The sequence below is a fragment of the Thalassophryne amazonica genome, chromosome 7 (genome assembly GCF_902500255.1).
Source record: "Thalassophryne amazonica chromosome 7, fThaAma1.1, whole genome shotgun sequence".
In the NCBI taxonomy this organism is placed as follows: Eukaryota; Metazoa; Chordata; class Actinopteri; order Batrachoidiformes; family Batrachoididae; genus Thalassophryne; species Thalassophryne amazonica.
In genome coordinates this window covers 58,639,535-58,711,623 of record NC_047109.1, presented here as the reverse complement: position 1 = coordinate 58,711,623, position 72,089 = coordinate 58,639,535, and the positions used below count along the sequence as shown (strand labels likewise).

The following is a 72,089-nucleotide window of genomic DNA, read 5'->3' as shown; positions in this document are numbered from 1 at the left end:
GAAACTGGGTACTTTGATAGATAATGACTTAACACTTTCTCTCCACTGTGTTGTCTTGATACCTGTAAATGTCCTATTACAAGTCATTCTAGCGCACTCTTGGTCATTTTTGATGTTTAAAAAACTGGAAAATGTGCAAGATTGTAAAGTTAACACCTATACCTAAAAATCCAATGTGTCCAAAATCCCACAGACCGTGAAACGCAGCGCAGCATCGCTGCATAAAAATGAGGCAGGTTGTCCCTTAGAATCACTTTATTTACAGGGTAAGTTCACCCTTTAATTGTACAGTGACCAGGCATCATAATACTGAGCAGTTAAATCCACATTCAAGCAGAAAAAATATATTTCACAATGCAAATGATTGCAATTAAAACCAAAGCCATCTGAAAAATTACAGCAACAGAAGCATATAACCCCTATCTGCATAAATTACATCAGGGTTTTCATGATTTGTGTACCATGATGTGTTCTGATTTTATTGAAAATGTTTAAGACTTTCTCGATTGATCACAGTATTCCACAACACTACTTGTTACTGCAGCTTATACCTGTTTTCATGGCCGATTAGGGTATGCATTTTTTTCCCCCTGCCAAAATCAGATCGAAAGCTGGCAATGGAGATCAGCTTAAATCATGAGTTCACTCAACATGAGTTTTAACTCAAGTAACATTTTGTGGTATTGGAAGAACACTCAATGGAAAACTTAAGCAGACTGGTCTAGTGGTTAGGTGTTGGGCCTTGAGTCCAGAAGATCATGGGTTCAATCCCCGCCTGACTGGAAAATCACTAAGGCCCCTTGGGCAGGCCTATCCCCTATTTGCTCCCGGTGTGTAGTGAGCGTCCTTGCAGCCCCCTGACATCGGGGAATGTGAGGCATAATTGTAAAGCGCTTTGAGCGTCTGATGGCAGATGGAATTTATTTATGATGAATGGAGACCTTAATTTACCACAATAATTAAAGAGAAGCTCCTTAAAGTGTGTATCACCAGTAAATAAAATGTCAAATGAGCTGACTATTCTAATAAACAAATAAATATGAAAATATTGATGTATTGCATTTATTTTTGGTGCCATGTGTCCTGAGAAATGAAGTCATGGGAAACAAAATTTTCTGGTCTGATGAGACAAAGATTGAACTCTCTGGCGTGGAACTGTTCCAATAAGGTTCATGGTGAACTGGAGCAGGAACTGGGAGACTAGTCAAGTACTAGGAGACTAGTCAAGATTGAGGGAAAAATGAACACAGCAATGTACAGAGACATCCTGGATGAAAACCTGCTCCAGAGTGTTCTTGATCTCAGACTTGGGCAACAGTTCATCTTTCAGCAGGACAATGACCCTAAGCACACAGCCAAGATATCAAAGGAGTGACTTCAGGACAACCCTGTGATGTCCCTTGAGTGGCCCAGCCAGAGCCCAGACCTGAATCTGATTCAACATCTCTGGAGAGATCTGAAAATGGCTGTGCACCGACACTCTCCATCCAACCTGATGGAACTTGAGAGGTGCTGCAAAGAGGAATGGACAAAACTCCTCAAAGATAGGTGCACTAAGCTTGTGGCATCATATTCATGACGACTTGAGGCTGTATTTGCTGCCAAAGGTGCATCACAAAGTACTTTGCAAAGGGTGTGAATACTTATGCACACATGATTTCCTAGTTTTTTATTTTTAATAATTTGCAAATAAAAAAAACTTTTTTCATGTTGTCATTATGGGGTGTTGTGAGTAGAATTTTTGAGAGGAAAATGGATAAGGCTGTAACATAACAAAATGTGGAAAAAGTGAAGGGCTGTGAAGACTTTTCGGATGCACTGTAAATGCTCAGAAACACGAAGCTGTGAGGAATGTGGACTTAATGACATCATCTGCAGTAACGCCCCGCAAGGTCCTCTATTGAATGAGAAAAACTGAATTTCCCACAGTGTTTTTTGTGTACTTCAATGGTTAATACATCAAATGGTTAAAATGTGTGTGTTTTTTTAATAGGTGGACAGATTTCCAAAGATAATATTTTGAGGAGGAAAAGTGGGAGCTTTTTAATACATTTTTATTTATTTATTGTTTTGAGTGCCTCTGGGACAGACTGTAGAACTGCATCCAGCACAGCGTGACAATGATTTCAAAACATGGATCAAACCACGATTCTATTCTTTCCATTCGTGGACACAGGTGGAGTGACTTTCAGACAGGTGCTAGTCAGTGCCTGATGTTACATCACCGGTGTTACCGCCTCGCCTCAAAGCAAAATCCAAGTCTTCTGGATTAGTTTCATTACTGGCTGTTATATATGACAAGCTACAATTTTGCCAGGTTGCAGGTCTGTCCTTGGCGGTCTTATAATTTGAAGTCAAACCTGTAACATAAAAAGAAATCCTTATGAAATTTGATTGTCTGAGGGTTTTTTCTCTTTATATCACTTTCATGGTCCATCTTTGTCACAAGCCTGGCATCTTTGTCACGGTTGCCATTACCAAACATGGCAAAAACGACACGAAGTACCCAGATGTGCAATATAGCGTCTGTGTTGAGTGAATGTGGAAGTACCGAGGGCAATCGCTACACTGGGTTTACGCGGACCATAAATGTCGTACCTACCCGTTTTGGTTCGCATTTTAGATTAGATAGAACTTTATTAATCCCTATGGACTTTATTAATCCCTACCTACATGGGGGCACATCTGCCATTACCAAAGAAGGCAAAAAGGAGTACCCAGATGGGCAATATAGCATCCGTATAGAGTGAATGCGAAAGTACCGAGGGCAGTCGCTACAATGGGCTTATGCGGACCGTAAATGCCTTACATTATGACATACTATATGCCCCGCCTTGTGGCACAAGCACAGCAAGGCGGGGCATAGAGCATCTGGGTTGTCCGTCTGTTTGTCTGTCCAGCCACAGTTCATTTGCCACAACGTAGCTCGGCACCTATTACTCGCAAAAACTTCATATATGGTGGGTACATGCCTTGGAGAAGTACTTGCATGGGTTCAAGGCCGGTGACCTTAACCTACTTTTCAAGGTCACCAGTGGTCACAACTGTAAAATCCTTCACCGCAACGTACATTCCACAGCTATTGCTCGCAGAAACTTCATATTGGTGGTACATGCCTTGGGAGGAATACTTCGCACAATGTCAAAGGGCAGTGACCTTGACCTACTTTTGAAGGTCACCAGTGGTCACAACTGTCAAATCCTTCACCGCAATGTACCTCGGCACCTATTGCTTGCAAAAACTTCATATTTGGTGGGTACATGCCTTGGAGGAGTACTTCGCATGGGTTCGAAGGCCGGTGACCTTGACCTACTTTTGAAGGTCACCAGTGGTCACAACTGTCAAATCCTTCACCGCAATGTACCCTCGGCACCTATTGCTTGCAAAAACTTCATATTTGGTGGGTACATTGCCTTGGAGGAGTACTTGCATGGGTTTTGAGGGCCAGTGACCTTGACCTACTTTTAAAAAATTACCAATAGTTGCATTTGTTTGAAGGCTACTGACTTTTATGGTCACTGTTGGCCACATCCTCTAAATAAATATAATGTCAATCTTCAATTTTTCCACTGTGTGTCCCAGTTTACATCAAACACATGAGGGTTCAACCAAATACCTACCCCACACATGTACGAGGGTAGGCTGAAAAAGTTCTAAGGCTCACTATGATGCAGTTAATGCATTAACTGCATCATGCATTAACTGGCATTAACTGCATCATAGTGAGCCTTAGAACTTTTCAACCTACCCTCGTACATATTACTGCACTTTACATGGAAAATAGTATTGGGCGGGGGGCATTTCGTGACGAATGTCCCTAGTTAATCCCTTAGGAAGACTCCCTCAGGGAAACTGAGGTAACAGCAGCATTGTATAGCAGCACACAGGGCAAGAAGCACACAGAGTATCAAAAGTGAAAGTAAAAAACAATTTGCAAATATAATTATAAATACTAGAAATACTGCTCGCTACTGGTTTACTGGCTACTACTGGCTCACCCCTTCCTGTCGTGTGTCTTCCTGTTACCCCCCCGCCGGGTAATTAAATTAGAATAAAAAGATTTCAATTTCATACCTTCCTGGCAGAAATAGTGGGACATTGGGATTATAACACCCAGGCATAACACTGACATGGATATGCACGCAGGCTTGATCATCACTATACACAGCACGGTGCATCATGCAATGTAAATAAATCATGAATAATTCTTGTGTTGTCATTGTCCCAAGATCCTAATGACATGAAATTTCCAGCTTTGCACAAAATAATCCCACTCTGGAGTTGACCATGGGATTAAAGAGTGAATGCATACATTGCATTTAAGTAAAATCCGCACAGAGTAAAACACGGTTGGTTGCAATATCCTCACTGAGCAAATGTTAATCCCTGGTTTCCGGCAGTTGCACCAGTCCAATGCAGGCACATGAATATGCATTTGGGTGATATTTTCTGTCTGACAACACGACAGCATGATCACACCATGTCACTTGTAGCACTGAACTGTGCAGCTTTTTGCCCTCTTTGGTAACGGCAGTGCATGCTCTTTGATGGCACACGGCCAGGCATGACTCAGCCCTCTACCTTCACTGTACCTCAACTCTATGGTCACAAGTGATCTCTGCCATCAGCTCACCTCTTTCTCCAAAAGCAGTAAAGAGCTCCAGCAGCAGCAGCAGTGAGGCCAGTACAGAGGAAGAGGATTCCCACTGTCTTCTTCATAATTTTGGCATCCAGGCTGGATGTGTCTGAGTAAGATCATTAAAACCTCAGTGACAAAATCAAACATCTTGTATTGGCTCTCTGCATATTTGATTTATTTTAATGCCTATTCTCAGAGTGAAAAATCATAATATGAGAAATGTAACACCATCTACTCGTCACATCTACTGTGAATGTCTCAACTGATCATTTTAAATTTTTGAATCACTGAGTCATATAGACTCTTCAAATTGTCATGGAAGGTGAAAGGTCATAGTAAACATTAGCATAGCATTGCCCACTATGATTACGAAAAGGCTCTTTGACCCCCTGACTTCTTCTTCACCCTGGGAACACAGCGAAGTCCCGCATCCTGTGACTGCAAAGCCAGGCCGGCACGTAAAGTTCCATCAGATCAGCCAGATAAGATGGCGCCAGTCCATGAACAACCTTATACAGTAGTGTTCAGAATAATAGTAGTGCTATGTGACTAAAAAGATTAATTCAGGTTTTGAGTATATTTTTTATTGTTACATGGGAAACAAGGTACCAGTAGATTCAGTAGATTCTCACAAATCCAACAAGACCAAGCATTCATGATATGCACACTCTTAAGGCTATGAAATTGGGCTATTAGTAAAAAAAAGTAGAAAAGGGGGTGTTCACAATAATAGTAGTGTGGCATTCAGTCAGTGAGTTTGTCAATTTTGTGGAACAAACAGGTGTGAATCAGGTGTCCCCTATTTAAGGATGACGCCAGCACCTGTTGAACATGCTTTTCTCTTTGAAAGCCTGAGGAAAATTGGACGTCCAAGACACTGTTCAGCAGAACAGCATAGCTTGATTAAAAAGTTGATTGGAAAGGGGAAAACTTATACGCAGGTGCAAAAACATTATAGGCTGTTCATCTACAATGATCTCCAGTGCTTTAAAATGGACAACAAAACCAGAGACGCGTGGAAGAAAACAGAAAACAACCATCAAAATGAATACAAGAATAACCAGAATGGCAAAGGCTCACCCATTGATCAGCTCCAGGATGATCAAAGACAGTCTGGAGTTACCTGTAAGTGCTGTGGACAGGTAGAAGACGCCTGTGTGAAGCTAATTTATTTGCAAGAATCCCCCGCAAAGTCCTCTGTTAAATAAAAGACGTGCAGAAGAGGTTACAATTTGCCAAAGAACACATCAACTGGCCTAAAGAGAAATGGAGGATATTTTGTGGACTGATGAGAGTAAAAATTGTTCTTTTTGGGCCCAAGGGCCGCAGACAGTTTGTGAGACGACCCCCAAACTCTGAATTCAAGCCACAGTTCACAGTGAAGACAGTGAAGCATGGTGGTGCAAGCATCATGATATGGGCATGTTTCTCCTACTATGGTGTTGGGCCTATATATCGCATACCAGGTATCATGGATCAGTTTGGATATGTCAAAATACTTGAAGAGGTCATGTTGACTTATGCTGAAGAGGACATGCCCTTGAAATGGGTGTTTCAACAAGACAATGACCCCAAGCACACTAGTAAACCAGCAAAATCTTGGTTCTCTCTTGGTTCCAAACCAACAAAATTAATGCCTTGCAGATGTGAAGAAATCATGAGAAACTGTGGTTATACAACTAAATACTAGTTTAGTGATTCACGGGATTGCTAAAAAAAAAAAAAGCAGTTTGAACATAGTAGTTTTGAGTTTGTAGCGTCAACAGCAGATGCTATTATTTTTATGAACACCGCCTTTTCTACTTTTTTTTTTTACTTATAGCCCAATTTCATAGCCTTAAGAGTGTGCATATCATGAATGCTTGTTCTTGTTGGATTTGTGAGAATCTACTGAATCTACTGGTACCTTGTTTCCCATGTAACAATAAGAATATACTCAAAATCTGATTAATCTTTTTTGTCACATAGCACTATATTATTCTGAACACGACTGTAAGTCAATAGCAAAACCTTAAAATCTGCTCTCACAGAAACAGGGAGCCAGTGCAAAGATGCCAAAATGGGGGTGATATGTTCAGACCTTCTGCTATGTGTCAGAAGTCTGGCAGCAGCGTTCTGAACCAACTGAAGACCCCTGATGCTGGACTGTGGTAACCCTGAAAATAGAACATTACAATAATCTAGTCTAGAAGAAACAAAAGCATGAATCATTGCACCATTTTTCTAGAAAATGGTGCAATTTGGTCCCCCAGACCCCCAACTCAATCTAGCTAGCTTTCAAGCTCACCTCTACTATTCAAAGAATTTGGTTAGCGCTGCTTTCCCTCTTTTAGTTTTCTTTCCCGAACAGCTTGGACTCCGGCAAGGACGGTCGCATTCCTCCCCTCTCCTCTCCTCTTTTCTGCTCTCTATCTCTGCTCCGACCTTCAAAGTCCCAGCTTCACCAGACTGTGAATTCTTCAAATTATGATTTGGATTAACTATGGAATTGATCAGCTGGTCTCTCTCAACGCTATTGACACCATTTGTTTTCGACAAGGAAATCAAGGTTTGGGGACCCTGCGTGCCCTGATGGAACCTACCCAGCGGGCTTTGCTCTCAATGGCTGAGAGAATGGAGTGTGACATGTGGCTCCACTCTCTGTGGAAGGCGGATTCATTCGTATTCGCTTTTATGGTGGGAGGTTTGGTGCTGACTGGTTTGTGCGCTGCCCTGACCCACAGGAATATTAGCAAGACGACTGCTTCCAGAATTTTGTCCCCTCATCAGTCCGTCACAATTAATGAGTTGGGCAATGCTGTGTAATCTCAGACTGTGTGAACTCTTGAACTCAAAGAAAAGTGGATTCAATCTGCGGAGCAAAATCACTGCATTCCAAAGGAATTGTACTGCTGAGGACCAGAGAATATTCTTCATAAATTTGGACCTCTCGACGGTCAGGGGTGCAGTAAATAGAATTCTGTATCTCTATGCCAAACATCAACATGGCAGCCTTATCGGCTCCTGAAGGCCAAATTCCCTGCTCTTCCCCCAGAAGCATCTATAAGCCTTGGTGAAGGAATTCGCTCCCCCCCCTTCTCATCTACCCCCCCCCCCCCCAAGCCTGCTGTTGCCTAGCAACATCAGACTTTACCCACACATGGACAGAAACTGTCAGACTTTACACACACACGGACAGAAATTGACAGAAATTTAACTCATCTGCACACGACGCATGTCCTCCCTCCCTCCATCCCTATCTCCTGTGTCTCTCCACTCCCCCCTCCCTAGCTTCCTCCCTTACCACCTCGAAGGCAGCGCGGTTTTTTACCGCTGCAGCCTTCAACCCCCCAGGCTGGGCAGCGCGGGCCCCTCCTGCTGCGGCCTTCACCCACTTTGCCTCAATTCGGAAGACGGACTATTTCAAGTTCAGTGCACATAAACAATATCTTGCCTTTAATTTGATGTGTGCTATTATTACGGTAAACAAGTAATAATTGTGGATTAATTGCTGTATCTTGTCTGAGGTAATTGGAGTGTAAACATAATTGCCCTTTTTTGGGATCAATAAAGTTGTCTGAAGTCTGAAGTCTTTCCCTGTCCTTTTTTCTCTTCTTTTTTGAAATCCGGACTTTGATTTTTTAGGAAAGACATATTTTATTTCAGCCTAAAGACTAGGGCTGCAACTAACGATTATTTTATTAATCAATTCATGTCGATTATTTTTTCGATTAATCATTTTGTTTTTGTTTTTTTTACTTACATGTGAGTTTTGCCATTATTTCTTTGAGTTATTATTAAAAGGCCTTTATCATGCAACATCAACGTTTGAGCTTGTAACAAAGTTATGATGTTATATTCTCATCAAAAACATACCTGGAGTAGTGTTTTGTTTTATTTTGCACATATACATCACCGACACACCACAAAGAGATTTCTATCAGGTTTCACCCGATTATGAGCATTTTTAGATGCCTACAGCAACTATCTCAACCACTGGCAACATATTACAGCAAGAGTCCACAAAAGTATTTTAAAGGCCTGACTAAAGTGTAATATGTGATCTTTAAAAACATATTTTCATGAAAAAAGACACAAATGTACAGTTAACTGCATTTTATTTTTAGTTTTTATTTTATTGTTGTTGCTATTATTACTAATATATAATAAAAAATAATTAAAAAATATTACAATTTGTAATACATTTGACTCTTATGACAACAAATGCTGAGCCATGAATTATTATACAGAAAACAAATGTGCTGACAGATGCAACAGCTTAATGCTAACTTTAACATTGAAAATGCCATAGACATGCTAACACGTTAGCATCGGTCCTGTTTTTAAGTTATAAAATACATCTATCAACTGTTTCAGAAGACCATAACAGGTCAGATTAACATACAAAGGTAAATGTTACTCACAGACATATGCTTTTTGGGGTTTTAGTGGGGAAATTTAAGATAAAGGAAAATAAAACAATGAATCAACAAAGTGAACCAGTGCTTCGATTGGTTCAAGGTTCAAAGCAAAGCCTGCACTGCAGAAACGGATTTATATGGACGAAACAAAACATATGTGGGTAAAACAAAGTTATTTAACAACTAATCAATGACTAAATTAGTTGACAACTATTTTAATAATCTATTAATCGATTAGTTGTTTCAGCTCTACTAAACACCTTCTCTTCTGTCAGATCCCGTTTGATGTGTGTGTGTGTGGGGGGGGGGGGGGGGGGGGGGGCAGAGTGTGCCGCGTGTGCGCTTGGACTAAACCATTGTACAACTGTGCAGGGTGCAAGGGCCCTCAGAGATCTTTCAATATTGTTATTAGAGCAGAATTATGTTTTGCAACATACATTCATTCAAATTCTATTTTTTATAACATGAATTGTATGGACATTAATAACATGCAACACAAAAATGTATTTAATGCCAGTTTTTTGTGCCCCCCCCCCCCAATGCTCTGGGCCTTGGGTACATAGTACCCTTTCCCCCCAGTCCGACGCCCCTGAGTCTGGCCTCAAGTTCAGTCAAAGTTGAGGGTATAATACAACGCTGCAGTAGTAGACAAGGTTGTTGTTCCACTAAACGTGGCAGCGTGAATGTGAAGTGACTATAGATGCGAAACGCAAGATGTCGATATTTGTGACAGTAAACCCACATGCAAGAACCAGATTCAGGGTATTTCCACTAATGTGTGTTGGGTCCTGAATGCATTGCTGAAATCCTAATGCATCCACAATTTGCATAAATGATTTGCTAAGGGGATCAGAGGGCTTATTTATATGAATGTTAAAGTCACCAATAATCAAAATGTTATCTGCACTAGTTGACAAACTAGAGATGAACGCACCAAATTCATCTAAGAAATCAGAATATGAGCCAGGGGGCCTATAAACAGTGACAAAATAACATAGCTGAGCTCCAGTTTTATGACCCTGACAGTACTTAGCATCATGGGCATAACGACAGTCAGATGCTCAAAGGAATTATATTTGTGACCCCCAACAGCTAATAAAGAAAACCTAGATTTATAAATAAAAGCAACACCCCCGCCTTGCTTCACACCACGAGACACGTGATGTGTATGCTGGTGGACAGGCCTCATTCAGAGGAAGGAGAGCTGTGGCTTTAAGCCAGGTTTCACATAACCCAATCATATCTAAACGATGATCCATGATTAAATCAGTAATCAACAAAGATTTCAATGACAGTGATCTGATGTTCAGGAGACCCAGGGTAAGGACCTCAGTGGGGATGACAGTCTGACTGTTTAGAACCTGGCGAAGCATGCCCAGGTTCCGAGAGCGCCACTGGCGCACGTCAATCCAGCGAAGACGTGGACAGCTGGACTGACAGTCCTCAGAGCCGACCAGCGGCACCACGCAGGCTTTAAACGGATCCACAAGGTGCCAGGGCAGCACAGATCCTGCCAGAATTCTGTGCACAGCTCGTCCAGACGTCCAGAACAGCAGACCAAACAGGGCTTCAGCTTCACCAGTCGGCCACTTTGTCTCCCAGCGCTATATCATACTGCAGCAAGTAATCGGCATAGGAAAATGTTTTTGGGCTTGAGACTTTTTTTTTTTTGGGAGCCAGTGACTCAAAAAAATGGTTTCATTTTTATACCAGATGCCATCCAGGTGCTATATCTAATCAGGCACCCAAGACGGTTGTTGTAAAATAAAAACTAATGTAGCAGCCAAATATGTTGCTGCAGCCAATGTTTAGTGTTTTTGTGGTGTCACTATGCATTGCACAGGTTTTGACCGCTATAACATGAAGCCACGGCTGTCGAGCTGTTTCTTTGTGTCATGGATGTTGCTATGATTCATTCTAAGTCAATAACCCACATATCAATCAATCAATCAATCAATTTTTTTGATGGCGCCCTGCTTGAAGTGCGGGCTTCAAGCATGAGAGGGCGTCATAGCAACCAGGAGTGACAGCTGTCACTCGTTATCAGCACCAGCTGTCACTCATCCACATCACCATCACCATAAAGGCTGGACTGCAACTCCACCTCCCCGCCGAGAAATCAGCTATCAATCAATCAATCAATTTTCAATCAATTTTTTTATATAGCGCCAAATCACAACAAACAGTTGCCCCAAGGCGCTTTATATTGTAAGGCAAGGCCATACAATAATTATGTAAAACCCCAACGGTCAAAAACGACCCCCTGTGAGCAAGCACTTGGCTACAGTGGGAAGGAAAAACTCCCTTTAACAGGAAGAAACCTCCAGCAGAACCAGGCTCAGGGAGGGGCAGTCTTCTGCTGGGACTGGTTGGGGCTGAGGGAGAGAACCAGGAAAAAGACATGCTGTGGAGGGGGGAGCAGAGATCGATCACTAATGATTAAATGCAGAGTGGTGCATACAGAGCAAAAAGAGAAAGAAACAGTGCATCATGGGAACCCCCCAGCAGTCTACGTCTATAGCAGCATAACTAAGGGATGGTTCAGGGTCACCTGATCCAGCCCTAACTATAAGCTTTAGCAAAAAGGAAAGTTTTAAGCCTAATCTTAAAAGTAGAGAGGGTGTCTGTCTCCCTGATCTGAACTGGGAGCTGGTTCCACAGGAGAGGAGCCTGAAAGCTGAAGGCTCTGCCTCCCATTCTACTCTTACAAACCCTAGGAACTACAAGTAAGCCTGCAGTCTGAGAGCGAAGCGCTCTATTGGGGTGATATGTACTACGAGGTCCCTAAGATAAGATGGGACCTGATTATTCAAAACCTTATAAGTAAGAAGAAGAATTTTTAAATTCTATTCTAGAATTAACAGGAAGCCAATGAAGAGAAGCCAATATGGGTGAGATATGCTCTCTCCTTCTAGTCCCCGTCAGTACTCTAGCTGCAGCATTTTGAATTAACTGAAGGCTTTTTAGGGAACTTTTAGGACAACCTGATAATAATGAATTACAATAGTCCAGCCTAGAGGAAATAAATGCATGAATTAGTTTTTCAGCATCACTCTGAGACAAGACCTTTCTGATTTTAGAGATATTGCGTAAATGCAAAAAAGCATCCTACATATTGTTTAATATGCGCTTTGAATGACATATCCTGGCCCACCACCACCAGAGGGCACCCTGCCTGGAGTGCGGGCTCCAGGCACCAGAGGGCGCTGCCGCCTCACAGGAGCAGCCGGGGTGACAGCTGACACTCATCACCTATGACAGCTGTCACCACTCATCGGATCAGCATCGGTATATCAGCAAGACGTCATCTCCACCTCTTTGCCGAGATATCGTTCTACCTGGAAGGTAACGTACCTCAGCTGACTGTTTGACAGTATTCTTTTGTGACTTTGTGCGTTGTATTGTGGACTACTTTTCCAACGAGAGGTGAGGTAGCTTTCCTGCCGTACGGATTCCTGGGTGCAAACGCGCCCTCATTAATTGCTTTTTGTTCCTCACCAGCAGTACCAGGTCCGACACGCGGAGGCAGTGGCCACCTGGGAGTTCAGGACTTGGCGGTTCCAGTATTCCTGGGGTCTGGTGGCGGAGGAAATCGTGTGGTTCCGGTTCTGCTTTGGACAGGCGTCTCCTATCTTCGAGCCTGCCCACACGACACCTTTGTGAATTGACTGTTGTCTATTGTTGTAATCTGTTGTATTTGTTGTGCACATTCACAACAGTAAAGTGTTGTTAGTTGACCTACTCCATTGTCCGTTCATTTGCGCCCCCCTGTTGTGGGTCCGTGTACCTACACTTTCCCCAACAAATATGGGTGAGATATGCTCTCTCCTTCTAGTCCCTGTTAGTGCTCTAGCTGCAGCATTTTGAATTAACTGAAGGCTTTTCAGGAAACTTTTAGGACAACCTGATAAGTAATGAATTACAATAGTCCAGCCTAGAGGAAATAAATGCATGAATTAGTTTTTCAGCATCACTCTGAGACAAGACCTTTCTAATTTAGAGATATTGTGTAAATGCAAAAAAAGCAGTCCTACATATTTGTTTAATATGCGCATTGAATGACATATCCTGATCAAAAATGACTCCAAGATTTCTCACAGTATTACTAGAGGTCGGGCTAATGCCATCCAGAGTAAGGATCTGGTTAGACACCATGTTTCTAAGATTTGTGGGGGCCAAGTACAATAACTTCAGTTTTATCTGAGTTTAAAAACAGGAAATTAGAGGTCATCCATGTCTTCATGTCTGTAAGACAATCCTGCAGTTTAGCTAATTGGTGTGTGTCCTCTGGCTTCATGGATAGATAAAGCTGGGTATCATCTGCGTAACAATGAAAATTTAAGCAATGGCCGTCTAATAATACTGCCTAAGGGAAGCATGTATAAAGTGAATAAAATTGGTCCTAGCACAGAACCTTGTGGAACTCCATAATTAACCTTAGTCTGTGAAGAAGATTCCCCATTTACATGAACAAATTGTAATCTATTAGATAAATATGATTCAAACCACCGCAGCGCAGTGCCTTTAATACCTATGGCATGCTCTAATCTCTGTAATAAAATTTATGGTCAACAGTATCAAAAGCAGCACTGAGGTCTAACAGAACAAGCACAGAGATGAGTCCACTGTCTGAGGCCATAAGAAGATCATTTGTAACCTTCACTAATGCTGTTTCTGTACTATGATGAATTCTAAAACCTGACTGAAACTCTTCAAATAGACCATTCCTCTGCAGATAATCAGTTAGCTGTTTTACAACTACCCTTTCAAGAATTTTTGAGAGAAAAGGAAGGTTGGAGATTGGCCTATAATTAGCTAAGATAGCTGGGTCAAGTGATGGCTTTTTAAGTAATGGTTTAATTACTGCCACCTTAAAAGCCTATGGTACATAGCCAACTAATAAAGATAGATTGATCATATTTAAGATCGAAGCATTAAATAATGGTAGGGCTTCCTTGAGCAGCCTGGTAGGAAAGAGGTCTAATAGACATGTTGATGGTTTGGATGAAGTAACTAATGAAAATAACTCAGACAGAACAATCGGAGAGAAAGAGTCTAACCAAATACCGGCATCACTGAAAGCAGCCAAAGATAACGATACGTCTTTGGGATGGTTATGAGTAATTTTTTCTCTAATAGTTAAAATTTTATTAGCAAAGAAAGTCATGAAGTCATTACTAGTTAAAGTTAAAGGAATACTCGGCTCAATAGAGCTCTGACTCTTTGTCAGCCTGGCTACAGTGCTGAAAAGAAACCTGGGGTTGTTCTTATTTTCTTCAATTAGTGATGAGTAGAAAGATGTCCTAGCTTTACGGAGGGCTTTTTTATAGAGCAACAGACTCTTTTTCCAGGCTAAGTGAAGATCTTCTAAATTAGTGAGACGCCATTTCCTCTCCAACTTACGGGTTATCTGCTTTAAGCTACGAGTTGTGAGTTATACCACGGAGTCAGGCACTTCTGATTTAAAGCTCTCTTTTTTAGAGGAGCTACAGCATCCAAAGTTGTCTTCAATGAGCATGTAAAACTACTGACGAGATACTCTATCTCACTTACAGAGTTTAGGTAGCTACTCTGCACTGTGTTGGTATATGGCATTAGAGAACATAAAGAAGGAATCATATCCTTAAACCTAGTTACAGCACTTTCTGAAAGACTTCTAGTGTAATGAAACTTATTCCCCACTGCTCGGTAGTCCATCAGAGTAAATGTAAATGTTATTAAGAAATGATCAGACAGAAGGGAGTTTTCAGGGAATACTGTTAAGTCTTCTATTTCCATACCATAAGTCAGAACAAGATCTAAGATATGATTAAAGTGGTGGGTGGACTCATTTACTTTTTGAGCAAAGCCAATAGAGTCTAATAATAGATTAAATGCAGTGTTGAGGCTGTCATTCTCAGCATCTGTGTGGATGTTAAAATCGCCCACCTATAATTATCTTATCTGAGCTAAGCACTAAGTCAGACAAAAGGTCTGAAAATTCACAGAGAAACTCACAGTAACGACCAGGTGGACGATAGATAATAACAAATAAAACTGGTTTTTGGGACTTCCAATTTGGATGGACAAGACTAAGAGTCAAGCTTTCAAATGAATTAAAGCTCTGTCTGGGTTTTTGATTAATTAATAAGCTGGAATGGAAGATTGCTGCTAATCCTCCGCCCCGGCCCGTGCTACGAGCATTCTGACAGTTAGTGTGACTCGGGGGTGTTGACTCATTTAAACTAACATATTCATCCTGCTGTAACCAGGTTTCTGTAAGGCAGAATAAATCATATGTTGATCAATTATTATATCATTTACCAACAGGGACTTAGAAGAGAGAGACCTAATGTTTAATAGACCACATTTAACTGTTTAGTCTGTGGTGCAGTTGAAGGTGCTATATATTTTTTCTTTTTGAATTTTTATGCTTAAATAGATTTTTGCTGGTTATTGGTAGTCTGGGAGCAGGCACCGTCTCTACGGGGATGGGGTAATGAGGGGATGGCAGGGGGAGAGAAGCTGCAGAGAGGTGTGTAAGACTACAACTCTGCTTCCTGGTCCCAACCCTGGATAGTCACGGTTTGGAGGATTTAAGAAAATTGGCCAGATTTCTAGAAATGAGAGCTGCTCCATCCAAAGTGGGATGGATGCCGTCTCTCCTAACAAGACCAGGTTTTCCCCAGAAGCTTTGCCATTATCTATGAAGCTCACCTCATTTTTTGGACACCACTCAGACAGCCAGCAATTCAAGGAGAACATGCGGCTAAACATGTCACTCCCGGTCCGATTGGGGAGGGGCCCAGAGAAAACTACAGAGTCCGACATTGTTTTTGCAAAGTTACACACCGATTTAATGTTAATTTTAGTGACCTCCGATTGGCGTAACTGGGTGTCATTACTGCCGACGTGAATTACAATCTTACCAAATTTACGCTTAGCCTTAGCCAGCAGTTTCAAATTTCCTTCAATGTCGCCTGCTCTGGCCCCCGGAAGAAAATTGACTATGGTTGCTGGTGTCGCTAGCTTCACATTTCGCAAAACAGAGTCGCCAATAACCAGAGTTTGATCCTCGGCGGGTGTGTCGTCGAGTGGGGAAAAACGGTTAGAGATGTGAACGGGTTGGCGGTGTACACGGGGCTTCTGTTTAGGGCTACATATGGGGCCATTACTGTAGCAGAAGTATTTGCAAATGTGTAATCAGATCCACAAATGTTTACAGCAACTTGTACCTGTGTGGAGACTTGTCTGTATTCCTCCACAGCTATACAGCTTTATACCACCAGCGGCACAAGCACCAATATCATCACCGCTACCATTTTAAGCCTGGCTAGGCCCTCGAAGAACATATTTGAGGGCGTGATCCCCCCCCCCCGTCTTTTGGAGACCAGGAACATGGATGGATCTTCTTGCGTCTTTTAATTTTAAATAAACACAAGAATAAAAGTGGCAATAATAAGAAAATGTTGATGTTTCCTTTCAGCCACCTGCACATCAAGATCCATGTAATTCACGAAGGCTGGAGGACGTTTCATTTTGGGGAAAAATGGTTTTGTCTGTTGTAGAACATTTAGAAAGAGGTGTCATTTGATTTAAAACGGCGATTCGCTTTGAAGTTATTAATTCCAGAAGAAGTCCAGGCCGGGCGCTTTTCAGTCTGGGGGCCCCGTGCCCCTCCCTGGAAGAATGTAATTCACAGAGGAACACCTTGAGGGAAAATCCAGTGTCCAATCACAGTGCGCTATCATCAGCTAACCTTATCCCGTTTCTCACGCCCTTGCAGACTTTCAGCTCTCGTAATTACAAGTACAGGATTTAAAAAAAAATATTTTTATCCAGTGAATGCAATGCTCTTCCGTCGGATACAGTACTATTTGTGTTAACATTTTCTTATTCTTACCATTTTTATTCTAGTGTTTACTTAAAATTAATAGGTGCAAAAAGATCCATTCATGTTCCTGGTCTCTGAAACACAGGAAGAAAAAAAAAAAAAAACCACGCCCTCAAAGATGTTCTTTGAGGGTCGGCCAGGTTTAAAAAGGTAGTGGTGACTGATATTATTGGTGCTTGCGCCCCCTGGTGATTAGTCTCCACACAAGTACAAATCGCTGCATGCATTTGTGGGTCTTCCGTGGCAGAAATGTAGCAAAAGTCACGTGTAAGAAGACATCCAAATGAGTGGCTCGATTTTCACAGACACACGGTTACACACGCATGGACTTTTTTTAAACACACTTATGGATCGAGGTACACATTTGTGGACCTGGTTACACACACAGATTTTTTTTTTTTTTTTTACACATTTGTGGATCGAAATACACATTTGCAAATACTTTTGCTACAATGTTGGCTCCATACCCCCAGAGCTGAGTGACGATTACCTGGGAAATTTTGAAAGGTTTGTGATGTATTGTGTAATAGATCAAGTATAACTACTGAATTTAGCGTTTGAAGTAGAACTACCTTGATAAATTTTCTAGTGAACTTGACACAGGAATTACCTTTATTAAAACTCAGATCTGGAAACAGTACAAATCGAAGTTAATTTCAAGCTCTGTAACAACATTTTCATAAGCTAGTTAGAATTAAAAATGTATAGAGGGCTACAAATTATCCTGGCCTACAAAGTACTACAGTGAAGGCTAACAAGTAATAATAATAATAATAAAATAATAATAAATAATAAAATGTCTTTTTGAAAATTTTATTCAATTTGAATGAACAGGTGAGGGGTGTGCACTTTACCAAATGCTTTTAGTTGTTACAGGTTTGTCATTAGTAGAAACCAAATAAATCTGTAAACAGAGAGATATACCTTTTCTGTCCAGTCTGCTCTTCTGAAAAAATCTTGCATTGTATCTGCAAAAAATCTCCACTTCAGCTTTTCTGATGGCCAGTTTGTTGGGCTGATGGTTATAGTGATATGCATTTTTCATGCCGTACTCTCCAAAGCCGACATACCTTCCAATTCTGGAGTCATATATGTTGTTCAGCTTCTGGTTAAAAACATTTTTCACAAAATACACCATGTCTGTGATGTTATCACCATACTCACAGTCAAATATCATCTGATACACATAGCCACCTGCAAGAGAAAGAACTTTAGATGTTATTCTATCATTAAATAGGCAGCCCTTTTTCTTAACCTGCAATGGACTGGTGTCCTGTCCAGCTGGACTCATGGGGTCTCATCCGCATCACATCAAGGAAAGTGGAGATAAGCACCAGCCCAATTGGGATTGTTTACTTTTTATTTGCCTAAAAGAACTGCTAGAGTACTGTGCAAAAAAAAAAAAAAAATTAGGAATGAGAAAAATAAGAGTAAAGCTGCCATAAATGTAATTAAAAGCATCTACATAACAAATAATTCACAATGAAGAGCATGAAGCTGAAGAAGCTTAAGAACTAAACAAAATACATTTGTCTTCCCTTTATCTGAAGCTTTTTTTCTGATTGGTGAACAATCACTTGTTTTAACAAGATCATGTTTATCAATTCATGTTTCACTGACTATTGTCTGTGTTGTAACATAGATTTCTTTTGCAGATTTTTTTTCAGGGAGTTTAACATTTGTAAATTTCAGATTTGGTCTTTCAAGAACACATTAATGACAAATAATAATAATAATAATAATAATAATAAAAGCATTTATATAGAAACACTTAAATGATTCAGATTTTTGGATCATATTGTATTTTCCAATTTTTACCTCCGCCAAGGAGGTTATGTTTTCGGTCGCTTTTGTTTGTTTGTTTGTTTGTCTGTCAGCAGGATAACTCAAAATGTTTTGAACGGATTTTGATGAAATTTTGTGGAGTGGTTGGAAATAACAAGAGGAACAAGTGATTAAATTTTAATGGTATCCGGATCACGATCCAGATCCAGGAATTTTTTAAAGGATTCTTCACCATTGCGGGATAGGGGGAATTTTGACATTCTAGTTTCTAACTCCACAAAAACAAAGCAGAAAGGCTTGAAAAAAATTAGGGTGTAACATAGTCAAATGTTCTATCAAACAACAAAGTTTGGTGATGATCGGATACGGATTCGGATCTGATGATCCAGAATATGTAAAAATATAGGGAAAATAGAAAATGTGTCAGTGTGAGGTGACAAATGAAGCTAGAGATGCACAACTAACACCAAATTGTACTGTACTGATTCAGTAAGGTGTCATCAGATTTGATGTAGCTTCAAATGTTATGGAGCTAGATCCAGAAGAAAACCGCCATTACAGAAAAATCGTTTTTATACAATAACTTTTGAACTAATAAAGACATAAAAGTGATTCCAAGTTCTAGTGGTATGTTTTAATGGTCAAGGATGTCAAATATAAAGGAAAGAAACCTTCCTTTTTGAAACCTTCCTGTAGCCTTCCCAAAATACTACTAAGAAATGGTTTCAATCAGGCAAGGCATTCTTTTGCAGAAGCGAAAATCAAAAGATGTCACCTGTGGCCACCATACTGAAAAAAGGAAGACCCCCATTTTTTAAAGGAACCTTTGCCCTAACCTTCCCAATTCACTATCAAGAAATAGTTTCAATCAGACAAGGTGTTCTTTAGATATCACACGGAAATGAAAATAAAGATGGGATCCATAGTGACCATACTGGATAATGGACGATGGCCATTTTCCAAGGGACCCTTCCTCTAACCTTCACCAATATGCCACAATGCTTTCAATCAGACAAGCTGTTTTTTTTTAGTTAATGTCAGAAAACAAAAAAATTAGAGACAGATGCCTGGATGGACAGGGTGAAGACATAATGCGGGACCATAAATAGGTACCATGGAAGCGTTTATCTCAATGATGTTTACACCTGGATGGACAGCTTGTTGACCTTCATGACAAACCAGAGTCCTACACCAACTCCAGCAAGTCCCACAATCATGCCACAAGCACATAGTGCTGTCTCTGAAACCTGCTGCTCGGTGTACACTTCCACATCTGCAGAAAAACACAAAATATCATTCTTACTACAGTTTGACCCATTTACAATGAAAATTATGATTTGATCACAAACCTATTAAATAGAGTGATTTTCATTGTATTTCTTTGTACATTCACTTTTCATCTACTGCCTTCACAGGCCTTGCTCACCCTACAACCTGGTGACAGGCTCCTGCAGGCTGCTATGCTCCACTGTGCAAGAGTAGATGTCACCCTCCTGAGGGATGAAGGTCAGGTAGGACGTCATACGGAAGCTGAAATCCTTGTTTGAGTAGAAATAAGTCTGGCTGACATCACTTTTATCTACTAAATCTCCGTTTCTGGTCCAGGTGATGTTGATTGTGGGTGGATGGAAGCCGTTGACAAAACAGATGAGTATGTTGGGAACACCCAGTTCCACCTCCTCCTTGGCATAGATTATAAAGCTAGGAATGGCTATGGATGAAGAAGAAAAAGGGCATTTATTGTCATCCATATAATAAAAGGCAAGTGGTCTCTGTGTGTTTGTGTATCTGGAGCATCAATTGAAATCTATAAAGAGCAGACTTTCGTCCTTTGGCATATTTATGTATTTTTTTTAACAAGGATTCAAGTTCAAAATAGCAAAGTGATCAGAGCAATATTTTTTGAGAAATCAGTCATTTTTGACAACAACAAGAAGGCTGTTTATGTTGCATTTCTACAATAACAGCCACTATTTCAAAATAAAAGCCTGTGAGGTTGCTGCAGACCTGACAGAATTCATCAGTCTGTCTGCCTGCTAACATTCCATACAGCAGATTCAAATCTGGACATTTTCTGTATGCATGTGACCCCAAACCCAGAATTAACATGTTCACACTCTGGATAAAACAGCAGAATTGTGTCTTAACAGTGTCTCACACAGGCCAAAAAAAGAGAAAAATTTCTCTAATGTGAACACTGTTAAAGGTCTCTTCAACATTGCATTGATGTCTGAGACATTGCCTAAGGGCCCCATCACACTAGAGCACGAATGAGCCCGAATGCCATATGAACAGTCCAAATGGGAAAAACAGCCAGAATTCGAGCTGCATTTGTATGGAACAGACAGTCATACAGCCATGTACGAATGCCGTAGGAATACCCAGAATGTGTTGCAAAGTCGCCTCAAATGATTCACCCCAATTCCAGTGAAGTTGGAACGTTGTGTAAAATGTAAATAAAAACAGAATATAGTGATTTGCAAATCCTCTTCAACCTATATATACAATTGAATACACCACAAAGTCAAGATATTTAATGTTCAAACTGATAAACGTTATTGTTTTTGTGCAAATATTTGCTCATTTTGAAAGGGATGCCTGCAACACATTTCAAAAAAGTTGGGACGGGGCAACAAAAGACTGGGAAAGTTGATGAATGCTCAAAGAACACCTAATTGAAAACAGGTGAGTGTCATGATTGGGTATAAAAGGAGCATCCCCAAAAGGCTCAGCTGTACACAAGCAAAGATGGGGTGAGGATCACCACTTTGTGAACAACTGCATGAAAAAAATAGTCCAACAGTTTAAGAACAATGTTTCTCAGCATTCACTTGTAAGGAAGTTAGGGATTCCATCATCTACAGTCCATAATGTAATCAGATCCTGCAAACCTAATTTACCTACGGGTACGAATAAAGGAACCTAACCTAACCAAACCAAAGATCTACTGGTCAGTCTTCATTCCTACTCTCACCTATGGTCATGAGGGTTGGGTCATGACAGAAAGAACAAGACCATGGGTAAAAGAGGCCAAAACGGATTTTCTCAGGAGGGTGGCTAGTGTCTCCTTTAGAGATAGGGTTAGAAGCTCAGTCATCCGTGGGGAGCTCATAGTAGAGCAGCTGCTCCTCTGGATTGAAAGGAGCCACCTGAGGTGGTTCGGGCATCTTGTAAGGATGCCCCCTGTGGTGCCTCCCTAGGGAGGTGTTCTAGGCACATCCATCTGGGAGGAGACCCCGGGGAAGACCGAGGACAAGGTGGAAAGATTATATCTCCACACTGGCCTTGCAATGTCTCGGGATCCCCCAGTCAGAGGTGGTTAATGTGGCCCGGGAAAGGGAAGTCTGAGGTCCCCTGCTAGAGCTGTTGCACCCACAACCCGATCCCAGATAAACGGTTGAAGATGAGTGATGAGTAAGTGAACACTCACAGTGCAAATATATTAATGTCAGTTTTTCATCATTTCTTTACATGTTGTACTTGTTAAGCAGCTTCAGAAAAGCTTATTGATGACAAAAATTCCTTTTTAGAAAATTTAATAACTGAAAACAGATTAAACCTTCAAGAAAGACTTACATAAAATCCAAGAAATTTTTGTATGTCAGTACATGAGAAATGTGGCATGTCAGATGCCCTCCGTATATAGGACAATTGACCACATATAGAACTCATCCCAGACAGCAAATGGATCTGGTCTCAATCCTGAAAATAGATCCGGTCCAGACAATTTTTGCACCCTGGCCCAGATCCGGCATGGCTCCACTTTAGAGTTCTGGAATAGATCTGGACCAACCATTTACAGCCCATATCTGGCATGGATCTGGGACAGATGTGGTCCGCCACACGGCACTGTGGCAGGAACATGGTGTTAGCATAACGGTAAGCAATTTTATCTGCACTTGGCAGAAACTATCCACTAGCGTTATAAACTCAGGGCTGTGAAAATTCCTCGAATCCGCGGGCTGCACAAATTTCATCATGGGAAGGGGGGGGTGTTAGTGTGTACTCTGTAAACGTGATCGTCAATGAGGTTTTTTAATTGCTTATAGCAAAGCGTTTTTTTTTTTTTTTTAATTCATGACAAGCAAGTTTCATGGGGGTACATTCTGTGGATCCGAGGAAACTGATTTGTATCTGTAACAGACAGATCAGTGTCTGCCAATTGGCGGGATGCGTGGATTTCATCATGGGGGGGCCATGATGAAATCCACGCATCCCGCGGATTTGCAGAATTTTCACAGCCCTGAGTTTATAACTGCTAATATAGTTTCTGCTGAGTGCAGATAAAATTGCTTATTGTTATGCTAACCCCATTTTCCTGCCACGGTGCCGTGATGCGGACTACATCTGTCCCAGATCCGTGCCAGATATGGGCTGTAAACGGTTGGTCTTTTGTGGATCAGGTTCAAATCTGGTCCGGATCTGTTCCAGAACTGTAAAGTGGAGCCGTGCTGGATCTGGGTCAGGGTGCAAAAATTGTCTGGACCGGATCTGTTTTCGGGATGTTGGACTACATTCGGATCCCATTGCTGTCTGGGATGGCTCCCCACGGGTCAACGTCCTAGTTGTAAATACATGAATACCTACAATGACGGCAGGATCGGTTGATGACTTTGGTATTTGAGTCACTGTCCAGTTCACAAAAATATGCATTAATCAATCACTTGTACCCACATTATCTCGGTTGGTAGCCCTAGCTTAGTAACTTCAACATAGGTAGCTGTGTTTGTTCTTGGCCTGGTCAAAACCAGGTGGAACATGCCAAAGCTTTGAACATGACTCAGTGCGGCCACCTATTGCACCACAGTAGTTATTTCCACAGAATGGAAAAAATTTAACTTCAGGTGCACCCTTTGTTATTTTTACATGAAGTTGAAGATTGATATACAAACTGATCAAGTGGGCTGGCTCTGTGGTTGGCATGAAGCTGGACTCTCTGGTGACGGTGGCAGAGAAGAGAACACACTGGACAGACTGCTGGACATTGTGGACAATGCCAGTCACCGTCTGCACACAGTCATCAGCAACCACAGGAGCCTCTTCAGTCTCAGACTGCTCCTTCCCAAGTGCAGGACCAACAGACTGAAAAACTCCTTTGTCCCTCAGGCCATAGACTGTACAACTCCTCACTAGAGGGGAGGAGGAGCAACAGGAAGACAGAGGACGGGAAGGAGAGGAACAGTAGTAGCCAGTGAACTAGTTGATTAGGTATTCTAATCCAATTACATTTTTTTCTGCAAATCTGACTGGTTAATCATGAGAGATTTCAGACCATAAAATATCACATGGACCATGGCAAAATATTAAAACTGTTTCATATTTGATGTATTATTCTGCCCCCTGACTGCACTGCTGCACAGGTGTCACTCATGGCGCTGTCAGCTGAGAGCGACAGAAACTAGTGCAGGGATGATGATGCCAAAATGCGTGGATTTAATGGATTTAACTGGATTGATTGATGGATTTACCGTGGATTTAACTCAATGCAGCGACGAGATGGATAAATCTGTAGGTCTGCTCACAGACTTTCCAGTTTGGCATGAACATGCTGTGCTACGGTAAGGGCCCCTTCACACATAGTACAAATAAGTACAAATCAGGGCGAATCACAGCTCGTATGAGCGAACCACAAAAACACTGAGCCGACGGGCAGGCGTAAATGATGCTGCTGCAACGGTTTGTGCATGCGGAATCACAGTGCGAGCAGCTGCAGCATGTGTAACCACATCGCGCAGCTGCTGTGACAAAAAATAAATAAATACATGCCATAAGATTCGAACCTGCAATTTCCAAAAGTTCTGATTGCCAGCCAGAAACGTTACCACTGAGCTACCATCACTGTACTGTAAAAGGTGTGGGGAAAATGCCTGATATCAAGAAGGACATGGACGTATAAAAAAAAAAAAAAAAACACATACACACACCATATAAAAATACCGCATTTTATTAAATCCCTCTTATCAAGTGGGCAATACAAGTATGATCCGTCTGTTCCTGTTCCTCTGTAGATGACCCATGGTCACAGACAGAGTCATGAAATGACATGAATGAGAAGCAGGACACTCTTATCATATCCACTTCTGCTGGCGGCATGTCCAGCCGGCCCCGTGCGCATGTCCTGCCCGAAACATGTGTCTTCTAGATGGAGCGCCACAGGACAGACACCGCTTTATGTAGAACAGAGCTCACGTGGGTGACGTGACATTCAGATCGCCCGCTGCGTATTATGATCTGATGGTCTATTTCACCTGGGGTAGCCTGTCAATGTGCGCAGTGTGCACTCACTCGCTGCAGGCCACTGCAACACTGATATACAGCAAGCAGACACGCACGTCCCAGTGGACAGTTAGTTCATGTCCGCTCAAATACGGTACATGTTCTCCAGCTGGGACGTCCAGAACCAGAGATCTCCATAGCTGCTCCTGTTGGCAGACACGCCCCGTCAGTTCAGCGCACACACACGAACGTGTCACTGTGTCTGTTTGCAAAGCCACACTCGTGGGGGCACTTAGCAGACAATCACTTTCGAGCTAGATGTGAAATCTGTCTGACTGTTGTCATGCTAATTGCGCAAATGGCCACACATTTTCTAAGCACCAAGCAAGCGATGTTAGCTGTTCATGTGTCAGCTGGAATCTGGCTGACTCCTACCGGGAGAGGGTTCGATGGGCTGCTGGTGTGAGCAAATTTGTAGCAACAGGTGTATGCGGCATTGGAGGCAGGTACAATTTTACACATACGATTTCTGTTTCATGTGCACTTTATGTGCAATTCCACCACATTCGTACTATGTGTGAATGGGCTCTAAGCTTTGACGAGCTGACCACACCCTTTCACAATGATTCACTGACCGAATTACTTACAAAAAAATAAACCGTGCAAACGATGGAATTGAATTTGAGTGGGAACAACCCTTAACGTGTTGCCGGTAAAACTCAATTTGTAACTGTAAAATCCAGCATGAACATCCACAAATTATCAGGCAACAGGGTTATTCCCAAATTTATATTTGTGCATTTATATTTGCAAACTGTTTTTCTTTTTTACTTTCACCTTTGATACTCTTGTGTGCTTCTTACCCTGTGTACTGCTGTACAATGCTGCTGGAACCTCAATTCCCCTCAGGGAGTCTTCCCAAGGGATCAATAAAGTTCTATCGTGCTGGAATTTGAAATTACACATACAGCAGTTTTCAATGTTTAACCTGTGGTTAGAACTGCCATAGATGCCTCCATCCTCTTTGGCAGAGAAATGTATCTGTGCACTATAAGTCATCATCTGATTGTGGTGCTGTTATATTACTTGACTGAGGTACCCAAGTTGCTGAAGTCCTCGACCTTTATCAACACCCAACCCATACAAGCATGGAACAGAGCCAGAACACATCCAGAACACCAAAATTAATTTGGAAGTCAGAAACTTCCCTTGCTCCACAGTATTCTAAAATTCTGTGTGCAGACTGACTACAATGTCTAGCAAACTACTGGGAATTCTACAAATTGTCAGAATGTCCCAGAGGACAGCCCGGTCAAGTAAGTCAAACAATTTTTGAAAAGAGACAAATGAAGCACCACCAATATTAGTGTTTGCATTGCACTCTCAGAGTTAGAATGTTGTCAGTGGTTGACTTGGGCATAAAGCCAGACTGTTTTGGGTGCTAAGCAGCAAGAGACTGTATCCTGTTAATCATGACCCTTGAAAGTACCTTTGTTGACAGTGTAATCCCCATGGAGTTATTGCAATCTTGGCGATCATCCTCATCACAGTAGGGTAAGTCCTTTCTTCTTGTTCATCAAGATGATACCAATCTCTCAGAATGAAACAAAGACTGTTTGCTACAGTAGTGTTCAGAGTAATAGTAGTGCTATGTGACTAAAAAGATTAATCCAGGTTTTGAGTATACGAAATAAATATAAATAAGTATTTCTTATTGTTACATGGGAAACAAGTGGATCCCGACTGATATGGATTTTTTGAGGCTGATGCCGATAACGATATTTGGATGAAAAAAATGCCGATAATCGATAAATTGGCTGATTTGCCAATAGATCAGCCAATATTATTATTATTATTATTTTAATGAATAAAATGTTCTTTTTTGGACCCTTAACAAAAAAGGTATGAGCTAAAAGCTGAAGCTTTGTCCTCATTTTGATTAACTTTATAACAGAATAATTTTCAAGTTCAAAAAAATGTGAAATTAGCAAATACATATCCTTAAAAAGAGTTGTGAAATACATCTGATCTTGTACCTGTTGTTTCTGCAACTTAGATATGGGTTAATATAGGATAAGGATATAGATTCTTATAAACGTACGTGTATGCTTTTGTCAGCCGATGTGCAGTGCAGTGTGACGCGAACTACGGGGGCATTTAAGCAGGGGTGTAAGCAGCTCTCAGTTGAATGGAGTCAGAGCTCCATCAGAGCTCCAGCTACTGGCTCCATCAGCGCTCCATCTACTGGACAAACGGTGCAAGGACATTTTACATTGCCAACATAAACATTATTTCAGTAACTGTTCTGTTTATGAGAAATTATCAGTGTTCTATCAGCAAACTTTCAGCCAATAGTGAGTACTCTGAAAAGGGCTTATATCAGCCAATAATATCGGCCGGCCGATATATCGTTCGGGCTCTAGAAACAAGGTACCAGTAGATTCAGTAGATTCTCACAAATCCAAAAGTAGAAAAGGGGGTGTTCACAATAATAGTAGTGTGGCATTAAGTCAGTGAGTTCGTCAATTTTGTGGAAAAAACATCTCTTTTCCTCCCAACTGCGTGGGATTATGGCAATATTTGCCGTGTCGGGCGTAGTTCCTGCACACTCTTGATATGTGCGACGGGGGCTTTAAAGAAACTACAGTAAAGAAAGTCATCTGGACAGAAGTCAAGTCTTTAAACAGAATATTTTAATAAACTGTTATCAAATAAAAGAGATTTTTTTAGACAGCAGTCTGCTTGACCAGAGACAAAAATGCTCACAAAGACAAGTAGGAAGAAACTAAACTAAAACGACTCAAAAGAAATAAAGATAATTCAACAGCAGATATACAATAGTTTGTGCAACAGCAAATTCAGCTGAAGTATATACAAGTACTTTTTCATTCACTGAACCTTCAACAACAGCTTCAACTCTGAACAGAAAAAAAAAAAAAACCCTGAAGCCTCACTGTGGCTGTTTTTGTGCCCATTTAGCCACAGATTCAGTCAACACCACGTGTTGCAACAAGTGCCAAATAGCCTTACGATTTCTTTAAGAAACCTTTTTGTTACTTTTCAAGTGCTGCAAACATCTTCAAAAATAGGTAATGCAATACTTTACATGTTCAGAACAAAAATCTGGAAACCACCACTTTAAGAACATTCAACAGCATTTGTTCATCTCTTAAAGAGAAACTAACTTTAGTCTTATGAGACCCAGAGGTTTAGAACATCATTAAAGTAGATCTAAAGAACTGAAGACCCGAGTCGGGTTTGTACTACTCGGCTGGTCACCTTTGAGGAGACATAAGAGCTTGTGTATGCGTGTGTGTTTGTTTTAAATTAAAATTAATTTCCATTCAGTCCTAAATACATGCCCAATTTCCATTCTGTGTAAGAACCACAGGCTGTGAAACAGGGTCAAACATACAGCTCAGAATCAAATGTAAATTCAACTGCATGAACTGCAGTATGTGTAATGTGACAAAAGCATGACCCAGTACCTCAACTGTTACCAACTTAATAAACTCTGACTTGCATATTACAGTTGCACTGCTGCCTCAATGACTGTTTTCATTTCCTGTTCAACAGAACACAATTAATTCAATTTCAATTTTTCATTTTTTTTTTTTATATAGCGCCAAATCACAACAAACAGTTGCCCCAAGGCGCTTTATATTGTAAGGCAAGGCCATACAATAATTATGTAAAACCCGAACGGTCAAAACGACCCCCTGTGAGCAAGCACTTGGCTACAGTGGGAAGGAAAACCCCCCCTTAACAGGAAGAAACCTCCAGCAGAACCAGGCCCAGGGAGGGGCAGTCCTCTGCTGGGACTGGTTGGGGCTGAGGGAGAGAACCAGGAAAAAGACATGCTGTGGAGGGGAGCAGAGATTGCTTAATCTCAGACTAACACTGAAGGAATCTGAAATGTCTGAAGATTATTGCCAGAATCCTGTTATTACTAAATTAACATATTATTACTCAGACTTATTTGGGTCTAATTCAAGATTAATCTGGCCAAAAGTTACACAAAGTTTGCATGTGACAAAAATGTCTCTGGTTCAAATTCCAGTAACCTCTGGTGAAACGTGGGTGAAGAACATGAAATAAACAACATTTCCTGTTCCCTCACTACAAAGGACAAAGTGAGACAACGCAAAGCAGATTTGGTGTAAAGCCAAATTTTCCACATCCTTTTCATGAGTCCTCTTTAGGGGATCACAATAAAATTCTTCTTTATAAAAGAAATAGAAATTTGTACAGATATTTACAGGGGAGAGGAAGATTACACCAAGGCATTTAGTGTTTGGGTTCTATGATTACACATCAACTTTTTCCACATCTCTCAGTCCCACATTCAAAAGATCTCAGTAGTCAACTTGGGAGTGTGTGCACTGTACCAAATACTCCAACAGGTGTTTCAGGGTGTGATGAGTCCTGGGCCAGCCCAGGTCCCTGAGTTATCAGTGTCTTTAGTCTTCAACTCCAAGACTCTTAAGTTGAGTCTGAATCACTGGTGTCTGAGGAGGATGAGGATGATGAAGATGAGGAGGAAGATGAGTCTGAGCTGGAGCTGCTGCCACTGAGCTGGGAGGGCTGCCCTGGAATTTCTGCAGAACTGACTTTCTCCGCTGAGGACAAAAGAGTAGAATTTTACTAAAAACCTGATGAAGCAGATTTAAACACTATCATACATTATTCACTCTGCCATCAGAACTTACAATTTACTGTCTCAGTATCAATATAGCAACTATAACGATGTGCCTGTGTGCAACGTTCCTATAAAAATGTGTAATTCCAAATTTAGCAAATCAAATCATCCACTTTAATGAGTGTGTTGATGGGTAAACTGGGACAATCCACATTAAGTGTGGTATCATAACGTGCTCAAAAATTCAGTAGAGCACTTCCGCCTATGAGCTAAACTGGTCATTCAAGTTTAGAAGTTGACCAATTTAAAATAAAATAAAACTCAACAACACAAAACCTCACAGATGGAATTCTGCATGCACGCAAAAAAAAAAAAAAAAAATGTGTGTGAATCCACAAAAAGAAGCAGAAGAAAATGTAGTGAGGAAAAACCTTTGATCAAAACTGTATTCTTAAGCCTGTTTTACACTTGTACCACATTTGTGAACTGGTGTCCCCACATCCATACTGGCTAGGAATGGGTATCAAGAACTGGTTCCTTTCGGGTATCGTTAAGAAATGATTCGATCCACTGACGTCAATAACCTTTTTGCTTAACGATTCCCTTATCGATCCTTCAGAGTGGCCGTTGTTTTTGGTGGTGTTTGTCAGGAAAATGATCATTTCTCTACATTGATTACAGACCCTGTAGTGGGTCTGTAATCACCTTTTCTGCAGCGCGGCTTTGTTTTGAACCTTGAACCAATCGAAGCAGTGATTCGCAGATTGAAGCAGTGCTTCGATCTACTGCTTCGATGATTCATTGTTTTGTTTTGCTTTATCTTAATTTTCCCCCGCTAAAACTGAAAAGAGCATATGTCTGTGAGTAATACTTAATTTTTTATGTTAACCCGACCTGTTATGGTCTTCTGAAACAGTTGATACATGTATTTTATGTTAAAGTTAGCATTAAGCTGTTCACATTTCACCACGTTTGTTTGCATTTGTTTTCTGTATAATAATTAATGGCTCAGCGTTCATTATCGTAAAACAGTCAAATTGTAATTTTTAAAAAAAAATATTTTTATTCATATATTATTAATAATAGCAACAGCAACAACAGTAATAATAACTCATAATAACTAATAATGCGACAATAGAATTTTAGAGAAAGAAACAAAAAGAACCTGATGAAACAAAACAACAGAAAAGATAAAACCAACTAACAATGAAAATAAATAAATATATATAGAAGTAAATAAGTGTTTCCCGTGAACACCTAGTGACTCTTACACCTCCACTTCATCCCTGTTTTATTTAAGTTTAATGACAATTTGTTTCGGTCAAATCATATTTTCAATTTGTTAATTTCTTCAGTGATTTCCTCCAGAACTATCTGCATCCTAGTAGGGGCAGAATACTACTGGAATGAATTTGAATAAGGAAAGTTGTGTTATTTTTCTTAACAAAATGGATGCTGCACTCACTGCAGTTTATTGTCTGGAATAGTCCCAGATTGCATTTCAGAGCTTCTAGAATTCAAACATTTTCATGCAGGTGGTATTGGGGGTAATTTAAGGTTTCAGCTTTTTTGTTTTTCACCACTTTCATCCCTGAATGTCAATCGTGAGTCACTTTTGTGCGGATTAAAGTCACCAACTGGGACTCCTGTCTTGTTGCGAGAAAGAAACAAGAATTGTCCTCCGTTCTGTTCACACAGCTCCAAACACTGCGCGGCTCTCTGCCAAGTCAAGTCAGAATGATAGAGTCCAGTTGGAATTAATAAATTCAAAGCGAACGCTGCAGACTGAGGGAGCGAGATTGCTGAACGGAGGCACGAGACGTTACGTTCTCCTGTAAAGCATCACGTGAGACAGCAAGCGCGGAGCAGAGAGAGAAGATTTTAACCCGAATGAACATATACGAGGTCTGTCAATAAAGTAACGGTCCTTTTTATTTTTTTCAAAAACTATATGGATTTCATTCATATGTTTTTACGTCAGACATGCTTGAACCCTCGTGCGCATGCGTGAGTTTTTCCATGCCTGCCGGTGACGTCATTTGCCTGTGAGCACGCCTTGGGAAGGAGTGGTCCCACCCCCTCGTCGGATTTTCATTGTCTGGAAATGGCGGAATGAAAAGGACTTTTTTCCATCAGAATTTTTTCAGAAGCTGTTAGAAACTGGCACCTGGAAACCATTCGAAAAATTTATCTGGCTTTGGACATGTCTATCTCGGCTTTCAATGTTTACCAGTCCAGTAAGTAGCAGTGAAATTGTGGAGAGCTGGACATGTCCAAACTTGTCGTCTGACACGCCGAAACGGAGGTGTTCCTTTGTCTCGCTTCCAAAGCGAATCGGTCGTGACGCGCGAAGCCTCCGCGCGGCTTTCCATGACAAAATCTCTTGTTAAAAGTGAAATCTGCCGGAAAATGGCTGATGTCCAGCTCTTGTGATAACCAGAGAAAGAGCACACGACGGTCTCATATCCACAGAGCCATCCGTTTAAAAATGGTCCGGTGACTTGTGCCGCGTCGCCGCAGCTCGGAGCGCGGCGCACCGAGCATCCTTAAAGGGGTCCTTAAAGCTGTACTAACAGACCTTATTCTCTGTGAAGCCCGTAAAATTTTCACTGAAAGCCAGATAAATTTTTCGAATGGTTTCCACAGCTTCTGAAAAAATTCTGATGGAAAAAAAGTCCAAATCATTCCGCCATTTCCAGACAATGAAAATCCGACGAGGGGGCGGGACCACTCCTTCCCAAGGCGTGCTCACAGGCGAATGACGTCACCGACAGGCGTGGAAAAACTCATGCATGCGCACGAGGGTTCAAGCATGTCTGACGTAAAAACATATGAATGAAATCCATATAGTTTTTGAAAAAAATAAAAAGGACCGTTACTTTATTGACAGACCTTGTATATAAAAAAAAACAAAACCAGACCGTGGCGCTGCCTTTACTCTCTGCACTTCCTCTACCGGTGCGGTTCTGACGGCACCGTCCTGTTCACACCATGTGCGCGTCGTATACTGAATTTATGAGATCATGAGATGAAATAGACTGTCAAATATTCTTTAAAAAAATCCTTAAAAAATGAGAATATATAAATGAACTGAGCAAAAATTACAGAAAAGCTGTGCAGTGATGTTCAGAGGCACAGATCACAAAAAGCTGAACTTTAACAGCTGTTATTTTCCAAAGGTATGTATTTGTTCAATCTTGTGCTTAATGTAGTGTTCAAGCACAAAACTTGACTGATGAGGAAAAAAAGGATGACTTCATCACACTAAAATGAACTGGAGTCAGAATAAAAATACAAGCTGCTGATTTCTGTTATTTTTCAAAGTTATTAAGCTGTAGCTATGTTTTAATTATTTCAAAGTGAGTTTCCTCTTATTGTATTCTGATTTATTATACAAAAAATATATATGGGGAGTCAAATCAGCCTGCATTGTTCTGTTAAGTTTATATCAGTTTTCCTGCACATGTCCAGGTATGTTTTTTCCTCCTTTATAAGAGTTTGGTGTTTGTGTTTGTTCAACAAAGTTTATAAACACAATAAAATGTTAACATTTTTCTTATAGCAGTTCTGTAATTTCAGAAATGCAACGAAACAACTACAAATCAGAAAGTTGGGACTATAATGAAAAATGAAGATAAAAATAAAATGTTGCACTATTCCTGGTTTCTCCACTCAGAGAAGCCAAACGTTCTTCCAGAGTTGTGTAATCATACCGCGATAGTAACATATAAAGAAGGGAAAAGAAAAAAATAGACAATAAATCGTCAATTCGCAATTATTTGCCTGACAATTAATCGTCTCCAGAAATTCCTAATCGTGACAGCCCTATTGGCACCCTGTAAAATCACTTGCAAAAAAATGTTACTTCACAGAAGACAATGATGGAAAGCAATTATTAAAGACAAAGTAGAAAGAAGAGCAGCAACAGAATGGAAACACAGTTCTGTGTGTGTGTGTGTATAAAACAAATCAGAAGAGGCCTCCGGGCATTTAACAAAGTGCAACAGCACAGAAAGAAGCATATTAGCACTAACAATAATAAAGATAATATTGTGAAATTCTGTCCATATGAACAGTAACAGTTATGTCTGAAGGGTTTCAAGAGCTTACCTTTTGGTTTTGGTGGTTTCTTGACAGAGTTGAGCTGTCCACTGACATCTTGCAGCCTCCTCTCCAGCTCCCTCCTCTTCTCCAATGTCAACTCCTCCTTAGACTTTCCAATGCTGGATTTTGTTGCAGCTGCAAGTACCATTGCAATAAAATTATTAAAGATCTTAAAAACAAAATAAAACAAAAACAGAAAAACAAAAAGCCCCTTCTTAAAACAGTGACTTCTGTGTTGCTGCACGAGTGTAAATTGGTTAAATACCAAAAAAAAAAAAAAAAGGAAGTTATTTCGAAGATGTTTTGAAGACATTCTAGATCTTCTGTCAGCAGAATGGAATTGTGAGCAGCTGTCAGGTTAATGTCTGCGTCTATAAGTGAGTGAGTCAGACTCCATTTTTTGGAAAGTGTATAAACAGCCCGCCAAGTTTGCCCACACACAGAGGCTGTTTGTGACAATCGCACTGATCGCACCTGAACAACTGAATTTCTGACCAATCAGATGCATTCTTTATCATTTTTTATTTTGTCAATTTATTAATTATCAAAACAAAACAAGTCATAAGAAGGGTGGGAAATGCATGTTTTTAGTAGGTTTTATCAGATAAAATAATTATTTTTAAGCTAGTCCCTCTTTAATAAACACCTGAACCGAGGTTAGCTTGATTGCTAAATTCCTCAGTTTAAAATTTTGAAAAAGAAAAAAAATTGTAGACTTCACAAAATTAAATCAAAGTTTGGACAGCACCTTTCCTTGTGACAAAGACTATATAAATTGAACTTGGAAAAACAGTTTCTGCATTATCGCCCAGACAAACAACTTTGGACATAAACGACGGAATTGATGATTTGTATTAAATCATCAATAGCCCTTTCTGGAATACTTTGGACACCACTGCTTTAAATCACTGACTGCACTAAAACACGGCAGAACAACTGAAATAGCAGAAAAATCACTTGTCACTTTAATCCCCCAAGTTCTACTGAATTTGGAAGGAGCAGAGGGAGAAATCAGGTCCATAAAGGAAGCACTCAAAGTCGTTCAGATGGAGCAGTGTGGCACCAGAAACATTTCTGCAAATGGTGCTCATTGGATCTGAAGATATTATAAAAGCACTTGATAATGTCAGCAGATCCAGAACCACTAACACAATTGTTTTGCTTATGGGCCGCAAAGAGTGTGCACTACTACAAGCACTCTATGATACAAAAGACCTGGTGGCGGGGCGGGCGGGGGGGTAGTTGCGGCTGACAACCTTTGGACATTTATTCTGGCATAATATGACTATTATGCATATGATGTTGCTTAATCTTAATACACACACACATATACATATATAACACACAACCATGGTCAGTGAGAATTCCATGTCTAACTGGCGTGCATTCTTTTCGTGTATACGCACACGTAGGTCAGTGAGCTAAGTCACTGTTCTAATCACTCTGCTTGTCACCATAGCAACGTGCAAATCAGTTGGCGCAGATCAGCTGTGTTTTGACAGGTGAATGACAGAAACACAATAAAACATGGATTTCCAAGTGAATTTTAACATTTTTGGCCAAAATAAAATGTCTGAGGAATGTGAAGAGGAGAGCAAACGAGAAGAACAGCAAAAGCAACATAAAGATCATCAGACGAACTGGACAAGACTGAAGACGGGAAAGAAGAGAACGGTTGCCAAGGATGAACCCTCGCTCACACTGCCTCCGGTGTTACCGTTGCAGGGTATGGATGCAGGACCCGCAGAGAATCCAAGTAATTAAAAACATACAAACTTCTCTCAGTGGCCACGGAGCTCTGCAGCTGCGGTTACCGAGACCCTGCGGCACTGCGGATTTTTCTGCAAGAAGTCTATCCTTGCAGGCTGCCGGAGCGCTCCGCATCAAAACAGCGAGCATTGTCTCTAGACCTGTTGCCAGAGTTGGCCGCAGCTCCATACACCAGACAGGGGCGCGGTGCCGGAGTTGGCCGCAGCTCCACACAGCAGAGAGGGGGGCGGTGTGAGTGGCCCGCAGCATTTACCGAGCCCACAGACTCGGTAAACGCATCGGAGGCAAATTATCTTGAGACTGGCATAAAATAGTCCCAAATACTTGCGCATTTTTATCAAGTTCTGTTAACTAAATAAATATTGTGTGTTAGCTCACTGTGTGGGACCATAGTATAAGCGGATTAAACACCTTCGCGTCGTGGTGTTTTAGATTTGCGTCGTGCATTCAAACCGTATAATGCACGGCTTCTCGTAGTTTAATCCTTACACACACACACACACACGGATGACACCTATTTTGGTCCTGGAGTCAAAATATAAGTGATTATATAAGTGATTAGGATTTAAAAAGGAGGGACACCCAAAGAAAAGAGGACTGTCATACACCTGCTACACAGGAAAACACTTGATGGCCATCAGTGGTACCCCTCAGCCTCCATGGCAGTGAAATCTTAGGGTGGCAGAATTCCCGCATAGTGCTCGCAAGACCTTTTGGGCTGTAAACGTGACCTCAAGGTCAAGGTAATTCATTTTCAAACCTGACCGAGGTCTTGACCTGATACACCTTTCCTGTAGGTTTGGTGAACCAAGGCCTTTCCATTCCAGAGTAATCATGCTAACAAGCAGATTCTTGATGCCGCCTAATGCCGCCACCGGGGTGATGACAATACTCCTTCAGCCTATAACAGACTGAGGGACAAAAACAAAATAAAATGCCATTTATCTGACTCAAGCACATCTTACTCACCATAAGGCTTACGGGGCTTCTTCCTCAGACATGTCATGACGTAACGCTCCAGCTCTTTAAGTGTTGATGGCTTGAGTGTTTCAAAGTCAATCTCGATCTCTTCAGGGTTGGTGTCCCTCAGTGAAGGCTCCCTGGATTGGATGATGTGGACGACACGACCTAGCTTCTCTCCGGGCAGCTTATTAATATCGAGGCTCAGCTGGCGCTTCTCATCATATGTCATTGGGACAATCTCCTCCTCTTCCTCTGAGTCATAGTGTGGCAACATGGAGGAGGCCGGTGGGGCATAGAATGGCTTCTTTATATTTCTGAGGAATCAAAAAGGATATCTAATTATCAGGACATTGTCCTGTTTTTAACAGCTGCTTGGGTTAAATAATAAATCCTGAACACACACACACAAAGATTGTACTCAAATGGTTGCAGCTGAAAGTGATAGTGATAATTTTCTATGATTTTGTGCCAAGAAGAACTGTACGAGATAACCAGATTTTTTTATGATTATGTTACATTCTTAATGTTCCTCTGTCTATAGCCAATAACACTGAAAGCCGTCATGTGATCAGAGTCAGTCAGAGGCCGGTGTCACCAACCGAACAGTTCCCCCTAAAAATCAGTCCCCCCTGCCTTCACTGCGCATGGGTCATTTCGGAGAGTCAGCACCAATTCATAGAATATCGCCTCGTTTATGCTTAAAACTGCACTCCAGTCATCATCTATCTCAGCAACAAATATCTGAAGCTTTTGTACAACAATCATTTCCACATAAATTCATCATTAGATGACGAAGTAAAACTCCTTAAATCATTCTCAAGTCAGTTTTAAGCAGAAGCGAGGCATCTTAATCAGTGAATCGCTGCTGACGCTCTGAAATGACGTATGCGCAGCAGCATGTCAGAGTCAGATGTGCTGCTGTCACGCTCCCCCATTTTTTTTATTAGGAAATCATTTATCTCCACTGTTCGCCTTTTGTCATTTTGTTTTACTGTTGTCATTTGATTATCGTATATATTGTTCTTACAGCATTGAGAAAGAAGCTGCAAACTTAATCTCATTTAATTTGTGCCACAACAGGCATTGACATTAAGCTTTTTAGTGTACTTGTCCATAGGACAAGTAACCCTGGCAGTTTACTTGTCCTATAGGAAAAGCTGGTTGTCCAGACAACCTGTGAGTGAAATTCAAATTAAATATTTATCACATATACTTCACTCTGTCTTGTCACTTAATAAAAACCTGTCATACTTCTTTTGTTTGTAAGTACTTTAATATTCCAACATAAGAATTGCAGCTGAAATATAAAAATCATTACATTTCAACATTTTCTGGGACTGAGATTCACATTAAATACTTATCACATATACTTTGCTGTGACATATCACTTAATGAAAAAGTTAATACTGTCACTCTCCTGTGTGGGTGGTAAAATTTTGCAGCTTTATTTCAGAAGATGTGGCAACAAACAGTTCATCTGTGGTAATACAGGGAGACACTTATTGCCTTAATCCAAAAACAAACAAAAAAAAAAAAAAACACTAAAAGACACAAAACAAATAATGCATGGCCTGTGGTCTTATAGTTTTTCAAAATGTGGTGGTGATGGACACGTAATGATCCTGACATTTACTTGGTCTTCTATTTCTTTAACTGCAGACTGTATGAAACCAATATATTTCATGTTTTGTGAGATCAGCTTTATTTTTATTTATTTTTTGTTAATATATATCCATTCCTACATTTGAGGCCTACAACATTTTCTAAGGAAAAAAAAAGGGTGGGACAGGGCAGTTTATTGTTAATGGAATAATTAGTTAATATTTACAGCCACTTTTCTTGGGAAATGTCAGAGGATGAATACATGAACATTTCCAACTCACTGAATATTTCTTAGACTTTATTTACATCAATCATTCGGAAATACAAACAGTGTGGTGCTTTATGGTAAATCTGTGTCAGGTAGGGATTTCTCAAAAACACCAAGACAACTTTGGAAGAATGTTTGGCTTCTGTGGGTGTGAGTGGAGAAACTGGGAATATACAACATTTTTATTTTAATCTTCATTTTACATACAGTCCCTACTTTTTTAATTTTAGGTTGTTTCTGTTCCATTTCTGAAATTAAAGAACTGCTATGAGGAAAACTGTTAACATTTTATTGTTTTTTAAAACTTTTTAGTACAACACACACAAAAAACAAACTCTTATAAAGAAGGAAAAAATACACAAACGTGCAGGAAAAACTGAGCAATGCAGACTGATTTGACTTGTGATTTTTGAAAATAATAAGCGGTAACTTACTTTGAAATAAATGAAACTCAGAGCTGCAGCCTAATAACTTTGTAAAATAAAAATCAGAAACGTATTTTTATTCAGACCAGAGTTCATTTCCTCTTTTTTTTTACTCCTCAGTCACGTTTTGTGCTTGAACATAAAACTACATTAAGCCATCTAAAATAAATATGCGTAAAATAACAGCCTGTTAAAGTTCAGAGTTCTCAGCTGCTTTATGCGATTTCCGAGGTGCATGTGCGCACGCACGCACGCACACACACACACACACACACACACACGTCTTAATTTTAGACGACTTTAAGCAAAGCCACCCGCTATTTTTTCGGCATCTTTTTCGAAAACTGACCACTCAAATGACAGCAGGACGGCTCGCTGCCTAAAACCCTGGTTCCCACTCCCGTCTGATCAAGTGAATTTTTAATCCCATACCGTCCCAATCACGTGATAAATAGTAAAGATGATTCTTGAGAACACAAGAAACTAATTGTGAAAATATGTTTCTTACAGAATATGGCACTTCAAGTGTGGTTCAGAACAGCTAGTGGACTCTCCAACATTTATAAATTAAGATTAGAATAAGATTGTTGACAAAATGCATGTATTTGTATGAAACATTTTCCACTAACTTGCTGTTCTTGCTACTTTTCTTCCCCTGGCTTTTCTTGGTGTGAGAGGAAGATGCTCTGGCAGACTTGGGCTTCAGCCTATTTCCTGGCATCCTCCATTCTTCAGAGCCAGCTCGACTTCGACCACCCCTGTTTCGCTTGTCCAGCTTCTTCTTTTTCTTTTATCTTTCTTCTCTTTTTTCTTCTTGGGTATCAAAATGGGGCCTTGGGAAAGAACAGCCAGCTGCTCATGCACTGCACGGAGCTGTAACGACATAAATTTGAATGATTCCCCCATCACACACACAGTTTTGTTTTTTGTTTGGTTTTTTTGGGGGTTTTTTTTTTTTACACACACACACACACACACACACACTGCAAATTAAAAAGAGAAACAGTGATCCTCACATTCAGTTCGACAGTATCTTAACATCTTAAGGTGTGACACATTTACATTCTCTGTTGGACAGGTCAGGACTGCAGCTATGTGTGCATGATGTGGTTTGCATTGTTTTGTTGAAAAATACACGGATGTCCCAAGAAAAAAAATGTAGTCTTGAAGGCAGCATATGTTGCTCTAAAATTTCAGTATACTTTTCTGCATTGATGCTGCCATCACAGAACTGTAAATTACCTTTGCTAAGGGCAATGACACAACCCCATACCATGACAGACCCTAGATTTTGGACTTGTTGCAGATAACAGTCTGAATGGTACCCAGCACCCATTTCTTCCACACACACACACACACAGACACACACACACAGGGATCTGGAGTACTGATTTGTTTCACCACCCCTCACATTCCCACTATGTGACAGTCCAACCCAGAAGCCTTCAAGTCCAGAGATGCAGACGCTGCTTCTGGACAAGGTTAACATAAGGCTTCTTTTTTGCACAATAAATTTTAAGTGGTATTTGTGAGTGTAAATCTGCATTGTAGTGCATGACACAAAGTAATCCCTTGCCCATGTGGTCATATCAGCTATTGATGAATGACAGTTCTTGACATAGTTTCACCTGAGGGATCAGCAATCATTTGTGTTCAGCTTAAGCTTGTGTCCTTGCCCTTTGTGCACTAAAATTCCTGCACTGTTTAATTATATTATGCACTGTATAAAGACAAATATGCAAATCTCTTCCCTCTTTCTTTTGAGGAACAATGATTTTAAACATTTCAATACTTTTCACACACATTTGTTAAACTGGAGATACTCTGTCCATCGTTGCTCCTGACAGACCTATTACCCTTTTGTGGATATTGCTTTGTAACAAATCGTGACTACAGTCACCTGGTATCATCACACATTTGAAATCACACCACTTTTTTTAACACCTCAAGACTAGCCCTAAATGCAGGAATGAACGTATGTCAAATTTGTATGTGTGTATATGAGACAAGGCAGTGGTACATATACAGTGGGTATGTAAAAGTTTGGGCACCCCTGATGATTTCCCTTTATAAATCATTGGTTGTTTGGATCAGCAATTTCAGCTAAATATATCATATAGCAGACAAGCACAGTGATATTTGAGAAGTGAAATGAAGTTTATAGGATTTACAGAAAGTGTGTAATAATTATTTAAATTAGGCAGGTGCATGAATTTGGGCACCTCAACAGAAAAAAATACATCAATATTTAGCCGATCCTCCTTTTGCAGAAATAATAGCCTCTAAATGTTTCCTATAGCTTCCAATGACAGTCTGGATTCTGGTTGAAGGTATTTTGGACCATTCTTTTTTTACAAAACATCTCAGGTTTGTTGGTTTTCGAGCATGGACAGCCCACTTAAAATCACACCACAGATTTTAAATAATATTCAGGTTTGGGGACTGAGATGGCCATTCCAGAACATTGTACTGGTTCCCCTGCATGCATGCTTTAGTAGATTTTGAGCAGTTTTTAGGGTCGTCTTGTTGAAAGATCCAGCCCCTGCGCAAATTCAACTGTCACTGATTCTTGAACATTGTTTTCAAGAATGTGCTGCTATTGACTGGAATCCATGTGACCCCCAACTTTAACAAGATTTCCAGTACCTGCACTGGCCACACAGCATGATGGAACCATCTCCTAATTTTACTGTAGGTAGCAAGTGTTGCAACTGTATTTGTGGCGTGTACGCAGAAAAGGTTTCCTCTGCATTACTCTCTCATCAAGCATCTCCTTTTGCAAAGTGCAATGTATAGTTAATGCACAGAAGCACTATCTGCAGCAAGATCATGTAGGTCTTTGGAGCAGGTCCGTGGGTTAACTATGACTGTTCTCACATCCTTCGCTTCAGCTTATCTGAGATTTTTCTTGGCTTGCCACTTTGGGCCTTAACTAGTACTGTGCCTGTGGTCTTCCATTTCCTCACAGTGTAAACTGACAACTGAAATCTCTGAGATAGCTTTCTGTATCCTTCCCATAAAACCATGACTTTGAACAATCTTTGTATTCAAGTCATTTGAGAGTTATTTAGAGGCTCCCATGTTGCCACTCGTTAGAAGACCTCCTAGGGTTTGTAAGAGTAAATGGGAGGCAGAGCTTCAGCTTTCAGGCTCCTCTCCTGTGGAACCAGCTCCCAATTCAGATCAGGGAGACAGACACCCTCTGTACTTTTAAGATTAGGCTTAAAACTTTCCTTTTTGCTAAAGCTTATAGTTAGGGCTGGATCAGGTGACCTGAACCATTCTTAGTTATGCTGCTATAGACGTAGACTGCTGGGGGGTTCCCATGATGCACTGTTTCTTTCTCTTTTTGCTCTGTAATGCACCACTCTGCATTTAATCATTAGTGATCGTCTCTGCTCCCCTCCACAGCATGTCTTTTTCCTGGTTCTCTCCTCAGCCCCAACCAGTCCCCAGCAGAGACTGCCCCTCCCTGAGCCTGGTTCTGCTGGAGGTTTCTTCCTGTTAAAGGGAGTTTTTTCCTTCCCCACTGTCGTTTTGACCGTTGGGGTTTTACATAATTATTGTATGGCCTTGCCTTACATATAAGGCGCCTTGGGGCAAACTGTTTGTTGTGATTTGGCGCTATATAAAAAAAATTGATTGATTGATTGATTGAAGAGATGGCAAAGAGGAGAAACATTTGTAAATGGCCACCTTAATACCTTTTCTCATGATTGGATTCACCTGTGTAAGGAGGTCAAAGGGTCAATGAGCTTACCAAACCAGTTTTGTGTTCCAATAACTTGTGCAAAATTGTATTCAATAAAATGACAAGGGTGCCCAAACTTATGCACCTGCCTAATTTTGTTTAAATAATTATTGCACACTTTCTGTAAATACTAGAAACTTCATTTCACTTCTCAAATATCAGTGTGATCATATGCTATGATACGACAACCAATGAAACTCATGAAAATTATCAGGGGTCTTTTGCATACAACTGTATATATATGCACGTGCACACACACACATACACACACAGGCTTAAAATTTACTTGAGTGCACACTTGGTCTTGTAACTCAGCCAGACGGTGTGCTCTCTCCTCTTCACTGTCAGAGCTAAGGGTGCTCTCACTTTCTTCACTCTCACTGCTGGGCTCACTCTCAGAGGTTGAGGAGGATGATGATGTGGATGTCGAAGAGCATGATGAAGACATCGGATGTCCACTCATAGACAGGGCTGAATGGTTTACAGATGAATCGTCTGGCATTTTGGCAAAACGGAACTCAAACACATCCATGAGGAAGAGAAAGCACATAAAAACATTTACCTGGTGCCACACTACATATATACTCAGTCTGGTTGCTGAATTTGAAAACGAACATTGATTGATATGCAAACCTGCAGCTTCCGTGCCATGTTTACAACATCATGGTCAGGTGGGTTGTATTTGTAACAGTTGGAGAACATAAGTCTAACATCACTAGCAAAACTCCTGAAGCATCCCTGTATTCACGAAGGTCCATGTTTCTCTAATAAAATGATAGAAACGGAGTGGTTACTGGTTCATGGTTTGTTTTCTTTAAACATTTGAGAATTGTCTTTGCATCACTGGCATTTTTAAAATTTTCTCTAATGTGAAAAGATCCAGAAGTAATTATTCATAGTCAATTCAACATTTTCTGGTATGCAAACAGACAAAAAACTGTACCGAGGTTTGAAGTAACATGCACCCTAATACGTTCACAGTACAGTCAATTTATTTATTAAGAGTTTTCACTTGTAAAAGCTAGATATCAAGTTACCTTGATGGTGCTGAGGTCCATTGGGCACTTGATGATATCATGATAGTCATGAAGCCCTAGTGCAACTGCATCCACAGGTGTGTAAAAAGGCCAGGCACACGCATAAATGTTTCTTGGACAACATTTCCTTCAACACCCCACTGCAGTATCGCAACGCACACTCAATTTCCTTTCGTGAGACCTGAGACTGAATAGAATCAGGTAAGTCCTTCTTAGGAGGTTGATGGGGCGACCACTGCCCACTCTACGCCCAGTGGTGGCCATCATGGGCTGAAGCAGAAGAGGACCTGAGGTGCTCCTAACCATCCCAGATGATGCATCCATTATGCCCAAAGAGGAGAGGTTGTGCAGGGACGACTCATGGACCTGGCCCCTGTGGCCTCCCTTACCCAAGCCTGCAATATGCGTTGCTCCAGACAAACTCACAGTCAAGCCCATAGTGGATGGGGTGGTGGTGTCTGCTTTACGTTTTACACCTTTCTTCTGCAGAGAGAATTAAGGATCAATGTACTATGATCATTCCAGCCACCTACTGTAGGTTATATTACATCCTGCATGTTTTTATTTGACTGTATAAAGTAAGACTTGGAAATTCAACACTGACATTTGTGCTACTACCAGAAAGAAGAATGCCTGGTTCAAGACATGAAGGTAAATTACCATTTGCATTTTTTTTTTCCACCACCTCATCCCTCCTTTACACAGAGTAGTACATCTTGCTCTCATAAATGATCAAGGTTACTTTAAATGAGCTGAGCTCAAATGAACAGCTCCAAATTCAGATCTCTGGTTTTGCAGCATTAAAAAAAAAGAAAAGATTGTGGACTGTTAGCAACAGCCCGAATGTCTAAGAAATCTTTTGTTCCCCTTTCCCATTTTAAGATGAAAATATTAAAATTCCAGTTAGCCTGATTTCTGAGGATGCTGCTCCCTGCCCTCGTCCTCAAGCACTCTGCCTTCCTGCATACTGCTCTACCATACTTCGTCCAAATTGTAACTGTCCTGCGCCCCCCCCCCAAGCCACGTGGCATGATCAAAAGATTGCACAATATGGCTGTATCCAGAAGTAAATCTGCAACTGTATTTGGGCTGCACAATTAATTGCACCAGACTGTGTGATTGGTTGTGACGCGTGGTGTATTTGGTGTGACTACACAATGCTCACATCTTGTGTACATAATGATTGCGTGCCACAGACTTTGCACATAACAATATTTCCTTTGCGCACCCCAAACAGGATGCGGGGGGGGGGGGTGGGGGGGGGGGGGGGTGGGGGTGGCAGCTACATGGAAGCACAACTTCAGAACATGCTGGCAGGACTTTGGCATCCCTGATCCATTTCGAGGTTCCCTCTGAACGCAATCAAGAATGCCCCAATCTAGTCAACTGTGTAGGACTTGCCCTTCGACCGCCATTCAATATTTTCCCCAGTTCGACGCCTGCAACTCTGACCAGGGGCATTTGCCTATTAACATATTCATTCACTGCTGGCCATGCAAATGTGCCCGACTTTGTGGAGTGCACACACCAATGCTGTACGAGGGGTTCGAATGCAACTCGAATTTGCACAAATGTCATTCGAATGTCCATTCGTACATCAGTCAGGCTCATTCGTGTTCTAGTGTGATGGGGAGGACAGTCGAGATATTCGGCCAGAAGTCGACATGCTCGAACAATTCGTATAGCCCCTCCAATGCAGTCCGAATGCTTCAAATTGTGTAGGAATTGCCGTATGAATATTACGACTTCAGTCAGATTGCGGTACCACTGCAACTCCACTGCCATTCGAATGTTTTCCAACACGAACATATGCTCTGTGCTCTGGCGCATGACTATGCAGACTGCTGTAAGAGGCGTTCGCCTGCAGCTCAAACTTGCACGACTGTCGCTCAAATCCTGAGTGCCAAAGAAATCAGCAAAAAAGGCAGAGAAAAAAAACACTAATGCTTAATTTTCATTTATTCACACTTTATTTATTAACATAAATAAATAAATAAATAAAAATAAGATCAATAGTCCCAGTATCGTGCTTTTGGCACCTGTCCCTTTGGGTGAATTCTTTCTGCAGAAGTGCCCCTAATTCTTGCTTCCACCCTGCCCCTTTTAAACAATGACCGTAATAGTTTCAACAGAAAATATTTTTTTTGCATGATACCTGTCATATCAACAAGTGCTTCTAAAAGTTGATCTGGACCCCTATAACAGTATCAGGAGTACACAAATATACGTAGTCTGCTGTTGACTTTATAATGACAGGTCTAGATTAAGATGGGTTGTAAGAACAAACCCAGTGCAGTGCAGGTCTGAGGTGGCGGATGCAGCATTTTGCAGCATCACTGCACACTCTAAAATCTGACCTAATTTGTGACAATACTTTTTTTTTTTTAAATTGAGGTTAGAACTGCATAAGCAGGTTTAAGTTTTTCTACACAGTTATCACCATTATATTCTGCCTTGTGTACCTTGGTTGTGGGCTGCGTTGGGGGCAAGCCAATGATGTTGGCTGGAGGCAAGCTTTTAGTTACCACAGTCTGGGGAGAGCTAGCCAGCATGGACTCCTCTGTGTCCGATGAAGAGGGCGAGTATGCTGACTGAGACACTGCTGGCACCTGCTGAGCTTTCAATGCTGTCAGAGATTGTCAAAATAAGACATAAATAAATGCCAAATGAGCCACTTTTAGATAATCATAGTATTTTTTCCAAGGAAAAATTTTGTGGAAATGGAAACTAGTGTTGCCAAACTTTTGTGCACTGTGAGCATGGTGCTCTAGTTTTTAAATGGGTCCTTCTGCATTTCATTATGAAGAAATTCTAAATTATGTTTTGAAAATCATTAACAACTTTTACCGGGTCTATTTACTTTAATATAATGAATACTGAGTGGGGTGGGGGTGTCCTCACAAATCCAGTGCAGCTTCTCTCATTGATCTGGAATTGCCCCAGTGGATTAATACACCTGTCTATGGTACAGGAAGGTATAATACACTCACCGTTAGGTTTCCGGCCACGTCCCCTGCCACTTTTGCTACTGGATGATGGAAGAGGCAGCTCAAATTCTTCTTGGGGCATCTGGGCTACTTTTTGAAGAAAGATCTTCTCCAGGGACTGAGCCATTAACACAATGTCATCTGTGGGCTAACCACAAAAATGTGTAACATTAGAGGCCTATAGTCAAATGTCCAAATATAGTTGTTTAAAAACATTTTTGGCTAACCATCATTTTCATTGTTTTATTGATGGAAGTGTTAAATCAGTTATGCGTTTCTGAATAGTTACCCAATTCATTCATGTGCCAGTTGGAGTGCAACAACCATGCCTCATACATTAATCATTTGTGATTTACTGACAACAACAAAAAGTCAGAATGGTATGGAAAATGCAAAAACCTTTATTTCTTTTTCATTGCAGATTGTACTTGCACTGGTGCTAGTAACAAAACAAATTACTTGCACCAAAAAAAAAGTTACCTGCACAACCAAAAGTCACTTTCACACTGGGCCCACTTCGAGTTGCTTCTGAAATGGGATGATATTGTTTTTGGTATCTCTTCAAGAGACACTGAAACAAGAATTGTGCTGAACAATACCTTACTGTTAGCAAAATATTTTATACTACAGGTAAACTGTAAGAAAGTAAAGCCCATTTCCACAGTTTTTAAAAAACAAATGCAAGATAACTATGTTAAATCCCTGAAACAGATGACATGTAAAAATGCACCATCTCTGATGGAAGCCATAGAAGATCTACAACTTTTTGCTCACCTCTAATGTTTGTATATAGATGCATATCTTTGTGTGTGTGTGTGTAGGATGTATCCTCCAACCCCTTTTTCCTCTCTTTTTTTCTTCTTTTGTTAAGTTACCAGTGCCTTGTAAACCACACTAGAATGTTTCAAATTGTTAAATGCCATGATGCTTTGTACATTTAATTCATTAAAAAAAAAAAAAAAAAGACGACGCAGGAATTTCTGCGTCAGGTGCGCGCAGCAGGGGGCAGAGAGGAGGTGAGAACGCAGCCTGCAGGTTCTCTGCACTGAGGAATCAGAGTGCACAGTTTGGCTGCAGACAGACTGTGCACTCTGATTTCTATTCTAGTTTATATTTGTTCTTGTGCTGAGCTGCAGGTCTGCGCTCTGAGTTCTGTTATAGTTTATCTTTACTCCTGTGACCGCGAGATGCGCGCGAACGAACCGTCCATGAGTAAATGTGGAGATGTCTGGAGTTATACTTCATGTGGACATGTCCTGTCTCTGGCAATCAGTCTGTGAGCAGGACATATGTCCTTTTTATAAACACGGTGATGACAGAGTTTGAGCGGAGAGTGAGGAACTAACAGCCTGCAGCCAGTTTTTTTTTTTTTTCACGTGTGCGCATGAATGAATCGTCACAGCAACTCGCTCCGTGTGTGAGAGTCATGAAACGCAGGGAAGACGAAGACAACACACTGGAAATTTTTTCCTTATTTATTCCATTATTGGTTCATTGTACTGGTGCTTATAGTTGATAAAACTTGGATAAAGTTACTTGCACCAGTGCAAGTGCAGTATAAAATTACGTGCACCGCTCGAATAATACGTGCACAAACTAGCACATGCATGTACTATTTTGAGCCCTGCTAAATTTTTAAGTGGCATTTGTGAATGCAACTTCATACTTTTGTGTTTGACAAAAGTCTCCCCTTGTCCATCTGGTTATATCAATGACTGACAAATGACTGTTGTTGATGCAGTGCTTTCTGATGCACTGGAGATCACAGGTGTTGAGCTTAAGCTTGCACCCTTGCCCTTTATGTACAGAGATTCCTCCAGATTCCTTAAAGGACATGTCGCACCAAAATCACAACCATTTAGATTTGGGCTGTTAGTGACCATCCAATGATCTGCCAGGATTATTTTGTGCACTTCCGTGACCAGTTTCAAAGAATACAGCATTCACAACAAACAACTACGGAGACTTCTGAAAAGAAAGTACTTGTGAGTACTTGAGTGTTTTTGCAGCTTTTAAAAACTATCAAATTTCTTTCACATTTGACAGCATTATGTAGGATGGTGTGCTTTAATCAACTGACAACGTTTGATCCGGATCTGATCCAGATTACAGATTTTGTGGCCATTTAAATTTAATATTCAAAACACTACTTAATGTATATTTTACATATCTTAATCAAACGTGCACCAATCACTCTCATATTTGAAAGTGGGTTGTAGACTGTGGTTATCGCTCAGAAACCAAGTGCCAAAAAGCAATGACAAATTGGGCATACCAGAGATAACCAATGTTCTGTGAAAGCTATCTGGAAAAGAATTCAAAAACCCAAAAAGTTGAAAAAAAAAAAAAAAAAAACCTGACACCACCAAAAAAAATAAATAACTGATTCAAATGCATGAACTAAATACATACCCCGGACCACATTTGACCACATCTAATTTAGCTTATGAAAAGCCACTTCTAACAGGACTTTGAAAATTTTTTCAAGGTAACATTTTGTGGAATTGGAAACTAGTGGGGCAGCATGGTCGCTTAGTGATTACCACTGTTGCCTCACAGAAAGAAGGTCTTGGGATCAACTCCCACCTGTAGCTTTTCTGTGTTAATATTACATGTTCTCCCTGTGTTTGCGTGGGTTCCCTCCGGGTGTTCAGACTTCCTCCCACATCCAAAGACATTAGGTTAGGTGAACTGGAAACTTAAAAATTGTCTGTAGGTGTGCATGCAGGTGTGAATTTGCCTGTTTGTCTATATGTGGCCCTACGACAATCTGACTGTACGCTGCCTCATGCCCTATGACTGCTGGGATAGGCTCCAGACCCCCGTGACCCGTAACTGGATTAAGCATTTAAAGATGAATAAGTGAGTGGAAACTAGTGTTGGCGGAGGTTTGTGCTCTATGAGCGCAGTGCTCTAGTTCCTTGCTATGTCACACAGAAGTAAAAAATAAATAAAAAGAAAGAAATCCTTAAATCCACCTTGTAACTAATAAACTTCATAAGGAAATAAATGAGGCATTCTAACTAAATTAAACATGTTTTTGATTAAAAAAAAACGATATGGGCAGCAGGGGACAATTGAGTCTGAAAGATTTTAAATTAAGGTGTAAATGTATATACACAAATGTATTGTACTGACAGACAGTGTAGTTTACAATAACATTTTATTGACAATTGAGAGCATTTGAGAGTAACAGTAATTCATGGATCCATACCACATCTGCTGTGGTGACCCGGAGCAAAAGCGAGGCAAGCCAAAACAAATCATTATTAGAGTAAAAGTGGATATACAAAATTGAGAATGTAAAATCAGTAAGTTAACAGGAAACAGTCAACAGGTTTCATTTAAACAATCTTAGTCAATACACTTGAGCTAAGGAGGAAACAACCACATAAAATAAATGTTAGTGCCATACTATTTCAGCACAAAAGAGATGTTACAAGACAACAAAATGAAATACCACTAAAAATAGTACAAATGAATTCCAAAAGGTGAGTGGTCTATTTTATTTTTTACCTTTTGACCTACCTTGTTGTAGATGTAGCAGTTGGTGAACATTGTGTTGAAGTCTTGAATGCACTCACTTGCACTACAGTAGTAGTTGCTCTCCAAGCGCTTCTTGATTGTCCCCATGTCCATGGGTTGTTTGATAATGTCATGGTAATCCTGGAAAAGGCAAAATAAGAGCAAGAGAATGGAAAGAGGCAAGTTGGAGCAAAACAAATATATTTTAGAAAAATGTGAAAAGCTGAAGTGACTGAGGGCAATGACATTTTTAAGTCCAACAGAGAATGACTCCAACGAGGCTCGTAAGAGAGGACCTCTTCTCTCATGGAGGATAGATACATACATATGTAAATCTTTATTGTCAATGGAGGCTATACATACAGCAAAACTTCACTGGAACAATCCAGTTTTCTTTAACTTAAGACTAAAGATAAATAAAATAATTTAAGATATGTACATGCAAACCCACACAGCCCAAGCATATCTCTCCCATACCCATGACCTCTTTAACATTCATACCCATAACAGTGCAGGCATATTCGAATAAGAGGCAAAACAGTTATTACAGAGTCAAATGTTGCACAGGGTGCTACTGTTGTAATGTGTATAGAGAGAGTATAAGACTGGACTGAGAACACAGCCTTGAGGCACACCAGTGCTGAGAGTCACGGTGGAGGAGGAGTGGTGGCAGATCCTGACACGCCGGGGTCTGTTAATAAGAAAACCTTTAATCCCATATGGCTCTCTTTCACTCTGAGCTCACCGATGAGTGATCATCGTGCATGGTAGCACACTGGCATTATGTAAGTGTGTGTGTAAGAGAGAGAAAGAATGGGTGAATGTGAAGCATCACTGTAATGCACTTTGACTACAAAAGCGCAAAAAAAAAAAATCAGTTTATAAATGTTGAAATTCTACAACCCCTGGCAAAAATTATGGAATCACCGGCCTCGGAGGATGTTCATTCAGTTGTTTAATTTTGTAGAAAAAAAGCAGATCACACACATGACACAAAACTAAAGTCATTTCAAATGGCAACTTTCTGGCTTTAAGAAACACTATAAGAAATCAAGAAAAAAATATTGTGGCAGTCAGTAACGGTTACTTTTTTAGACCAAGCAGAGGAAAAAATATGGAATCACTCAATTCTGAGGAAAAAATTATGGAATCACCCTGTAAATTTTCATTCCCAAAACTAACACCTGCATCATATCAGATCTGCTCATTAGTCTGCATCTAAAAGGAGTGATCACACCTTGGAGAGCTGTTGCACCAAGTGGACTGACATGAATCATGGCTCCAACACGAGAGATGTCAGTTGAAACAAAGGAGAGGATTATCAAACTCTTAAAAGAGAGTAAATCATAATGCAATGTTGCAAAAGATGTTGGTTGTTCACAGTCAGCTGTGTCTAAACTCAGGACCAAATACAAAAAAACATGGGAAGGTTGTTAAAGGCAAACATACTGGTAGACCAAGGAAGACATCAAAGCATCAAGACAGAAAACTTAAAGCAATATGTCTCAAAAATCCAAAAATGCACAACAAAACAAATGAGGAACGAATGGGAGGAAACTGGAGTCAACGTCTATGAACTGTAAGAAACCGCCTAAAGGAAATGGGATTTACATACAGAAAAGCTGAATGAAAGCCATCATTAACACCAAAACAGAATAAACAAGGTTACAATGGGCTAAGGAAAAGCAATCGTGGACTGTGGATGACTGGATGAAAGTGATATTCAGTGATGAATCTCAAATCTGCATTGGGCAAGGTGATGATGCTGGAACTTTTGTTTGGTGCCGTTCCAATGAAATTTATAAAGATGACTGCCTGAAGAGAACATCTAAATTTCCACAGTCATTGATGATATGGGGCTGCATGTCAGGTAAAGGCACTGGGGAGATGGCTGTCATTACATCATCAATAAATGCACAAGTTTACGTTGATATTTTGGACAATAGAAAGGATGTTTGGGGATGATGAAATCATTTTTCAAGATGATAATGCATCTTGCCATAGAGCAAAAACTGTGAAAATGTTCCTTGCAAAAAGACACACAGGATCAATGTCATGGCATAGGGTCAATGTCAACGAGCAGATCTGATTTGATGCAGGTTTTAGTTTGGGGGATGGAAATTTACAGGGTGATTCCATAATTTATTCCTCAGAATTGAGTGATTCCATATTTTTTTCCTCTGCTTGGTCTAAAAAAGTAACCGTTACTGACTGTCATAATCTTTTTTTCTTGATTTCTTATAGTGTTTCTTAAAGCCAGAAAGTTGCCATTTGAAATGACTTTAGTTTTGTGTCATGTGTGTGATCTGCTTTTTTTCCACAAAATTAAACAACTGAATGAACATCCTCCGAGGCCGGTGATTCCATAATTTTTGCCAGGGGTTGTAAAACACTAGGGGCCTATTGCCCCCTCCCTCAAACTTGCTTGCTTGTTAGATTTGAGTTAAAAACTGTGTTCAGATGTAGCCATAACTTGTTGCTACAGTTACTTCTTGTTCTGTGTAGTGTTGCATAATTCAAAAACAGGTGGTTTTCTCCATTTCATCACTCACACAGCTCAGAACCTGCAGCTGGAGGTGCACCCTATTCCCCTCAGATTTTAGAAAAGAGTGGTTATAACAAAGCCATATGGAAAATGTATTAAGATGACATAAATGTCTCAAGTAATTACTTGTCTAAATGCAGAAACACAGATTTTCACAAAGCCCATCTCACACCGGGCCTGCTTCGTGTTGCTTCATACGGCGTCATGATGATGCAAGAATGTCTGCGTCAGGTGCGCGCAGAAGGGGGGCAGAGAGGAGGTGAGAACACAGATGAGGATCTACAGGCAATCTGGCTGCAGACTGTGCACTCTGATTTCTCTTCTAGTTTATATTTGTTCTTATGCAGCCCCTTATGGTTGGTCAGCCCCAACCAGTCCCAGCAGAAGACTGCCCCTCCCTGAGCCTGGTTCTGCTGGAGGTTTCTTCCTGTTAAAAGGGAGTTTTTCCTTCCCACTGTAGCCAAGTGCTTGCTCACAGGGGGTCGTTTTGACCGTTGGGGTTTTACATAATTATTGTATGGCCTTGCCTTACAATATAAAACGCCTTGGGGCAACTGTTTGTTGTGATTTGGCGCTATATAAAAAAAAATTGATTGAATTGATTGATTGATGCAGGGCTGCGCTGTGATTTCTGTTATAGTTTATCTTTCTTCCTTTGACCACAAGCTGCCCGGTGTAAAAGGGGCTTACGTAAGAAACGTGAAAAGTCTTCATTAATGGTGGCCAGCACATGCATTCCTACCACGCAATTAACAATTACAAAGTCAATTACTGACATATGTCAATCGATTTAGAATCATCCAACTTCCAATTTGCAAAGGCACTTATAGAACACATTTCCATCGGAATCAGAAACACCAAGCTCTTTTTACGATGTCTCACATTCACCCACAAACCGATGCAAGGCATTCAACTGCAAAATGATAGCAACTGGGAGATTAAAGACCTTGCCCAATGGCCCTTAGTGATTATCCAGTCTGGTGGGAGTTTGAACAAAGGAGCTTTGAGTGTTAAACCCATGGCTTAACCACAAGACCATCCTGGGCCCTGTTGTAAGAATCAACTCCTGCCCATAACGGAGGAAGTCAGAAATTACTGACTTCTGACTGGAAGCTGACACAAACACAAGTTTCGTGTCCCTCACTGCATGTGGAAATAGAAGGATGTTAATCCCCTTCCTGAAACTTTGTTTTTCATCTGGGATTCCTTATTCTGGCATGCTGCAATGATATACTGTTATCCCTTGCTGCAACAAGTAGAAGTAGGAGTGGGTGACACACCAGTGTCCCAGTCATCACCGGGGTGATAGTGCACCACGATATGGATTGTGCAATACCATCAAAACCATGATAATACAGAACACATGTTGAGCCCTTTTTTTTTTAAAGACTGAGGAAAAACAACAGGTGAAATAATGAACAAATAAAAAACTATCAATTTTGTGCTCAATAAACATTTTGGCACATCTCTGATCAGCACGACAGCAGTGCTGGGACTGTAAACTGGGCAGCAATTCTTTTATTTTCCTTCCCATGATCTGATGAATCAAAACATGTCAAAATACTTTTCTCACAATCATAACACATTAAAAAGTCATTTTCACTATAACGCATAATATTCTTGGAAATGGTTAAATTGAACCAATGTACATTTTCAGCTGGTGACTCATTTAAGTCTTAATCAATCATCCATCCATCCATCTTCTTCCGCTTTATCCGGAGTCGGGTCGCGGGGGCAGCAGCTCAAGCAGTAATTAATTAATACCTTTTATTATTATTACTATTATTTTGATTATTAAAAATCTATAAAAATAAATATAAAACATAAAAATGTTGGACTCATTTGGTTTTTCACTGAGATTTTAACTTTGAAGGAGCCGATGTGAAAATGAAAACAGTCCAGGTTAAACCTCTGCAAAAAAAAAAGAAAAAAAAAAAAAAAAAAAAAAAAAAAAAGAAAAAAAAAAAGAAAGATAACTGCCATATTTTCTGGAGCACAAGTCACATTTTTTAGTTTGTTTGTTTCTTTTTAGTAGTTTGAGAGGTCCTGCAAATTGTATACCGTGGGAGAGATAGTCATAATTCTGTATATTTTCATGACAGTGGAAAGGAGAAACACAACATCGAACTGCCTTATTTTAAATAAATGGGAGTGGGGGTGACTTCGTAACAGGGCGAAATTACTTTCAGCATGCATGAATCACAATTCTCCCCCTCGAACTGCCACCTTATCATGGTGGGGGAATTTGCGTACCCGGATGATCCTGGGAGCTATGTTGTCGGGGACTTTGTGCCCCTGGTAGGGTTTCCCATGGCAAACAGGTCTTAGGTGACGAGTCAGACTAAGGGCAGTTCAGAAGCTCCTATGACCAGTGCAATATCAAGGACTGAGACGTCGCCTGGTTTGGCGGAGCTGGGGCCCCACCCTGGAGCCAGGCCTGGGGCTCGCGCCCAAGCGCCTGGTGATCGGGCCTTAGCCCACGGGCCTGGCCGGGCTCAGCCCAAAAGAGCGACGTGGGTCCACCCTCCTGTGGGTTCACCCTCCTGTGGGTTCACCACCTGCAAAAAGGGCCATGAGGGTTGGTGCAGAGAGGACTGGGTGGCAGTTGAGGGCGGGTGGCCCGGCGGCCCAGTCCGAGCTCACAGCCTCTGCCTGTTGGGATGTGGAACATCACCTTGCTGGGGGGAAGGAGCCTGAGCTTGTGCGGGAGGTTGAGAGGTACCGACTAGAGACAGTCGGGCTCACCTCCATGCACAGCTTGGAATCTGGTACCCAACTCCTAGAGAGGGGCTGGGCGCTCCAATTCTCTGCCGTTGCCCACGGGGAGAGGCGGCGAGCTGTGGTAGCACTGCTCATTGCTCCCCAGCTCAGTCGCCATGTGTTGGAGTTCACCCCGGTGAACGAGAGGGTCATGGCCCTACGCCTTCGGGTCGGGGACAGGTATCTCACTGTTGTCTCGGCCTACGGGCCGAGCGGCAGTGCAGAGCACCCGACCTTCTTGGAGTCGCTGGGAGGGTTACTAGATAGTGCTCCGACTGGGGACTCCATTGTTCTCCTGGGGGACTTCAACGCCCATGTGGGCGGCAACAGTGAGACCTAGAGGGGGGTGATCGGGAAGCACGGCCTCCCCGATCTGAACCCGAGTGTTGTTCAGTTGTTGGACTTCTGTGCTAGCCACAGTTTGTCCATCACGAACACCATGTTCGAGCACAAGGGTGTCAATAAGTGCATGTGGCACCAGGCCACCCTGAGCTGGAGGCCGATGATCGACTTTGTAGTCATATCATCTGACCTTTGGCCATGTGTCTCGGACACACAGGTGAAGAGAGGGGCTGAGCTGTTGACCGATCACCACCTGGTGGTGAGTTGGATCCACTGGGAGGGGAGGAAGTCGGTCAGACCTGGCAGGCCCAAACGTATCGTGAAGAGCTTCACCCAGATCCCGGGGGAGGTTAGAGACATGGAGTCTGAGTGGACCATGTTCTCCACCTCCATTGTCGATCCGGCCGCCCGTAGCTGTGGTCGCAAGATCTCTGGTGCCTGTCACGGCGGCAATCCCCAAACCCGGTGGTGGGCGCCGGAAGCAAGGGAAGCCGTCAAGCCGAAGAAGGAGTCCTACTTGTCTTTGTTGGTAAGTGGGACCCCAGAGCCAGCTGACAGGTACCGGCGGGCCAAGCGTGCTGCAGCCTGTGCAGTCGCAGAGGCAAAAACTCAGGTCTGGGAGGAGTATCAGTCGGCCTTGAAGAAATTCTGGCAAACCATCCGACGCCTCAGGAGGCGGAAGCAGCTCTCCACCAACACTGTCTATAGTGTGGGTGGGGAGCTGTTGACCCTGAGTGGGGATGTTGTCAGGCGGTGGAAGGAATACTTCGAGGATCTCCTCAATCCCACTGTCACGTTTTCCGAAGAGGAAGCAGAGAATGGGGACTCAGAGGCGGACTCATCCATCACCCAGGCCAAAGTCACCGAGGTGGTCAGAAAGCTCCTTGGCGGCAAGGCTCCTGGGGTGGATGAAGTCCATCCTGAGTACCTTAAGCCTCTGGATGTTGTGGGACTGTCTTGGTTGACACGCCTCTGCAACATCGCGTCGCGGTCGGGGACAGGGCCTCTGGATTGGCAGACCAGGGTGGTGGTCCCTCTGTTTAAGAGGAGGGACCGGAGGGTGTGTTCCAACTACAGGGGGATCACACTCCTCAGCCTCCCTGGTAAGGTCTATTCCAGAGTACTGGAGAGAAGACTTCGACCGATAATCAAACCTCGGATTCAGGAGGAGCAGTGTGGTTTTCGTCCTGGTCGCGGCACACTGGACCAGCTCTACACCCTCCATCGGGTGCTCGAGGGTTCATGGGAGTTCACCCAACCAGTCCACATGTGCTTCGTGGATCTGGAGAAAGCGTTCGACCGTGTCCCTCGAGGCACCCTGTGAGGGGTGGTCCGGGGTACAGGGTCCTTTGTTAAGGGCTAGGCGGTCCCTGTATGACCACAGCAGGAGCTTGGTTCGCATTGCTGGTAGTTAAGTCAAACCCGTTTCCAGTGCACGTTGGCCTCCGCCAGGACTGCCCTTTGTCACCGGTTCTGTTCATTACCTTTATGGACAGAATTTCTAGGCACAGCCAGGGTGTAGAGGGGGTTCGGTTTGGGAGCCACAGAATCTCGTCTCTGCTGTTTGCGGACGATGTGGTTCTGTTGGCTTCGTCAAATCAGGACCTTCAGCATGCACTGGGGCGGTTTGCAGCCAAGTGTGAAGCGTCCGGGATGAAAATCAGCACCTCCAAATCCGAGGCCATGGTTCTCGACCTGAAAAAGGTGCTTTGCCCTCTTCAGGTCGGTGGAGTGTCCTGGCTTCAAGTGGAGGTGTTTAAGTATCTCGGGGTCTTGTTCACGAGCGAGGGGCGGATGGAGCGTGAGATTGACAGACGGATCGGTGCAGTGTCTGCAGTGATCCCCAGTCTTGTCAAACAATTTTAATCACTAACGACAAGTATTTTAACTAGACACTGGTCTCGCAGGGGAAAATATCAACTAGACATAAGTGAAGAGTTAATGGTCCGTGTCATCGGGCGACACAGGTACGGCAGGCGACCTACAGCTTAGTGATGGGATGAACAACACTGGTGCGTCAACACTGTGCCGAGCACACAAGAGTGAAACCCCGTATTGGTGCGTGTGTCGCTTTAAGAAAAAAAATCATGTGACCGATACAGGAACTGTGTCTTTCGACTGCGCCGTGCCAAATTATGTTTATAAGGAAACAAACTGTATCGACATGTTGCAGATTTGTTGGATGGAGTTTTGCTGTTGGATTTTTGCTTGCCCTCACCCTGTTCCACTGACTTCATGGATCGTTCAAAGACGTTTCCCCAGTCTGGAATAATTTTGATCTTTTGACGCCAAATAAGGTAAATCTTTTTCTCCTTTGGGCATTGTTTACTGTTATTTTTCCAATTAGATATGTTTGTACTCCTTTACAATACTGGAAGAATAACCAGAAAACATATCCACACCTTTATCAACTTGCACTGAAATTTTTATGCTCACCATCTTCATGTGTACCCTGTGAAAGAGTTATTTCTAAGGCAGGGGAACTGGTGTGTAAGAGGAGAACTCGCCTTGGAGCAAAGACACTTCAGAAACCTTTGTTCCTCAATAAAAATGCATAAATAAATCTATTTTTAGTCTTTTATTTCATATGCTTTAACACTTAAGTTAACAAATTTCCATATGTTACAAATTTTAACTCTGAATTTTATTACAGACAATTTTGCTATATTTTACAAACCAACTCAGTTTAGCATTTACACAAACAAGGTTTTAAGTAAATTTTAAACTCTTCTCATGAACAGCTTAACTCGACACACAAATTGAGCACATGAAATTATGCAATGATGAGATCATATTTTAAATAGAGGACTGGCGATTAACTATTTCACAGGCTGATGTTGCGTTTGCAGCACGTTAGCTTTTCCATCTTATTTTCATTTTATTTACCTGCAATGATTTTATAACTACTGCAGGGGTCACTATTGAGTGACCAACAGTGTCAATACAGTGCCGACACAGTTTGTGTAGTGTCAATACACTCCTTGAGGTATCATCATCCCATCACATCCAAATGTCACGGACAAAGTAACAAGAATAACCAAAACCACTTACTTATGGAAGGAAATATTGTCTCCCTTGTTCCTCCGTTTGTGGCTTTGCCAACATTTGCAGCTTTACGGCATATTCCATCTGTTTCTTGAACTTCTATGCACGCAAATCACTAACTTTCCCGGAATTAAAATGGCGATCACGCTTCTTTGTCGGCATATGGCTCAGCGCTACTGCGCTCTCTAGTTCTTATATACAGCTCCATGGGTTTTATATTGTTTCTCAAAACTCCACGATACATTGGACTCTACACGTATCACGATAACGATACATTTATCTAACAGTTTGTAACATTCAGCATCAATACATCTAAAATGTAAGTCTCTTCAGCTGCTCCCTTGTTTTTACTCAGGGTCACCACAGCAGATCCAAGGTGAGTCTGCTTGTTGATTTGGCACAAGTTTTACGCCAGATTCCCTTCCTGACGCAACTTCACATTACATGGAGAAATGTGGCAGGGGTGGGGTTTGAACCAGGAACCTTCCACACTGAAACCAAGCACAGAGACGATATTACCAGTACTTTGATAATACCGTGATCCATGTTTGTGTTATAAATAAATAAATACTCTACCAAGTTCTCAATTCCACTGCACATTTGCCAAACATAGGATCCTTCTGTTCAGTGGCTTAAAGAAGCAGTTTACTCATGTTTTGTGACTAGACATTAATTTGTCTGTTGTGCTCTTTAACATCATGTGTACCTTATAAATAAATAATGCTCTGATTAAATTCATTTTGCTTCATGTTGCTTGAAGTGTTAAATGCAAATTATGCACGTTTTTTTTCTTGAAGTGCCATTTTTGTACAGGCGTGACTTGTGCTCTGGAAAATACGGTATTAAAGGGGTCATGTTATGCAAAACTATCAAGAAAGTGAAATAACACAGCCATCATTCAAAAAGTAAAAAAATACTATGATATTCATTTTATGTCATGTTGCTCACCCCTAGGGTGTACGTTTATTATTATTATAACTATTATTTCATACCACCACACATACTGTGTATGGCTGTCACTCTCCCGTACAGCTGTGGTGGAATTTACTATTGTCCTCTCATTTGAAAAACAATAGAATATCTGGTTTACCATGTGAAAGCAGGATCAGAAGTACTAGCATTTGGCCTTAAAGGTGTCACACTTGCAAAGAACAGAACTACTTGAATCAGTGATCATCAATCAATCAACTTTTTTCTTATATAGCGCCAAATCACAACAAACAGTTGCCCCAAGGCGCTCCATATTGTAAGGCAAGGCCATACAATAATTATGAAAAACCCCAACGGTCAAAACGACCCCCTATGAGCAAGCACTTGGCAACAGTGGGAAGGAAAAACTCCCTTTTAACAGGAAGAAACCTCCAGCAGAACCAGGCTCAGGGAGGGGCAGTCTTCTGCTGAGAATGGTTGGGGCTGAGGGAAAAAAACCAGGAAAAAGACATGCCGTGAAGGGGGGCAGAGATCGATCACTAATGATTAAATGCAGAGTGAAGCATACGGAGCAAAAAGAGAAAGAAACAGTGCATCATGGGAACCCCCCCACAATCTACGTCTAAAGCAGCATAACCAAGGGATGGTCCAGGGTCACCCGATCCAGCCCTAACTATAAGCCTTAGCGAAAAGAAAAGTTTTAAGCCTAATCTTAAAAGTAGAGAGGGTATCTGTCTTCCTGATCTGAATTGGGAGCTGGTTCCACAGGAAAGGAGCCTGAAAGCTGAAGGCTCTGCCTCCCATTCTACTCTTACAAACCCTAGGAACTACAAGTAAGCCCGCAGTCTGAGAGCGAAGCGCTCTAATGGGGTAATATGGTACTACGAGGTCCCTAAGATAAGATGGGACCTGATTATTCAAAACCTTATAAGTAAGAAGAAGAATTTTAAATTCTATTCTAGAATTAACAAGAAGCCAATGAAAAGAGGCCAACACGGGTGAGATATGCTCTCTCCTGCTAGTCCCTGTCAGTACTCTAGCTGCAGCATTCTGAACCAACTGAAGGCTTTTTAGGGAACTTTTAGGACAACCTGATAATAATGAATTACAATAGTCCAGCCTAGAGGAAATAAATGCATGAATTAGTTTTTCAGCATCACTCTGAGACAAGACATTTCTGATTTTAGAGATATTGCGTAAATGCAAAAAGGCAGTCCTACTTATTTGTTTAATATGCGCTTTGAATGACATATCCTGATCAAAAATGACTCCAAGATTTCTCACAGTATTACTAGAGATCAGGGAAATGCCATCCAGAGTAACGATCTGGTTAGACACCATGCTTCTAAGATTTGTGGGGCCAAGTACAATAACTTCAGTTTTATCTGAGTTTAAAAGCAGGAAATTAGAGGTCATCCATGTCTTTATGTCTGTAAAACAATCCTGCAGTTTAGCTAATTGGTGTGTATCCTCTGGCTTCATGGATAGATAAAGCTGGGTATCATCTGCGTAACAATGAAAATTTAAGCAATACTGTCTAATAATACTGCCTAAGGGAAGCATGTATAAAGTGAATAAAATTGGTCCTAGCACAGAACCTTGTGGAACTCCATAATTAACTTTAGTCTGTGAAGAAGATTCCCCATTTACATGAACAAACTGTAATCTATTAGACAAATATGATTCAAACCACCGCAGCGCAGTGCCTTTAATACCTATGACATGCTCTAATCTCTGTAATAAAATTTTATGGTCAACAGTATCAAAAGCAGCACTGAGGTCCAACAGAACAAGCACAGAGATAAGTCCACTGTCCGAAGCCATAAGAAGATCATTTGTAACCTTCACTAATGCTGTTTCTGTACTATGATGAATTCTAAAACCTGACTGAAACTCTTCAAATAGACCGTTCCTCTGCAGGTGATCAGTTAGCTGTTTTACAACTACCCTCTCAAGAATCTTTGAGAGAAAAGGAAGGTTGGAAATTGGCCTATAATTAGCTAAGATAGCTGGGTCAAGTGATGGCTTTTTAAGTAATGGTTTAATTACTGCCACCTTAAAGGCCTGTGGTACATAACCAACTAACAAAGATAGATTGATCATATTTAAGATTGAAGCATTAAATAATGGTAGGACTTCCTTGAGCAGCCTGGCAGGAATGGGGTCCAATAAACATGCCGATGGTTTGGACGAAGCAACCAATGAAAATAACTCAGACAGAACAACCGGAGAGAAAGAGTCTAACCAAATACCGGCATCACTGAAAGCAGCCAAAGATAACGATACATCTTTGGGATGGTTATGAGTAATTTTTTCTCTAATAGTCAAAATTTTGTTAGCAAAGAAAGTCATGAAGTCATTACTAGTTAAAGTTAATGGAATACTCAGCTCAATAGAGCTCTGACTCTTTGTCAGCCTAGCTACAGTGCTGAAAAGAAACCTGAGGTTATTCTTATTTTCTTCAATTAGTGATGAGTAGAAAGATGTCCTAGCTTTACGGAGGGCTTTTTTATCGAGCAACAAACTTTTTCCAGGCTAAGTGAAGATCTTCTAAATTAGTGAGACGCCATTTCCTCTCCAACTTACGGGTTATCTGCTTTAAGCTATGAGTTTGTGAGTTATACCACGGAGTCAGACACTTCTGATTTAAGGCTCTCTTTTTCAGAGGAGCTACAGCATCCAAAGTTGTCTTCAAAGAGGATGTAAAACTATTGACGAGATACTCTAACTCCCTTACAGAGTTTAGGTAGCTACTCTGCTCTGTGTTGGTATATGACATTAGAGAACATAACGAAGGAATCATATCCTTAAACCTAGTTACAGCGCTTTCTGAAAGACTTCTAGTGTAATGAAACTTATCCCCACTGCAGGGTAGTCCATCAGGGTAAATGTAAATGTATTAAAAAATGATCAGACAGAAGGAGTTTCAGGGAATACGGTTAAGTCTTCTATTCCATACCATAAGTCAGAACAAGATCTAGATATGCTTAAAGTGGTGTGTGGACTCATTTACTTTTTGAGCAAAGCCGATAGAGTCCAATAATAAATTAAATGCAGTGTTGAGGCTGTCATCTCAGCATCTGTGTGGATATTAAAATCGCCCACATAATTATCTACCTGAGCTAAGCCTAAGTCAGACCAAAGGTCTGAAAATTCAGAGAAACTCACAGTACGACCAGGTGGACGATAGATAATAACAAATAAACTGGTTTTTGGGACTTCCAATTTGGATGGACAAGACTAAAGACAAGCTTTCAAATGAATTAAAGCTCTGTCTAGGTTTTTGATTAATTAATAGCTGAATGGAAGATTGCTGCTAATCCTCCGCCACGGCCGGCTACGAGCATTCTGACAGTTAGTGTGACTCAGGGGTGTTGACTCATTTAAACTAACATATTCATCCTGCTGTAACCAGGTTTCTGTTAGGCAGAATAAATCAATACGTTGATCAATTATTATATCATTTACCAACAGGACTTAGAAGAGAGAGACCTAATGTTTAATAGACCACATTTAACTGTTTAGTCTGTGGTGGCAATTGAAGGTGCTATATTATTTTTTCTTTTGAATTTTTATGCTTAAATAGATTTTTGCTGGTTATTGGTGGTCTGGGAGGCAGCACCGTCTCTACGGGGATGGGCAACGAGGGGATGGCAGGGGAGAGAAGCTGCAGAGAGGTGTATAAGACCACAGCTCTGCCTCCTGGTCCCAACGCTGGACAGTCACAGTTTGGAGGATCCAAGAAAATTGGCCAGTTTCTAGAAATGAGAGCTGCTCCATCTAAAGTGGGATGGATGCCGTCTCTCCTACAAGACCAGTTTTCCCCAGAAGCTTTGCCAATTATCAATGAAGCCACCATCATTTTTTGGACACCACTCAGACAGCCAGCAATTCAAGGAGAACATGCGGCTAAACATGTCACTCCCGGTCTGATTGGGGAGGGGCCCAGAGAAAACAACAGAGTCCGACATTGTTTTTGCAAAGTTACACATAATAGTGACATAGGCCACACTAAATGGATGTTGCATGCAGCCTGTTTGCATCTTCCTTTTTTAACTTCTATTTTAATTCACCAGAGGAATCTCACAGCATCTCTGGGCAGCTTCCCTCTCATAAGTGGTCTCTTACAGCATTCTAGATTAATTCAATCTGAATTTTAAGTTTGTCCATGGGATTCACAACTAAAACACAACAGTAGTATGAAGTTCTTACAGTAAACTGAAACAAGACCAATATAAAGTCTCCAAATGTTTAAAAGTTGGGTATTATCTCGATTTTGCAGATGTATTTCAACAAATTTAAAGCAGAGATCTCCTGCAGTTGACCCACCGGCAGATTAAGTTTGTGGGCATCCACAGGTTCGTGGGAAAGGCCAGGCAAAATGGTGTCTCCACAAACATTTCATCAGGATCTTCTGGAGGTACTGCAACTGGTTGGTCATGCGGCCTGTCCGGCTGGGGTCCATCACAGGGGGCTGTGGTGGAGCTGGCGGACCCTGTGGCATCGTATGCGCAATGAAGGACTCTCAAAGTCCTCGTACAGCAAAGAGGGCTTACGGATGCGTTTACTTAAACCAATGTTTTGGTCCATCCTGCCACTGGACGATCAGGCCATAAACCAAATGGGAGAAAAAAGACAAGATTTATTAAGGTGATGACAAATGGAAGAAAAACAGCACCTGTACTTCAGAAACATAAAGCCTGCTGCACAAAATGCTGACAAAATAGAGGGACAATACAAGTACCATAAAACACCTTTACATATGTTACGTACATTGCTGTCGGATTGTTATGTATGCTTTGATTGCATTGCTTTTTATGATTCACCAAGCAACCAGAACTGTCGTAAGACACACACACACACACACCTACACACACACACATACATACACATACATACATATATATATATATGTGTGTGTGTGTAATATTTTAGTAGTTACATAATTTTGTGTGTCTTTTGTTTGTTTTTTTCCCCACAGCTTTTGGACTGGAAACCATCAGCTTTATCTGGCAACACTGATGATGATCACAATTGAGCACTGCTAGCAGAACATAGCCAGGTTTGTGAGTGGGGGAAAATAAGATACATGATGCATGTCATTTTTACCTAAGGCCAAATATGGCCATCAGGTATCTGGCCATCTCGTTTGATTTGACCACTTCCGGGAACAGCCTGCTACTGTGCAACACAAATACAGCTTCACTTCACATAGAAAGATGGTGTACTGTTTTGTTTTTGGCTGCAATCACCGAAGGTTGAAGATGCGGTGGAAAGTGGACATGTTTCATAAGCAAACCGCAACATGTCCACTTTCCACCGCATCTTCACCGTTTCTTTGCATTTTCACTTTGTTTCCTGTGTAATTTGCCCAAAAACTCAGAGAAAGTGCCATGTTTCTGATGGGGACAGGTGAGTGAATAGGTCGATAATGAGGCTGTTCCCAGAAGCATATTTTTTTTGCGTCATATGCTCTTTCATTTAACCCCTTTATCATCCACCCTCAAACGAGACGACGGTGCCCAACTGCAAAGACTCTGCATCTGTCTGTCCGTGCTCAACATAAATCCAGTCCTATTACAGACAGACAGAGACAGACAGACAGACAGACAGCTTTTATTATCATTGTCATTACAACAACGAGATTTCAACACTCACATTCCACATACAAACAGCAATTAATCCACAATTATTACTTGTTTACCGTAATAATGGCACACATCAGAATTAGGACAACACATATACATTTGACATTGTTTATGTGGACTAAACTTGAAACAGTCCGTTTTCCAAATTGAGGCGATGATGAGTGTGTGGTAGGCCACTGCAACTGAAGTTGCGCGGCCTGTTAGCTTGGGAAGAATGGGGGCCTGCCGCGGGGGTGGGGGGGACAGGAAGAGAGGTAAAAGGAGAAACTGAAGCATGCTTCAGTCCATGTGTAAGTCAGTTATTGTCTCTGTCGGGTGAGATAAGAATGGAGCTGAATAATCTCACCAAGGCTTGAATAAATTCCTCTGGAGGTAAACAGTGGGCAATTGACCTTGAGGCTAGATAGCCTGTAGTGTTGCAGCTGAGCAGTGAAAAACACTTTTCAACAGTTCCACTTGAACAGCCAAATCCCAATTATGAATTAAGAATATTCCCAATTATGAATTAAGAATATTCACCGGCCTCCGAAACCTTCAGCTTCAACTGCAAGGCACGCATCAGCTCCAAGGTGTCATCCAATGTGCGTCTGAGTTCAAGAGTCACGCAGTCTGAGATGCACTGCCTTGCCAACCTCGGTTAATCATGATGGACAAGCGAGGGCCCGTGGTTCTTGATGCTGCCATCTTGCCAATTTTCCGGTAGATCAGGGCAGCACATGAAGGTTGAAGGCAGAGAGATAAGGGAGAGTGGAGGAGATGCGACCGCCCTCGTCGGAGTCCCAAGCTGAACATTCATGGGACACAGACCTTGAACAAGTTCAAAGATGGCTAACCCTGACCTTTTCTGAGGGGTCAAAAGGTCACATTCTTTCTACACACTCTTTCATTGATTATACGCTCATACGGCCAAAGGCATTTTAGCATTGCATTATATTTAGCAATTCCACTATAAATGTGATTTCTAACTTTATTTTGCTTTATTCAATAAGAAATCGCAGTTTTGTATAAATTACAATGTTCAAGATAAATTCTAGTGGAGATCAGAAGCAAAAGTCGTACATGTGTGTCTGAGTTGGGGGGCTCAAAGTATCTACAAAAGGGGGGCCCGCCCTGCAGAAATAGTTTGTGAACCACTGTCTTAATTCATGCCTAATGTATGTGGAATGGTAAACTTGTGTGTGGGAATGACAGAAAAAAATATGACCCTCACACCACAGTTACAGTGATCAAATGTGACAGGGCTCACATCAAACCTTTTCCTCAGCAAACTAATATAAAGTAATATTTTAATAGTTACATAATAGTTACTTTATCTGGCAACACTGATGATGATCACGATTGGGCACCAGGTTTGTGAGTGGGGGAAAATAAGATACATGATGCATGTTGTTTTTACCCAAGGCCAAATATGGCCATCGGGTATGGGGCAGTGCACTCTCGTTTCAAAAAATATGACCTTCACACCACAGTTACAGTGGTCAAATGTGACAGGGCTCAAATCAAACCCTTTCCTCAGCAAACTAATGTAAAGGGTGTCTTATCACATACACATATACACTGACTTGACACATTCTAAAGATAAAACACCTTGATTCTCAAAAAAAAAAAAAAAAAAGCCTACTGCCTTGCCCTCCCCCAAATACATTTGACATGTCTCAGGTACCTATAGCCCATTATGCACAGCATAGATTTCTAAAACAAAGTGTTTCTGGTCTAAATTTTGAAATAATGAAAGAAATAATCACCGCATTGAAATGATTTTCAACAATGCCAAAATGCGTTTTATATTACTTGATGCCTTCAGACTTTTAGTTGGATTTGTTGGAAAACGCTTCATCTAAACTGTCACAGTTGTAATAAAAAGTAATCATTTGTTCAAACACACAAAGGATTAAAAAATAAAAATAAAAATCATACTTATTTATATTCGGACCTGGGGCCTCATGTACAAAGACTTGCGTTGACTTTCTACTAAAAGGTGGCGTACGCCAACCCTGAATCAGGCATAAGCACAAATATATTCAGATGTATCAAAGTGTGCGTAGGCATGAATCCACACACATTCAGTTTGTACATCCCACTGAACGTGGAATTTAGCACACGAGCACAAGCGCCAAACTCCTCCCTGGCCACGTCTCTATCTGAATATGCAAATGATTTCAAATAGTGTGGTTGTGTTGTGCTGACGGCACCATAAGCATAAAGTGTTGTGTGTTTGATGACACCCACAACTGTCTGTGTTGTTGTGTCTAAAAATTAATGAACGTTCAGAGACAACGTATGAAAACAATGAAAGCTGTGGTTAGATCACTGTTCTCTCAGCTCACTGCAATGTAAAACGGAAATTAATAAGTACGTTTGTGTATGTAAATGCTGAACTGAGGTGCGCGCACACACTGAAGTAAAAAGATATTAGGTGCACGGCAGCTGACAGTGTGTGACATTAACTTTACACACGCTTTTATTGACAAATACTTAACACAGTCGGGGGCTTGTTAAGAGGCTCTCTAGTTCTACCATAAAAAAGAAAACATTAATAATAATAATTATTATTATTTAAAAAAACATTTGAACGCGCACATGCCCAAATGTGTCCACGCTGGTTTTCAATAGGAACAATTACACGGATAAATTATTTTACCACCAAGCAGCCCCCATCGTGCACCGTGTAGCCTCCAGCCTGACGCGCATTTGAGCTCCACAGATTTAAACATTGATGGAATGAAACTGTTTCCTATTAACAAAAACAAACTCATCATATGATGGTGCCTTTATAGCAAAATGTGTGCAGTTAATAGCTCCGATTACATTTGGGAAACTGGCGCTCGCTGCAAAATGCGCTGTAATGTTGGAATGTGATGTACCTGGATGAGATTCGAATGACTGTGTTCCACACAGCTGGCATGGCTTGGCACAAAGTTGACTGGTACACACTTGACTGATCGGCGGGCTCTCGCTGGAATGCCCATGATCCCACGAAGCCCAGCGTGGTCAGCACCTGTGTGGGCACAGACAACCCCTGGCTCCTTGCTGTATTGCACTCTGGGTCGGCCGCAGTTCTGTGCACAACTCCAGTAACAGCAGCCTTGGTAATTGAAATTGGTTAATGTGCCAATTATCATTTCCAAGTAAAGCCTCGCGTTCCCCGAGTACATTCCCATGTCGGATTGCACCATTTGCAAGGTCCTCTAACAACGCTAACGCAGCCATCGTTAGCACAATTTGCGCACCCTTTTATATCCACCCATTTAACTGCAAACACGTGGGTGTGTTAACTGCTTATCACTGTGTCTCTGATGTGCACGTCACTCTGATGACTTCTTGTTTTCACACTATTAATGGTTCCCAGCGACACCTTTACATGTCCACAGTGGAACAATAGCTGCAGAAATGTGCGTACGCCAGCCAGGACTTTTGCGTGATGCACCGCACATTTCCACAGTCATTTCACTTTTGATACATCTGAATGTTGGCGTGGAGACGGACCTACGACAGGTTTTTCGTGCGTAAGCACACTTTGTACATGAGGCCTCTGATTCGGACGCCTGGTGATCACGTTGCTCAAAGCCCCGCCCCCACCGTTTGTAAACACTGCATGACCACAGCAAAAAGTTGATGTTTGCCAACAACTTCCTGTCAAAATTTCAAAAAGATTAGGGGTTTATTAAACACACACTGCCTAGGAAAGTGTTACAAAACAGCCAGTCAATTTGAACTTTTTTACCCCCACAAGGACCACAGCGACAAACCAACAGAGAAGAGGAGGTAGCTAAACTAAGCTAACAGAACCTGCTAACGTCAAGCAAAAACAATATTTCATAATCTATGCGACACATTGTCAGCTGCAACGTTCTGAGCAAAACTGCGTCTTCAAACACTGGAAGCCAGTTATGAGCTGTTATTTATGTGAAATACACATTAGCTATTAGCAGGAGGGAGGGAGGAATGGAATGGAATGAATGAATGAATGAAAGGTCAACAACAATACACCGGTGTGCCTAATGTTAACACTTAAAGCTGGAATCCAAAAAATGCTCAGTGAGTGTCACAAAATCAACCCACTGGAACCAAGTTGGCGTTAATATGGGTAAGCTAGCAGTAACAGTCCTCTGTCTGAGCGACCTGAAGCTAACGTGTACGAGTCTAAACTCTGATGAACAGACCTTTCTTGAGGCTGGTTACCGGCCTCTTCCATCAGACTGAAGCCAGAATGGTCACACAACACAAACTCAACCCCGCTGCGCCACCACTCAACCTCCGAGCGGCTGTGACTACAATGAAATGGCGCCGAAAAGCTTCCGCTCGACGTGGCTAGCGAATCCCCCCTCCTCCGAGTGCCTGAAGTGAGAGAGCACACGCTCACGAGCGCCATTAGCTTATGACAAGCTAAAAGTGGACGCTCTCGTTTTAGCCAAACAACTTTCTATTTTCTGGGGATTCTGTGTTAGTACCCGCCCGCGGCCGATGCGCAAAAAGTAGTTCCCATATAATTGTTTTAATGAGTATATCTCATCTAAATCAATTCTAAAATTTACCAGTAATACAATTATAAAGAGAACTGACGTTTTAAGAGTGGCCATAATAAATATAAGAAACTTAAAAGTTTATAAGCATTGTAAACATTGACACGATGGAGTTTGATGAGTTCAGAAAGATACAATTGGAATGTTTTGATTACCATTTACAGTTGGCGATGAAAGTCTTGGGTGTTAACTTCGTGTTAAAGTCAAAACAAGAAGCTGCACTGAAAGAGATCTATCTGGGAAGAGACACATTCTGTTGTTGCTCCAACGAGAGCAGCACGCTGAGCAGAGTGCCTTAATTGAGAGAGTGGCGTCAACTGAGAACTACTGAATGAACCTTTTATGTTTTAAAACCAGTTAACCACATACAGCAACACATCCAGGTACAGGTGCTCTCAAACTAAATCTAAAACTAGTTAAGTTATCAAATTTACAATTTATGATGATTTATTTAATTAATTTAAAGCCTGATTTATGCAGCTGCACAGCTGTAATTCTGTTATGCAATGACGTGCGTGACCAATTTAAAGTTCTCTATCACCTGGATTATGTTTTATTCTGGACTAATTTGTCCCTCAACAAGCTTTTCTTTCTACAGTCATTACCTCCAATTGGGTCGTGCTGTAAAGTTGTGGATTTTTCTGATCAATTTGTAATCAGCGTGTGCACTGCAAAAACTATTAAAATATGATGGCAGACAAAGGATTGAAAGCAGAAAAGTGTCAAATCACAGCCTCTTGTGTCTGATTTAACAGCTGCATGTCCAGGCTGTGGGTCCGAGTCTGAGCACGGTGTGAAAAAAATTAAGTCAGGCTTTTAATCACAGAAATGACTCCGGTCCCACTTTACTCAGATCAGTAAGTGTCAGTGCTGAACTTTAATTTTTACCTCTGTTAGTGTGCACGTCCAGACTGCTCAGGGTTTTTAATGGAAATACATTGCAATCAGACAGGACATAAGATAAGAAAGCCTTTATTCATTCCTCAATGGGGAAATTTCAGTGTCACATCGCAGCATAGAACAGTAGGAATTAATAGACAGAAGGGCATGCAATAAAACAAACAAGTATCTCTTAAAAACAAGAACTAAAAAAAGCACTGAGTGCTGGGTAAAGCTAAGGCTACCATTATTCAGTTCAATGCTGCACTGCCGGGATGATATACGAGGTCTCTTAGATAATAAACCGACCCTTTTATTTTTTTTTTTAACTATATGGATTTGAATGACATGCGATTACACCAATCATGCTTGAACCCTCGTGCGCATGCGTGAGTTTTTTCACGCGTGTCGGTGACGTCATTTCCCTGTGGGCAGGCCTTGAGTGAGATGTGGTCCCGCCCTCTCGGCTGAATTCCTTTGTTTCACACGCTGCTCGAGACGGCGCGCGTTGCTTTATCAAAATTTTTTCTGGACCTGTGAGGAATATCCGAGTGGACACTATTCGAGAAATTAAGCTGGTTTTCTGTGAAAAGTTTAACGGCTGATGAGAGATTATGGGGTGTTTCTGTCGGTGTAAGGACTTCCCACGGAGCGGGACGTCCTGCAGCGCTTCCAGGCGCTGTCGTCGGCCTGTTTTGAGCTGAAAACATCCTAATTTAAGGCTTAATTCACCCAGGACATCGTGAGAGAACAGAGAAGATTCAGAAGAGGCCGGCATGAGGAATTTATGCGGACATTCCACTGTTTAAGGACATTTTTTTAATGAAAGACGTACGCGCAAATTCGCCGAGTCGTTTCCGTGACGACTCGGCAAATCTGTGTGCGCCGCGACAGGAAAAACACCTCCGTGTTGAAACCATTTGTAGAATTCAGGCGGCTTTTAATGGCTTTCAACAAGTGAGTAACTGAGAAATTGTTTAACAGCTTGGGCATGTTCCAACTTGCCCGTTAAGGTTTTCAACAGAGGTGTTTTTCCTGCCGCGACCCCCCGCGGTCGGGTCCAGCCCGACATGCGACTCTGCCCGCACGTTCTTTCATTACAAAATGACCGTTAACAATGGAATGTCCAAATAAACTCCTCATGCCGACTTCTTCTGAAAGTTCTCTGTTCTCTGACGACTTACTGCGTCAACAGAGCCTGAAATGTGGAAGTTTTCAACTTGAAACGGCGAGACGCTGCCGCCTCGAAGTGCAGATCGCCGTCAGGCGCCGTGGACCGTCCTTAAAGCGACACTACCAGACCAAAATCTCTCATCAGCCGTTAAAATTTTTACCGAAAACCAGCTGAATTTATTGAATGGTGTCCACTCAGTTGTGCCTTACAGTTTTGAAAAATTTTTTATCAAACAAAGCAACAGTCTCTGAGCCATTCC

General features: G+C 41.4%; 2 protein-coding genes across 2 annotated transcripts; both read right to left on the bottom strand.

Moving 5' to 3' along the window:
* Positions 1-19,387: 19,387 nt before the first annotated feature.
* LOC117513298 (H-2 class II histocompatibility antigen, A-U alpha chain-like) lies at positions 19,388-20,497 on the bottom strand. The gene is given in 2 exon segments (XM_034173543.1): positions 19,388-19,970; positions 20,124-20,497. Coding segments are annotated over 2 exon segments (459 nt in total). The 5' UTR covers positions 20,449-20,497; the 3' UTR covers positions 19,388-19,836.
* Positions 20,498-29,095: 8,598 nt separating this feature from the next.
* On the bottom strand, positions 29,096-50,125 carry LOC117514003 (bromodomain-containing protein 2-like). Its single transcript, XM_034174288.1, is given in 14 exon segments — positions 29,096-29,532; positions 33,663-33,791; positions 36,396-36,703; positions 39,314-39,474; positions 39,477-39,557; positions 42,722-42,964; positions 43,069-43,164; positions 43,167-43,199; positions 43,473-43,574; positions 43,576-43,694; positions 43,697-43,955; positions 45,935-46,098; positions 46,463-46,607; positions 49,988-50,125. Coding segments are annotated over 14 exon segments (2,088 nt in total). The 5' UTR covers positions 50,099-50,125; the 3' UTR covers positions 29,096-29,395.
* Between the last annotated feature and the right edge of the window lie 21,964 nt (positions 50,126-72,089).